The sequence below is a fragment of the Pleurodeles waltl genome, chromosome 12, assembly GCF_031143425.1.
Source record: "Pleurodeles waltl isolate 20211129_DDA chromosome 12, aPleWal1.hap1.20221129, whole genome shotgun sequence".
Lineage (NCBI taxonomy): Eukaryota > Metazoa > Chordata > Amphibia > Caudata > Salamandridae > Pleurodeles > Pleurodeles waltl.
In genome coordinates, this window is record NC_090451.1 from 518,967,278 (window position 1) to 519,039,366 (window position 72,089).

A 72,089-nucleotide genomic window follows, 5' to 3' on the forward strand; every position below is an offset into this window, starting at 1 on the left:
ACCCCCTGACCCCCCATATCGTGCACCCGCACCATCCACGTAAGCAATGTTTCCCCAGACCTCTGTCGAAATCTGTCTATCACATCACTTAGTTCTTGTTGTGTATAATCCTCCAGGGCATCCAACATCACCCCTCCAGGGTTAGCTGGGCTATGCTGTAACTTTCGCCGATATATGGGCTGCGCACGGACAACATTCCTGCGCTCTGTCTTTCCCTGACTAACATCTTGACAGTTATTACCCCCGGACTCATCTGAAAAATCAGATGTATCCCAGATGTTTCCATCCCAAAATTCAGGGTCAAAGGCTAATCCTGCCTGAGAGATAGCTAAATGCACCTTCTTTTTATTAACTTTCCCTCTTCGTTTCTTGTGTTTATATTGAGCGACGCTAACGGCCGTTCTCTCTGCAACCAGTTGGTACATTTCAAGCTTATCACTTAATAATTTATTTTGACAAGCTAGCATGGTAGAGGAATTTCGGGCTCCTACTAACTCCTTCTCCAGCTGCTCGTGGTCTTTTTGTAACTGTAAACATTTTTCATACAACTTTCAGTACGCAGAAAGCAAGATCCAGCCTCGCCTCCCCAACGCACAAATCTCCCTTCCCTTATCAATTGATACCTTTTGTAAACATGTAAGAACATCTTCAGGTTCTGCATTTGACATACAAACATTCCAATTTTCACACAAACCAGCACAACGTGACCATTCCTGAGCTAAAAGTTTATACGGGGCAGTTTCCCACCCCGGTATTTCTATGTCCGGATTTGCTACATGAGAACTTGCTTTTGAGTTCGCTTTAATCTTATTAAGCATTTTCCCTTTTTTTTTTTTTGAATCCTGCAAACGACTACACCAATTTGTGTTGCTTTACTCTTCAGAATATCAAAACTATGCACTTCAGGATATTTTAAGGCACAATGGAAAGCAATCACTCTCAGACACTTTAGTGAGTAAAATAATCAAGTTTATTTAAGGGGCAAGTTCTCATATGGCAAAACTAACCACACTAATATATATATACATATATATATCAAGAGAATAACATGAGAATAATGGTGAGAATATAAGCACTCTGTGAATAACTGCAAGAGTAAGTGCATATAATACACGCACACACAATATACTTCAATGCTCAATAGCATGAAAATGACTGCAAGAATAAGTGCATATTACGCACACACACACAATATACTTAATAAATTGAAAAGCTTCACCGTAAAGAGCGTCTGCATCCCTCCACCGTACACAAAGCCGGGGAACCCAATTCGGCTGGCACAGGGAGCCTCTTTCGGGACAATCAGTCCTCCTGGCGTTGCGTCCAACCCAGAAGAGAGTTCCTAAACCAGTCCATCCAGGCCCTCAACCTTTATAGTATTTACTAACGCCCAGGAGTCTTTTCTAGAAAAAGACCCCCTCCTTTACAAATTGTGCAATCGGCGGTACCTTGTTCACCCTTCGAGATGTCTCCTCAGAACGGGCCAAGTTCCCAGGAGAGGGCTCCAAGGTGAAGTTTGCATTCCTCCTTGAGTACAGGCGCATCCCCCTGTTGTTCTAACTGATAGCTCGTGGAATGTAAATAGCTCCCTTCGTATCAGGCAGATGGAGCAAAGTTGAGCAGAAAAACACCCCACCCTGTAGCTTGCCGAAGCTTGTGGAAAAACACAGAACAGTGCCTTACGCACAGAACCAGACTCGACAAAATGGAGTCGTGAACCAAAATGGAAGCGAAGGCCAATGGAAGCAGAGGCCAATGGTCCACACCCTGCACCACTGTTTACCTTGCACGTAGTGCTGCTACATGCACGTAGTGCATGTAGCAATACAGTAGTCAACTAAAATGACATATTCTACCTTATCAGTCCTACTAGTAGTACCTTTATTACCATATTTGACATTCCGCACACTTAGCCTAGACTGCCGCAATTAGGGCAGACGCCTCCAGGTAATATAAGTAAGTTTATTAAAGTTTGAAAAAGTAGTTTAAATATTTTGTTGAATGATTGTATAAGTAAATTTAAAAGTAGTACACATTTTAAAAATTGTGGCAGTACTATTAGCTTACTTCTGAATTAATTATTAAATGAACATACATATATAAATGAAAATAAAATTATTGCTTTAGAATGTATTTTAAAAAATGTATTGAATGTAACATGTTCATATTTATTAACAAGTTACTAAAAGTTTTGTAGAGAATTTTCATTAATATAATTATGTATTGTAAAAATAACTTTAAAATAATTTAATTAAAAAGTAATTGCAATGTTTTAAATATAAAATAATATCTATTTATAATTGATATTTATTTTTAACAGTAAAATGAATGTATATATATTTTTAAAAAGTTTAAATAAATCAGTCTCTTTTAACATCATTTACCGTTAGGGTTTATTTCAGGCCCTTACCTTCATTAATTCTATGGGGGTGTTGCAGTACCAGTGGTTGGCCATGTGTGCTGATGGATTTACTCCAGCTCTGAGCTGGAGTACATTTACTACTGTTTTGGGGCCTTTTTAGGTTGAGCCTGAAGGACATATTCTGGGTTTATCAAGAACCTGCAGTATCTTGGAGCCCACCTATTGCTTACCATTAGTTGGCTTTCCTGTAACTCTGAATTGGCTGCTTTTTATTTTATGGCTTTTTTGGTCAGACTTGGGTTTGTCCCTGCCATGGAGTATAGTCCATTTACCCATCTTTTTTATTGGCTGGCTGTAGTGTCGCTCCAGTGGCGTAACTGGAGCGCAGAGAGTTCTATGCCGGAAAACAGTGTGAAGGGGATCCTGATCTCTCCCGCACTGTTTGTTATTCATTAGGATGATCTCATGACCACGTGAGTCACCAGTAATAAATACCGGGGGCTGCCATACATGGTCGCGGGAGATACGTGACACAATCCCCCTCCACAATCTCCCAATCAAAGTTCCATGTGGTTTCTCCGTGTGAATCATTTATAAGTTGTGCTGCCGCCGAGTGTTATTGCTTATGAGCCATGCGCCTCCTTTCATGCTTATAACCACAGAAGAACATAACACTGGCAACAAGGGTGTTTGTCACCGTGCCTGGTGCCCTGTGGCGGTGGCATTCCTGTGTGCGTCAGCACCAGACCCGCGCGGTGTGCTCTGGCTGTGATCTGAGCCCACCCGATTTGTGCAGGTGACCTCCAGATTGTAGGAGAGGATGAGGAGTAGGGTGAGTCACCCTGGCAACTGAGGCAGAGAATAAGGGCTGTCATTGGCGCTCTGCATTTGCATGCCATCAATGGAGGAGGGCGCTCCAGGCTATTAGGCCCATCCTTAAACCACGCATGTGAGCCAAGGTGGAGGGAATAAAGGCAACAGTGCCTATTTGCTGCCAGTGGCCCCATCTCCTCGACAAAGGTAAGCTGTAAGTACACACAGAAAGTAGGGTAGGGGTCATTGACTGAAAAAGGGCCTCCTCTCAATTAAGTGAAAATCACAGTGAGTAAATACAGTTATGCCCAATAATTAGGGTGAGGAGGATATATAGGCAGGCAAAGGCTTACCACATTTGAATACTGCTCAGACTTGCTTGCTACAACAATTAACCCACAATATATGCTGCACAACAAAAGGCTTGCCACATTTGAATATTGATCAGACTTGTTTGTCACAACATTTGACCCACAATATATGCTGTACAACGAAAATCAGCCAAACCACTGCACTCATACAAACGAGTCAGACCTGAGGTGACTAACCCAAACAGAAAATGGCCACCATACCGTCCATAGATCCTTTTGTCATTAAAGATGCCCCATCAGCTCAAGCTTCCACGTAGAAGGACTGGTCGGAAGAGTGTTGCTGTTCTTTGATGCCACAAGAGTGGACAATGCCCAGAAAAGAGCCATGAGCCTGCATTTACAGGGCAAAGACAAACACAGGATCTCAAAAACTGTTGTGGAGGCCACCCCAAAAACGCACCTCACCCTCATTGCAGCTCTCAGTGCCCACTTTGAGCTGATGATGAATAAAAACTATGAGAGGTTTGTGTTTCGACAAGTGAGGCAACAGGCGGAGGAATCCATTGACACTTTCTATATGAGGATGAAAGAGTTGGCCAGCACATGTTTTTTGCTGTTGAGAATGAGGAGATAAGAGGACAAATCATTCAAGGTTGTACCTCAGTGAAACTGGGGGAATGCATTCTAGAAGAGTCAGGGTGGTCTTTGGCTGACATCCTAATGATGGGGTGAACTAAAGAACTGTAAAAACCTTGGGAGTCCTACATGGAGGCCGCCCTACATAAACTGATTAAGGTTGAACTGGTCAATGTGGTAAAACTCTGACTCTCAGCAGACCCAAGTCCAAGGAGAGAAGCTGGGCACCCAGAACATGTTGTCACGACTCACGTGCTGCTTACGCCTGGAATCCGCAGATCGAGTGGCGTGGGTCTTGAGTGTTCGGCTTTGGCCCAGAAAGGGGCAACTCTTTCTGGTAGCCACGGTGCTGTAGGCAATGGAAACGCCAAGAACAGACTGTACCCTTCAGAAATAGCGCCAGAGGGAAAAGAAAACTAAAAAGGGGAAAAAACCTCCAAACAGAAAGATTCCAGAAACAAGAACAAAAGAACAGGAATCAACAGAAACAAAATGCAGGTAACACAGAATTGACGAGATCCAGAACCAAAAGGCAAAGAATCAGGAGCGAACGAGAGTAAGGGTCAGGTATATAAGGTTTGAGCTGGGAAACATGAAAGACTGGATGAATCTTCCATGTATGAGGCAAGTGAAGATGGACAGTGACAGGATTAATCAACTGAAGAATACGTAAAGGCCCGTAGTAGAGAGGTGTGAACTTATTCTGAGAAAGGCGTGAGGGCAAGAATTTGGATGAAAGCCAGACTTTATCTTGAAGGCGATAGTCTGGAGTGGTCCTACGTTTCTTGTCTGCTATTTTCTTCATATATCTTTTGGTGTTTAACAAATTGGATCGAATTAGTCTATGGATTTGTAGAAGTCGTTTTGAAAGGGAAGTAATCGCGGGCAGAGGAGAGATAGACTGAGGAGAAGTAGGAAAAGAGGTAGGATGATAGCCATAAGAACAGAAAAAAGGAGTGACCTTGGAGGCACTATGGACAGTATTATTGTAGGAAAATTCAGCAATAGGGAGATAAGTGTTCCAGTTGCTTTGGGTAGAATTACAAAAACAGCGAAGGTATTGCTCTAATCCTTGGTTCAGACGCTCGGTCTGTCCATTGGTCTGAGGATGGAAACCCGATGACAGTGCTATATTGATATTTAGTGTCCTACAAAAATATTTCCAAAACCGGGAAATGTACTGAGGTCCTCTGTCAGATACAATGGTATGTGGAAGTCCATGGAGACGGAAAATATGGTCGATAAATATCTGGCTTAGTTCTTGGGATGTAGGTAGCCTTTTCGGGGCAGTGAAGTGAGCCATCTTAGTAAAGGAATCAACAGTGACCATGATAACCCGGTTTCCTGCTGATGGTGGGAGCGAACACATGAAATCAGTAGAAATAGTGTGCCATGGAGCTGGTGGAACAGGTAAAGGCTGTAGTAATCCTGCAGGTCTGGTACGGGGAATCTTGACTTGAGCACATATGGGACAAGCCTGAACGTATCTTTCAACATCCGGCTTCCAGGTAGACCACCAGAAAAATCGCGAAAGAAGTTCTTGTGTGGCCTTGATGCCTCTATGACCAGCAACCGGCGAATCATGGCACATTTGTAATGCCTTTTCTCTAATTCTGTTAGTATGGAGGAATAACAGATTCTGATAATAATAATATCCTTGTTTTTTACATAAAAATGGTCTTAGTTTCTCTACTTCGCGGTCAGATAGGTTGGAGTATTCCAGTTGTACCTCCTCCAAGAAAGACTGAGCTACTCCAATGATTTTACTAGGTTCAAGTAGATACTGAGATGGGGAAGGAGTACAATCTGGATAACGGCGAGACAGAGCATCAGCCAGAATGTTTTGTGATCCAGGAATATAGGTGATGTAAAAATCATACTGACTGAAGAAAAAGGCCCAACGAGCCTGCCGACTATTCTGGCATACAAAAGTACGTAAACATTGTAGATTACGGTGGTCTGTTCTCACCTCAAAAGGCTCCTTGGAACCCATCAAGAACTGTCTCCATTCTAGGCAGGCTGTTTTCAGAGCTAATAATTCCCTTTCAAGTACTGAGTAATGTTGTTCTGATGTAGAGAGTATATGGGACAAATAGAAAACAGGATGTTCAAGACCATCATCTTCTTGTTGTTGGAGTAAGACAGCTCTGATGGCTCTTTCGGAAGCATCGATAACTACAATAAATTGTTTGTTGGTATCTGGGTGTCTTAAGATGGGGGCTTGAGTGAAAGCCTTCTTTAAATCTTGAAAAGCTGTTTCAGCCGCCTTAGTCCAGACAAACCCTTTCATTAAATTTTCCTTCTTTAAAGTGTGAGTTATGTGGCTGGTCTGTTTCGCAAAGTCTAAGATGAACTGCCGATAAAAGTTTGCTAGTCCTAGAAAACATTGTGTTTCTTTAATAGAAGAAGGAGAAGGCCAATCTAGAATGGCTTGTACTTTTTCTTGGTCCATAGCTATGCCGGTGGGACTTAAATGATAACCCAGATATTTGACTTCCGTCTTGTCAAACTCACACTTTTCTGGTTTACAAGATAGTTGATGTGCCCGGAGTCTTTGAAGGACTTGTTTCACATGGGAAGAATGGAGTTCGGGACGTCTAGAATAAATAAGAATATCGTCTAAGTAGATTACAACTGTCTGGTTCAAAAGGTCAGAAAACACTGAGTCCATAAATCTTTGGAAGATTGCGGGGGCATTCGTGAGACCAAAAGGCATAACTTTGTACTCAAAGTGACCAAATGGGGTCCTAAAAGCTGTTTTCCACTCGTCTCCTTCTTTAATACGTAAAAGGTGGTAGGCTCCCGTAGATCCAGTTTGGTAAAACGTTGAGCCCCTCTGACTGCTTCTAGAATATCCTTGATGAGAGGCAAAGGATAACGATCCTTTACAGTTATCTTATTCAGGCCTCGAAAATCCAGGCAAGGACGAAGATCCTTTGTCTTCTTGGGTACAAAAAAGAGAGGAGCCCCTGCCGGAGAAGACGATGGAACAATAAGACCACTCTGTAAATTTTCTTCCAGATACTCTTTTAGAACTTCCTTTTCGGGTTCCGTGAGGGAATATATCCTCCCAAAGGGAACAACGGTTCCAGGTTCCAAGGGAATAGCACAATCGTAGTCTTGATGTGGAGGTAACACAGGTCTGGATGGTTTTTGGAACACATCTTGAAACTCTAAATAGTGTTCAGGGACTCCTTGGACAGTATTAATGGAATATCCGGTAGTACCTTCAGTAGGTGTTAATCTTTGTCGGAAGCAAAACAGTTCTCATGACAAAACCGTGAAGACAAGGAAATAGTCTGGGTTACCCAATTCACATACGGATTATGTCTTATAAACCACGGAATTCCGAGAATGATGGTATGGTTGGGGGATGATATGAGATCAAAGGAGATGTGTTCTTGATGGTTACCAAACTGTAAACTTAACATCAGGGTGGTAGTATCGACTGGACCAGAGGATATCAAGGATCCATCCACTGTGTGTACTTGTTCGGGAATTTCTTTGGGTTGTGTTGGAATTTGTTGAGTAGTGGCCCAAGTCTTATCCATGTAAATACCACTAGCACCACAATCTAGTAATGCCATAGTCTTTTCTTGACGGCCGTCAGGTAGTTGTAACATGACAGGTAACATGAACAAGGATGTCGTATTGTCATTAAATGAACTGATGGAAGGTATAGCCGATGATCCCGTCCCCTCCCTTCTTACAGAGGACGGGAAGTGGCGTTTCCCGATGGCCTAGGTGGACGTACAGGGCAGGTACGAAGCATGTGACCAGCAGAACCACAGTACAGGCACAATCCTTTCTTACGTCTGTCTTCCCGCTCGCTAGCGGAGAGTGGGCCTCGAGTAGTATCCACTTGCATGGGTTCCCCCTCTATGTCTCTAGCAAGAGGGCGAGGTTCCTCAGAACGATGCAGATAAACCCGTGAAGTGCTTGGCTGGGAAGACCCTCTACTCCTTCTCTTCTCCAATCGTCGTTCTTGAAGACGGTACTCAATGGAAAGTGCTTGATCCATCAGGCCACGAAGATCTTCAACTCTGGTGGAATGTACTAATTCATCTTTAATTTCTTCTTTAAGGGCCAGATGTAGCAAAGGTTTTTACCCATTCTGTGTCTATGGGAAAAAGTTTTTGTACATATGGCCCTAAGTCCTCTACGAAACAAAGTCACCAGAGTACGTTCCACCCAGATGGTCTCTGCCGCTAGCTGACAAAAACGTGTAATATACTGAAGGACATCTTGTGAGCCTTGTTGGATGTCACATAAGGCTTCTTCTGCAGAGGCCTCCAACCCTGGACGACTAAACATTTGTTTGAAGCGTTTCACGAAAGCGGAATAGTCGGACAATACCGGATCGTTGGATGATACCATCGGGGTTGCCCAGGCCAAGGCAGGACCGGATAACGCACTGATAAGATATCCCACCTTTGTCCTGTCGTGGGAGAATTGGGTAGGTCGGAAGGCGAAATACACCGTTAGTGCATCAAGGAACTCACGTAGTTTAGTTGGTTCACCAGAGAAACGAGGAGTAGAAGCGGAGATAGTCGGAACATCGCCACTGCGGAAAGCCAAAGCCTGTCGTAACGCAGCATTCTCGTTGCGTAGTTGTTGCAATTCTGGAGCTTGTTGCTGAATTGTTGTCAGAAGAGATTGATCAGGATCTGCAGCAGCCGCCACTGTATCATCCATGGTGTTAGAGGACGTCGGGATGGTTAGGCGCTCCAATCTGTCACGACTCACGTGCTGCTTACGCCTGGAATCCGCAGATCGAGTGGCGTGGGTCTTGAGTGTTCGGCTTTGGCTCCGAAAGGGGCGACTCTTTCTGGTAGCCACGGTGCTGTAGGCAATGGAAACGCCAAGAACAGACCGTGCCCTTCAGAAATAGCGACAGAGGGAAAAAAACCCTAAAAAGGGGAAAAAACCTCCAAACAGAAAGATTCCTGAAACAAGAACAAAAGAACAGGAATCAACAGAAACAAAATGCAGGTAACACAGAATTGACGAGATCCAGAACCAAAAGGCAAAGAATCAGGAGCTAAGACACTATCAGAACAGAAAGTGTTGCAGCGCAAGGAAATGAAGAAAACACATCCCTTAAATACCAAGAAACAGGAAATGACCAACAGGAAGTAAAAGGACACCATCTTAGATAGGGAAAAGTACATAGAACAGAATAGAGTAGGAACCATAGAGAATAGGGAACAAGGAATGCTGGGAAGAAAAAGGTAACATGGGAAGGGGGAAAAAACATAAAGGAAGGTACAACCAATGGCCCAAGAAAAGAAGAAAAGAAAAAGAAAAAGAAGGAAAGAGAACAGGTAAGAGGAGTCAGGGGGCACGAGAAATGCAGAGCACAAAAGCAGAGCGAGGCCCCATGCCAAATCTGGGGCCTCGTAAGATACATAATAGGCTAGGGGGGCGCCGCGTCTTGTAGACGCGCTGTGCGGCCCGAGCCGAATGTTCGGCTCGCGCCGCAACACATGTGGCTATTGTGGCAGGCTGACTCACTGCCCCGCAGAATGCCCAGCGAGAGGGAAGAAGTGTGCCGGGTGCAGAAAACTCAACAAATTTCTGAAGGTGTGTATATCAAACAAAGGGTGTGTCCCAAACAATACCGTGAACACCACTCTGGAAGCACCGGAAAATAATAATGACATGGATGATGACTAAGTCCACACCATTCACTCCAGCTTCACAGTTGGCTCGGCAGCCCAGACTGACCGTCAACTACCCCGGTGCCAGATAGGCCTGGGGGAACATCCAACGCTTGCAGTAGTGGATACAGGAGCATCAATTAACATAATGTCCTACGCCACATACCAGACCCTGAAGTCACTTACCTGTCTAAGCCCAGCTAAGGTCAAAGTATTGGTCTGCGGACAGGACCAACCATTAGCCATGAGAGGAAATTTCAAAATAACCATCACAAATGGGTCCAGGGAAATCGAATCCCAGGTTTATGTTGCAGAAGATGTCCATGGTATGCTGTTGGGGTGGAGAGCTGGTGACGCTCTCTGCATAGTGACTCTTGCTTTTGGAATATACCGGGAATCCATAACCAACATCCTTGAAGAATTCCAGAAAGTCTTTGAAGGCATTGGCTGTCTGAAAGACAAAGAGGTAACACTGAACATTGCTAAGTCAATACAGCCTGTTACTCTCTGGCATTAACGCATATCTTTTCACTTGAGGCCCCAGGTAGTGAAGGAGCTTGACAAACACGAAGCTGCAGTAATTATTGAAAAGGTGACGGGGTCCACACCCTTGGTGTCTCTGATCGTGGTGGCCTTTAAGCCTAAGCACTCCGGTGAGAATCTGTGTCTACATGCGGCTGCTGAACGCCACATTCAAGTGGGAGCGACAACCACCTCCCACGATAGATTACTTGATCAGTGAGCTGAGCGGGCCAGTTGATTCTCTAAGTTGGATTTGAGATCAGGCTATCACCAGCTTGCCCTAGCCAAAGATTCCCGCTACATCATGACTTTTTCAACCCATGTGGCCTTCTGGCGCTACATGAACATGAGTGTTGGCATTTCGAGCGCCGCAGAGATGTTCCAAAATGTGTTCCATGAGCTACTTGCTGACCTCCCAGGCGTAGTCAGTGTCAGGACTGACATTTTAATTCATTCCAAAACAATACCTGAATACAGTCATAGACTGTGTAGAGTCCTTCAAAGGATTCAAGACTCATGCCTCACTCTCCATCGCAGCAATTGTGAGTTTCTCAAACAAAAACGCAATTTTTTCGGTTACGTGTTCTCAGCAGGAGTGGCCCTCGACCCCATCAAGGTTTGAAGTATCAAGGAAGCAGCCTCCCCAACAACTGTGACAGAGGTCTGCAGTTTTTTTGGGAATGGCCCACTACTGCGTACATTTTATCAAAGATCTCACGAGTTTGACTCAGCCCATTAGAGACCTCACCAAGTTTGCAGTGCCATGGTCCTGGGGCCCAGAGCAAGATGCAGCATTCCAAGCCACCAAGAATGCCCTACCCACAGACACAACTCTCATGTACTTCGATCCATGCCGGAGACCACTATAGTGGTAGATGCAGGCACCAGGGCTGGAGCCATGCTGATGCAACGAAAGGATGTGGATGGCTGGAGCCCCATTGTGTATACCAGCAGATCTCTTACCATGACAGAACAGAGATACTCACGAATAGAGAAAGGCGCAATTATGAATCACCGGGGGTGTAGACTCTTCCATCTCTATGTCTATGGCAATTTGTTTACTGTCACCACTGACCACAAGCTCCTGATACTCCTCTTCAAAGGAACTTCCTCAAAACCATGGTCACGGATCGAAAAATTGATGCTCCAAATTCAGGAGTACAATTGTCAGGTGGAATATCACCCCAGATACAACAACCCTACAGACTACCTATCTCGACACCTAGGGAGGCCATGATGGAAGAGAAAGAAGAGGCAAATGAAACAGAAGAGTACGTCAGGTACATGGCGGATCAGTTGAGACCCCTTCCACTCTCCATGGACACTATTCGCCAGGCCACCGACCAGGATGAATGCTTTCAAAAGGCGCTAGAAGTTGTACAAATCATTCAGTGGCATGCAGCCAAGCAGCAATGGACCCAGCTCATTCCTAAAGCCAGGTGCATCGTGGATAGCCTGTAGCATGTATGTTAGGAACTGACTGCTGACCCTGATGGATGCCTCTTGAGGGGACACCATTTAGTTAAAGTTTGCTCCTCAGCTCGTCTTTGGTCTACTTGCAATAAAACTGACCGAGTGCATAGATTTATCTACCCCACACATGTGTAGGGGACCCCTTCTGGATATGATGAACCCCACCCCCCTCACCACACTCATCATCACGCCCCTCCCTACAGTGTTAACTTTTGCTCTGGCACAGGCAGCTGCCCCTTCCTTTCTTCCTCTTTCTCTTATTCCCTCTCTTTCTGTCTCACTCCTCCTCTGCTAAAAACCATGACTTCAACAAAGGTTTCTTACCCTCTCTTTCCTCTCCGTTCCTTTATTTGTTCTTCTGTGAAATGGATCCAAAAAAGAAAGAAACATTTTGGCTGCAAATGTCATCTTTTTCTGACATTTTTCTATTCTAAAGTACAGCATCAGGAGGGAAAGAAAAAAAAATGTTCAAAATATGGGGAAAAAAATAAAGCAAGACAGAGTGGTTGCAAAGTGGGCAGTTTGGTTTTATTCACAACCACACACATTAGTGCCACTTTACAGAGTTTGCCAGTGAAGCACTACTTTTGTTTCCTCCTCTTTCTTTGAACAACATTTGGACCTATTTACAAGCCCCTTGCGCCGCCACTACATCACTTTTCCCCATATTAAAAGTGATGCACCGGTGGCTGAAGGGGCTTGTAAATAACACCCATTGTCCCCCCCCCCTCCTCCCCCCCCCCCTGCTGTGGAAGTGCACCATTCCTGGAGCTACTGCAATACCCAGTTGATGAGTAGAGTGGAAAATGATTAACATGATCCTTATCAGCTGTTTTCCTCATTTTAGTTTATAAAATGTGTGCCATGGCTCTGTGTTCAGGAATGTGGTCTTTTTAGCCATACTGCTTATGTTTTGTAAGGATATAAGCAATGGATATTGAAACAGGTCCGTTCTGGGCCTTATAGACATGTCCTTAACTTTCCAGGCAAAACACTCATTGCATTCTGAATAATAAGTGTAAAAGCGTTATGGTAACCATGTTATTCCTGCTTACATTTCACATGCTTTACTTAATCTTACATTCCCTATGAGTGTTTGCATTTTCCAGGATGTTGTTACTTTTTTCCAGTCATCATATTACTTGTCTCCCCTCCCTCATAACCTATTTCCAATTTTCTTGTTCTCCAGCGCAGCGTTGCGAGGTCATGCGAATGGTAATAGCGCTATGAAAATAGAATCAGTCCACTACATGCAAAAAAAAAGTACAAAAACGTTGTCGTTTTCAACGCCAAGAGCTTGAACTTTTTATAAATGTGAGACCGATTGTATTGCAAATGCCTGTTTTTTAAACCAGCATGCCCCACAGCAGATCCGATTCTTTCCACCGTGGTTAAAGAACATTATCAAAGCCAGTAGGTCTTATAGGCGAGATCTATAAGCTTTGCCAATGTTTGTGTATACAGTACAGTACAGTACAAACTGAAAATGCAAGTTACGTAAACTTTACATGCCCTGCATTTGTGCAAGCGCCGCGTACTCATAGCTTAACAACACTGCCCTCTAGGGACGGAAACTCATCACTGCGGTGATATAGACAAAATGGGTCACTCCTCTTGGCTTCCTTACCTGAACGTCACGTTCCGTCTATTCAAATACCGGATTCGACAGGCGAGGCGAACGATCATTACACGATAGTTCTTTGCTCCTATATCTGTTCCACGTACAGAACCGCATAGAAAAGTTAGAATTGTACATTCTACTGTAAACTGAAGCACATCGATGAACATAATTCAAGGTCTTGGGTGGGCTGTGCGAGACATTCGGTTTGTCCCAACAATAGACTTCAAAAGGCAAGATTGTAAACAAAATATAGTAAAATAGTGCGTTGAATAATGGCGTACGCTCACAAAGACGTGTTATAGCACTACTTTCGTGCCCCACACACGAGTGGTGGGGTCAATGTGTATACAAAATAGCTTTTCGAAATCGTGCATGGAGGATATGCAACTTCCTCCAAGTGGGACTGCGCTCGCGATTTCTCAGTAAGATATTCTGATTTTGCAAAAACGGTTGTGAGGACCGGCTTTAGCACCGGTGGCACCCGATACGACAGTCTTTTTTTGGAGCCCCCATGACCTCCTTCTCCACGAATTCCCTCACTACCTTTCTCCAACAATGCCCAGCGCCCATCATCTCTCCATAGGCCCTTTCTGATATGCGTTTTATTTCTTTTTACGCGCTACTCGTAGTTCACTCACACTCAGTTTTGTAATCTGCATGGTACACGCTGTTTACAGTATGCACATTATCTCCCTGCGCCACTTTATGACGAGTCAAAAATGCCGTTACACACTTCTGCTTTCTCACCAACAGTCACATTAATCACCAGTTATTTTGACATTTTTATTGTTGCATGGAACTTCTGGACGCACAAGGAAGTTCACATGCTATCAAACCCATAAATTATTTTTAAATACAGCGCCCTTCTCCAAAGTCAGCGCCAGGTGCAGCTGCACCGGCCGCACTGCCCTAAACCCGCCCTGGCTGTTGTTACTCAAAGCCCAGATGTCAGGAGGGACCCCTCCTCTGCAGAGAGAGGTGTGTGCGCTTTGGATATAATATTTCAAAAGGGCTCACGAGCCGCCTCAGGCAAGTACGGTACCCGCCGTGCATGCACAATTTCCAAACGTAAACTCTGAGAATGTAAAACACATTTAGAAAACTCCCGGAATGAAAAAATCGTGAATCGCTCTCGTTTATGAAGTGTCCCAACACGCTGCTTATAAACATTTCTTTTTCGGTGTAAGCATTGATTAGTAATAATAATAACGACATTTATAAGGATAATATTATTGTTATCAGTAGTGCGAGTGTGGTAGTATCAGGATGCGCGTACATGTAATACTCGCAAGTTTTCTTCGTCTTTGGCAAGTTAATAGGCATAAAATCCAGATATTTACTGTTCACGCATATTTTCGCCCATGTTATCTCAGGTGAGGCCTCCCTGCTGACTGTGTAGAGTGAAGGGGCGATGAGACAGCACACTGACTGTTTTCAAATGAACTCCACGCTCTTTGTTTAAACGCGCAGATACCGTTTCTAGTTTATGAAAATGAATAAAAAAAATTCTAGCTATCGCGTCAAGAATTTTCAATTCTATTAAGGACACGGAGGCGAGGATTATGCTTTCTCTTTCTTTAATGACTTAAACAGCAGCCAATCAAATACAAGTAACAGAAAAAACTACACATCCCAAGATGCCTAACATCCTATCACATGGTCCAATCACTAGCCATGTCCTCTGCCATAAGTCCTTTCACCTTTGATGTCACTTCTTCTTTCTTTGGTCAGAACAGATAAGATCAACTTGAAAACAAAACTTCTTACGCCATCTCGAAATCCGGAGTCATGAAAATCTTCTCCCAATGGATAACCGTCTCCTGGAGAGCTCAACACCGGAGAATCAACCGAGGCAAAACGTTACAACCAAACTTTTCCATGAAGATAAGAATTTCAGGAATTCTTCTGATCAGAACCTGTAACAATAAACAGGCAGGCAATATCCCAACGAAATTGAAAATGTCTCAATAAACTGATGTTTCTATAACTGACAATAAAAATAGGAAGGTGAAATAACAATAAATCATAAATATCCACAATAAATGATATTCAATAAGTCATTGTGCTTAAGGAAGGGATAATCCTCGCCTCCGTGTCCTTAATAGAATTGAAAATTCTTGACGCAATAGCTAGAATTTTTTTTATTCTATGTCAGGACCGGAGGCTCCAATTATGCTAGTTTAAAGCTGTTCCATTACTACAGTAGCTACGTCCAATACTGGTTTGTGATAAAACTTACGAAAAGTATTTTCTGAAGACCAATCTGCTGCCTTCATAATGTCTTCTAACCGGGAACCCAAGGCAAAAGATTTAGAAGCCATAGCCCCTCTAGCAGAATGAGCCCCAAATATAGAGGTATCAATACCTGCTTCCTTCATCAACCATCTCATCCATCTGGCCAAAGTGGCTGAGGTAACTGGTTTAAAAGGTTTTTGCAAAGAAATTAATAATTGACCTTTAACATCCTGTCGAAATTCTTTTGTGACAACTTCATAATCCTTTAAACATTGGACTACACATAATTTCGAATTTTCAGTATAAACTGGATAGGACACTGACCTGTAATTTGTTTTAGTCCTTCTTGTCACAGAAAAAGTGACTCCATCTGGAGAAAAGGTTCTACCAGCTAAATCCAAAGTTCTGACGTCTGAAACCCTTTTACAAGAGATAAGACATAAAAGCATGGTCAGCTTAGCTGAAAGCTGCTTGCGAGATAAATACCTGTTGGTAGGCCAAGAATCCAAATTTTTTAAAATAATGCTAACATCCCATAATACAGAATATTTAGCTTGAGGAGGTTTAGAAAGACGTATACCTCTCAAAAGTTTGCAAATTAACGGATGTTCTCCAATGGGTTTACCTTCTAGATAAGAGTGTCCTGCTGAAATAGATGATCTAAAGTTATTGATCGTCCGATAAGCCAAACCAGAACTAGCTAGCTCTGCTAAAAAGTTAACAGTCGTACCAATATGTGCCTCCACTGGATTGGCACCCCTTCCATCACACCAACTAGACCATCTGTGCCAGGCTGAGTCATATCTTTTATGGGTACTACCGGCCCAGGCCTGCTTAATGTATTCGCAGCTTGCTTCGAAACGTCTGGGGTACTCCATCTAGACCTGAAATTAACCAGGCTAGCAGAGTCAACTTCCCTGACAAGACCAGTGGATGTTGAAGGCCCTCCGGACTCAATAGAAGATTCGGACGAGGCGGAATTAGAAGAGGAGAGGCACAAGCTAAATGAAGAGCTATGGGGAACCAAGGCTGTGCTCTCCAAAAGGGCGTCACCAGAACAATCTCTGTCTTCTGTCTCCGCACCTGAGACAAAACCCTGGCAATCATCAGGAATGGAGGAAAGGCATAACCTCGAAATTGGGACCAATCCTGAAGAAAGGCATCTGTCTTTAACGCACAAGGGTCTGGACGCCAACTGTAAAATTTTGGAATTTGGCAATTGAGTCGTGAGGCAAACAGATCCACTTCACAATTGCCCCATTCCCTGACTATCTGAGAAAAAATCAGAGGGTCCAATTTCCAGTCGCTGGAATCCGACAGGTATCTGGAGTTCCAGTCTGCTATGATGTTCTGGTCCCCAGGAAGGTATTCCGCTATGACCACTAGACGTTGAGTTAGGCAATAGTGCCAGAAATCCTTGGCAATCTCTGCCAGAATTCGGGACTTTGTGCCTCCTAATTTGTTGACATACCTCACTGCTGAGATATTGTCCATCCGTAAGAGTATGCAACAATCTGTTTTCTGCGGGGAGAGGCTCTTTATGGCAAAAGATCCCACCAGAAGTCCCAGGCAATTGATATGAAGGGATTGCTCCCATTCCGACCATCTGCCCCCGTCACTAGGGGTGCTCCCCAATCCCATCTGCTGGCATCGGATTCTATCACCACTTCTGGGTGAGACCCGAAAATCGCCCTGCCATTCCAAGCTTCCATATGATGGAGCCACCACTGAATCTCTGATCTTATTCGGCAGTCAATGGGATTTGTTCCGAATAACTCAGACCCTGTTGTAGATGTCCGATCTTGAGTATCTGTAGTGCCCGATAATGTAGGGGTGCAGGGAAGATCGCCTGAATAGACGAAGCTAGTAAGCCCACTACTCTGGCTATATTCCTCAATGAGACGGTCTGACTGGATAGAACCAATCTCAATTCCCTCTTGATGTTGCAGATCTTCTGAGAGGGAAGGAGGAGTTGACATAAAATGGAATTTATCTGGAACCCAAGGAACTCTATCACCTGAGAGGGTTTCAACAATGACTTCTGCACATTGATCAGGAAACCTAAGTCTTGCAGAAGGCTGATGGTCCAATCCAAATGAGATAGTAGGACTTGAGGGGATTGGGCCATCAGCAGAATGTCGTCCAGATATATAATCAATCTGACTCCCTTGGCTCTGAGCCATTCCATCACAGGTCTCAGAAGCTTCGTGAAGCACCAAGGGGCTGACGACAGACCGAATGGAAGGGCAAGAAACTCCAAACACTGCCCTTCCACTGGAATTGCAGAAATCTCCTGTGAGGAGGAAAAATTGGAATCGACAGGTAGGCATCTTTTAGATCCAGTCGAACCATCCAATCCCCTTCCAAGAGGATATCCCTTAACATGTGGATGCCCTCCATCTTGAAGTGTTTGTATAGGATCCAATGATTGAAATCCTTTAGGTTCAAGACTAAACGGTGACCTCCTCCTTTCTTGGCTACTACGAAAATAGGACTGAGGAAACCGTAAGGATGAGGAGAGGTAAACTGGACGGCTCCTTTGTCTAATAGAGCTTGCACTTCTTTGTCTATAAAGTTTTGATTTGCTAGGGAAAAACACATTTGTAACGGAAGGGAGAGTTGTTTGGGAGTACTGATAAACTCCAGTCGAAATCCCTCGACCGTTTGGAGAATCCATGGATCTCCGGAGATCTGTTTCCAATTTGCCAAGCATGATGCTACTCTGCCCCCCAAGTTTGACCTGAGAGAAATGAATAATGCTCACCTGTGAAACTTGAGTCCTGTATGGCTCCTTGCTGCCCTCTGCGATGGCCCTTGCGGAAACGGGAAAGTCCTCCCCTGGGGTGTGTGGGGTAGAAGGTGGTGTCTTGTTCCCCGTACCAACCACCTCTGCCTCTCGGGTAGTAGTTTTGGGGACTGTTGTATGTTCCTCGGCCGGGCCTACGTCCCCCGTAACGACCGGCCCTGACAAAAAGGCCTCGTTTAAAAACCTTCTTGAGAGACATTTGGGCCTTGTCAAGCGAAGAAAAGGTGGAGCAGAACTTAGCCAAGTCTTTGATAAAAGAAGATCCAAAAAGAAGTCCTTCTGCCGAAGGGCCCGCTTCCGAGGTCGCAAGATCTGACAACTTAGGATCAATGCGCATTAGAACAGATTTTCTGCGTTCTGCAGAAATAGCACAATTAGAGTTTCCTAGCAGGCAAATGGATCTTTGTGCCCAACCGATAAGGACATCTGTGTCCACAGGGGATCCTGATTCCTTAGCTACATACGCCATCTCAAGGATCTTGGTCAAAGGTCCTGAAAGATCCAACAGTTTGTCTTGGCAATTACGCCAGGATCGATCCAAACCTTTTTTGGGGTCCTTCACAAATTTCCTCATAAAGGTGACCATGGTGGGGTCTATTTCTGGGGTATCAGAAACCTTGCCTTCTAGGTCAGGTCTGGGGCACTCTGCTTTTAAGCGTGACCTGACTTCCTTATCAAAGCTTTTCCGTAAATTAGATTGGACATATTGAGCCACTTCGGGTGGAGGAACCCAATTGGAAGCTCTGGGGTGTATGATTTCTGTGGGATCGAAGTCCAGAACCTGGCAGGGAGGGGGTGCTTTTTTAGCTTTTTTACTAGGCATAGGAGCGTCCGAATCATCCGAATCATCAGAGGAGGAATTTTTTATCAGAGGAAGAGGTAGAAAGGGAGGCTTCCTTTTTAGAGCTGTAATTATGTTCACCACTACGTTTCTTACGCAGTTTTTCGAATGCGTCGGCATGAATATCACTAACCTCGGCTTTAGATTCCACATTTTTTGTCTTGTCCTTTACTTTTTTAGACTCGGGTTGAGGTTGTTGCCCTTGCATCCAACCCTGTGATCGAATGTAGTCAAATAGCTGCCCTGAAAAGGGACCCAGAGCTCTCACCAGGGCATCATTTACAGATTGCTGAACCCTGGTATCAAGGGCTTCCACTAGATCTACTTCCAGTTGATTGCCCAACTCCTCTGTATAATATTCTGTTTCTTGGTCATCCCACTGAGCCATGACCAGTGTATTAAGGTACAAAAACCTTTAAAGATTAATGTAAAACGAGTAGGTAATGTTGGAATCAAAGGGGAGTGCAAAACAAAAAAACCAATTCAGGCAAGTGATAAAGAGCCCTTTATTAAAGTGTGGAGGGAGCTGCCTGAAAGGCACTCTCGGCAAAAGCCTATTTTAATTTTACAACCCAGTCAGTTTTATGATCTGCTGGGCGTCAGGGAGCAATTGGTATAACTGTGGGGGCACTCGGACGCACTCGCTGCACCCTCACGAGCCGATCGATTCCAAAATTGGAAAGGAATTGGCTTGTTAAGGCGTGCGCGCGCGTGCGAGTTAAAAATAGAAAGGAGACTGCAGGAAAGAGCAGTTCCGCTCCCGCTCCACATAAAAACGGGCCTCAAACCTTGGCGGAAAGCCAAGAAACAAAGCGCACGGGCGCTTAAATACATGTAATAAAAGCGCGCTGAATCGCGACGCTTATATAAACAACATTTACAGTTATTAGAACTAAGTAAACATACAAAGTATTAGAGAGAATCAAAACGTGTACTTATCTGCTGCGAAACAGCAAAGAAAGAGGAAGTGACATCAAAGGTCAAAGTACTTATGGCAGAGGACATGGCTAGTGATTGGACCATGTGATAGGATGTTAGTCATCTTGGGATGTGTAGTTTTTTCTGTTACTTGTATTTGATTGGCTGCTGTTTAAGTCAGTAAAGAAACAGAAAGCATAATCCGAGCCTCCGGTCCTGACATAGAATTTATATCACGGGAGAGAAGATGTGGCGTAACGTCAAGAGACCTCTCTTTGGCGAGGAATGCTTTGTTTTGTGCAGTAACGCCAATATCAGCCTACTTTAGAATTGGGAAATAGGGTTTTAGTCTCGGCGACAGATCAACATCTAGTGATTCTGGGCAACTCACTTGATCACCCCCCAATGCCTGAAAGCAACAACAAAAAATGAAATGTGTTCTTGTGTAATGTAACCGGCGCTCACGTACAGCGCTCCAGTGCCTTCGCGTCCAGTTCGAACTATATAAAACTGCAAAACAGTATTATTGCTGCTAATATCAATAAGACACTATTATTAATAACAATACAAACAATATATCTGTATGTGGGACGCTGTAAAAGCTGAACTATGACTACGTGTCTTGATAACACATACCGTTACCAACACAAAGGGGCTCCTTTCCTCAAGCTGGATGGAATGCTGAATCCGCCCTGCCGAGGCTGTGACCGGCTGGTACTCTAATCAGCAGCTCAGCAGCGAGGCCCTTGTGTTGTCTCCGAGGCCTGGGACTTTTGGGAACCTTGTCCAGATATGATATTCCTGCCTCAGATGATGCGCAGTGCTTGGAACAGAGACAAGGCGAGAACCTTAAATGTTGGTTCCACATTGCAAAGAAGAAAAGTCCCCGGAACTGCTCTGGGGCACGAGTGGTATAACAAAGCCACCCGCAGCCCCTCCGGTGGGGGGCCCCGAGATCCAGGGGGCCCCCTCAGCAGAGTACCCGGGCCTGACAGCTTCTGAGTAACTCCGACTAGAGGCCCCTCTATGTACTTTGCTGGGGGGCTCCTTAAGTTTCGTTACAACATTGATCTACACGGAGGTGTAAAATGTCCCAGGGGCACATATTAGGTACCCCCACCCCCAACAATCTTGTACCCTGACATGAAAGGTCTGTGTCTACTTTAGGAGGAGCTTCAGTGTTAGAGAACATTCGTTTCTCCAAATCCTGGTATACCCACGCTGTCCTTCAAGCAGTGTTACAGAAATATTCTGAAACACTGTCCTGGGCCCAGTTACCAGGACCTGTGGAACGCCGTCATGGTTCCTGATCACCCAGGGAGAGTGGTTTATAGACAGAAGAGTGAACTAATTAAAATGGCCTCCGTGCCATTCCTCTCATTAGTGCAGCAGGTGTAGTGGGTCTGCACCCAGTGCAGTGCTTAATTTGTAAAGAGTAAAATAATATTAATAATACGAGCCAGGGCTCAAGACTTTTCCTCGGGGCTCACGCTTGTGGCGCTGAACACTGCGGTTGCTGAATGTCAAGGCTGCTGATTCTTCGTTGCTTCTTTGTTTCAGCGCCTACACTTCCTGTCTCTTTATCTCACAACTGCAGGGTTTTTTCCCAACTTACTTTCTACATTTGCCGCTGTTTCCTATCCCTTTCTCTTTCTTTCCATCTGTTTCACCTTTCAGCCTCTTGCTCTGGGTCAAAGTCTGATGTTGAACAAAAAGTACTGGTGCCCAAACTTTATTCGTTTCAGAAGTTTTTTTTTTTCAGCGCTGTGGCTTCTTCCAGGACTGAACGCAGTGCAGAAACCGGCGCCCACACTGCCGAGCCTTGAAGCGCCTTACAGAAAGTACCACAGCAACTGCCATGCCGACCTCACGGCACAACAACTGTTCAACTCGGGGGACTTTCCTGCGGTTCCTGAGACATTTTAGGCAGCAGTGTGGAGACTGAGAAGGTCACACAGCACAGACGAACTGAGCCTTAGTATACCGGAGAAAGGAGACCATATTTTGAGAAAACTGTATCATGAAGTATGGCTTGTTTGCTAATGGAGTGGAAACAAACGTTTACAGACATCGACAAAGTAGAGAATTTGCAGCGCCCTCACCTTCCAAGGGCTCTCCTGGGAGATAAACTTTCTCTTTATCTAGCTCATTGCTGTCTATTTCCAAATTCTAGCCCCTCTCTTCTCTGCCTATCTCTTCCTCTGAGTCTCTCCCACTTTGCCCAGTTGCACCTTAAGCATTTTTGAAAGCCATGAAAATACATATTTTAATTTTTTATGTGTGAACCCCATTTCTGAATGTTTGTTTTGATATCATGTGGGCTTCAATTTGCAGAAAATGGGCAGTAAAATTACAAACATGGGGCCCCAGAGTATATCTTGCCTAAAGCCCCAAAATTCCTTAAACCTACACTGAGTTGAAACCATTTGGAATGTCTCATAGGGGGCGAGCCAGAGAGAGGGACATGTATATCACGTTATCTGTTCTCACAGTTAGTGAACTGTGAGTTCTCATTGTGTAAGGCAATGCTCACCCCAGGATGTTGCAATAGAACTGTAATTGTTCACATTAAAGTGGATGTTCCGAATTTCTAAAATGTATGCTGCTATCTTTCCATATGAAAATAAATACATTGATTAACCTTTTTTTAAAAGGTTACACAGCACAGGCCACTACCACTGTTCCTGCTTCTTTCATGGTGTAACACTCTGCTAAAGCTTTATGGGGATATTTGCCTCAAGTGTCCAAGCCTTGGGACTTTTCTATGCACTGTGGGGCAGATTCACAAAAAATTGACATTTTACTTCTGTCGATTTCCTCTTTCCTTCGGAGTGAATTTCGTTTTTTTAAAGGTCACATAGCTTTCCAAAAGCTCGACTAGGAAGCTGTAAACTGTCAGGATTCAGTAGCTACTCCAAGAAAACCTTTAGAATTCCTACTTATGATATTGCAGCAGCATTTCTGAATGCATAACTGCACAAAGCTCACAACTTTGTATGGCTAAATGTCTCACGAGTGCAGTGGTACCTAGAAAAGCTTTGGAAAAAAAAAGTTATCAATTTGGAAAATATTTTTCCTTCTGGAAAAAAACACTTCCACTACATTCCCATAATATTTAGCTGTGTTCTCTTCCCATTCCGACTCTGGAAGACATTTACCCCTGCTACTGGCAGGAGTGAACTTCCAACAGTTTTTTGAGTCGAAATGCATGATACTGAAGGTCGTGAATACCTAGAAGCAGAGTCTTAAGGCACGGGTAATGTGGGTTCTGGCCCAGAGCCTCATCCTTCCAAGGGCCCCCTGTTACAGCCATCTTTGTTCTGCAGAGGCTTACCCTTGTGACCTTGAATAATTCCTAAACAGATTGTTTTAAATACTGTTTCCCTCCAATTTACTCTTAATGTGGGGAATGTGTGAAAGTCTATTACAGACATTTTGCAGATAAATGTTGCCTTTATGTTTCATGCAACATCCATAAAAAAGTTTCTTTTAGATCGAAAACGGAACCTCAGCAGCGGGTGCTCCTATGTTCAGGCGGAGGAGTGTCACCCTGCCTGCTGCACAACATGTAAACACAGAATAATAAAACTGTCATTACCATTTTATTATTCTGTGTGCCGCTGGCTGCGCTAGCACGAGTGTGATGGTGGGGGCGGGCAGATTGCAGATTGCAGTATGACATCTGCAGGTGCGCATGTGAGATCGGCCGGCTGTCTACAGCATGAGAGCAGCTCCAGGACTGGTTGGCATTTCAGTAAATGTTTTGGCGCTGTGCCACACCCCACCGATCTTTAAACTTACTAACTACTCCTGGACCTCACATATGAGAAATGTGAGGATGTCACAGAGATTATTTGCAGTAATAGTAGTGAACTACTGCTGCGTTACAATATTAAAACAAGCATTTGCAATACAATAGATCTTGCATTTCCTTGAGTTAGAGCTATTGGCATTGTAAATGCATAACTGGACTTCATTTGCCACATAAATTGGTCAACCCTGCAGCATAATTTGGTCCTCTCTGCCACATAATTCCAATGGTCCGGCTTATAACTAAAGGGCTATCAGACCTACTGGCATATTATTTCAAACAAGACCCTTAAAACACAAAGAATCACAGCTGTAAAACAAAAGTTTCAGCCATAGGAGAGCATAAAACGACACAGAAGGGTGGGAGGGGTTATTATTTTTGGGTCTCCACTAACCTAGTTTGAGGACCCAGAGATGGTCCAGACAGAAAGAGCACATTGTGGTGGACTTTTTGAAGGTGGTTGCATTATCCTATGACCACCATAGGCTGAGTTATGAGGAAAAAATATTGTAAAAAGGAATGCCCTAAAAAGCATTATGGGGTGAGTTCCCGGGTGCTGCAAATATTGTAGTATGTTGACTGTAATGCTCAGAACAGCCACCAGAGAGGGGCCAGATGTAGCAAGCAGTTTTGCCCATTCTGTGTCTATATGAAAATGTGTTCGTACATATGGCCCTAGGTCATGTAACCATATAGTTAGCCCCTAGAATGCAGAACCACATGAAAAGAGAATGGCAGAAAGTAATGCAGTGTAACCATATATTTAGCCCCTAGAGGGCATAGAGCGTTACACATTTTCAGTGCTGGCAGGCCTACTGCAATGACATTACAAACAAGGACCTTAAAACACAAACTGCTCCCAGCTGTAAAACAAAAGTTCCAGTCGTTAGAGAGCTTAAAAAGACACTGAATGATGGGAGGGGTTATAATTTTGGGTTCCACACTAACCTAGTGTGGGGACCCAGAGACGAGTAGTTAGAAAGAGCATCTCATGTTGTACGTTTTGTAAGTGGTCCCATTGTCCTAGAACCAACACAGGCTGAGTTATGAGCAAAAATATTTTGTAAAAGGAGTGCCCCGCAAAGTATTATGGGGTGAGATTTGCTGAGTGCAGTAAATATTGTAGTATCGGCTCTCCTGCTGTGCAGGAGAGATGCTTTGATGATTTCTGTATTTTTCTGTAAAGGAATTACCACTTATAAGGGTCTTCTGAAAACCACGGAGCACGAAAGGGAAAGGCAAAAGCAAAATTTAAATAACTTTGATTAGGTAACAGTGTAAACAATGTGAGAAATGCTCCAATACCACTAATTGATTTGCTCTGTTCGCACTGTATGAAATGTCAAAGCGCCATGGCTGCCACTGAGCATGAAGGGGAGAGACAAAAGAAAAAAGTAGTCTGCCCATTCTAACGTATATCAGCAATCGTGCACTAATGTATGTAACAGGGTGGGTCTGCAAGGCGTAACTAAAGAGCCTCAAGGCGGGACAAATGTAACGACATCAAGGGATTTTAAAGGCAAGCTCAGGAACGGATTAAAGTGATCGGCGTTGTTAAAACAAACAGAATAAATTACAACATGTCAAAAAGCAGCGCTTGTGCGCTGCTATCCGCAACCTAAACACATCTATCTATCCCTGAATATTAGATGTAAATACATTTAGAATTTGGACAAATAATGTTCAGAGTCTCAGCAGTGTGGACACATCATTGCTGAGGGTACAAAAGTGCGTTCAACGACTGCAGCTCCTACTAGTAAAACGTATGTTGTTGGCTGGTAACATCACTTGTGAAGCAACATAGCCCTCTGTGTACAACATTATTGTTAAGATGATGTGAAGAAATGTCTATTACAATAAAGTAAAAAAATTAGTAGTAACAGACCAACAACCCTTCCAGGTGGCAGCTCCCTCAGAGCATAACTATCAATACAAATTTTCGAAACCAAACAGTATAGAATTCTATTAGCTCATCTATGACTTAGATAACATTTTATTTGTTCGCTGGTAACATCACTTGTAAAGCAACCTAGCCCTCTGTTTACAACATTATTCAAATCATTTTCTTGAAACCCTTGAAGGTAAAATGTGTACACACACCCCCAGCTTCATATGGGGCTACGGTTCTGGGAATACATTTATCAATGTAGGCTGTGGGAAACTCTGCGGTGTGCAGCCTGCCATTACGTTAGACCCACTATTAAGTCAGGATTCAGTGTGTCTGCATATGTAATTCCAGGTGCATATTCAAAACTAGCTGATAGTCTAGAATCATTATGGCTCACGTTTTATGGTATTTATTTTTTGACATTTTCATCTGTATTCACCCATATTTGTTTTTTGCCTTTTTATCTATATTTATCTATATTTATTTTGGATTTTATGAAGAAATGAAGCTGCACACAGTATACTTTTGCATATATATTTAACTGATAAATGTACAGTCAAATGTTTGTGCCACACCAGCCCACTTACAAAACGTCAACATGCTTGTATGTAAACATGAACATTGCAGCTCACACACACATTTGTATTTGTAGCTTTTTAAGTTTAATTAGAAAATATTCTCCATTTTAGGTCTCACCTTCTAGATAGTTCAAGATATCTGTTTGTGAACAGAACTACTGTACGCTTACAGTGGGCTTATAGTCCACCAATTGCTTACCATTGGTTGGGTTTATTGTAACTTTCAAAAGCTTGCTGCCTATTCATTGGCTTGTGTGGACTTTCCTTCCTCTTCTGGTATTTATTCCTCCCTTAGATCATGGCCTCTTTACTGGTGTCCTTCCACTGCTTACTTTTTAGGCTGTTGCGTTGTGCAGGATTTATGACACTAGCTTCGAGGATTGGGTTATAAAGTTCTGTATTAGAAGATTGTCTGTTGCTTGATAAACTTCTCAAGTCTTTTTTCGTCTTTTTCCCTCTAGGTGCCTGGAGATCTGGTCTGCCGGTAGTACAGTACACGCCCCTCAGAGCAAGGAGAGATGCCACAGATAAGTTATAATGCACTTCCGCACTTATTTATCTTTTTATCTTTCAGGCTAGTGCTAGTTCAGGCTGGTGCTTGTAAGTTATTGGTAGTGAGGGACTTCCAATTTCCAAATCCAGGTGGCAATCGCCACCACAATAAGGTGCTACAGAACAAAAAGTTATGTAAAGCTGGAGAGAGACTTAAACAATGGCTTCCATGAGGTTTCTCTGAGATTTAGTGGACTACAAGTTGTTCTCTACTAGTCAGCCTTCGTCTCTGGTTTGTACCATCCCTTGGTGAGAGTGGTCAAGGTTTGGTTTGGGAATACCATTCCCTGTACTCCTTTTAAAATATAAGGCCCTCATTACAACCCTGACGGTAAATCCCGCTTTCCGCCGTGCACAAGACCACCAACATACCGTTGCGGCAGCGGAATTCCGCTACAGGTATTACGACACACAGCTCGGAATCCGCCACAATACAAACACCCACACAAGTCCACCACACCAAATGTCAGTGATAAACTGGCGATACCAAAACCTACACCGTCAATCCAACAGGAATACGCCCACAGTATCACGACCCACGAATCAACGTGGCGGTCTTTCAACCGCGGTAAACCATTGGCGGTACACACTGCAGCGCTCAAAATACACACACACTAACAAAACACAACCACATTGGACAATTCAAAATACACACACCTGATACACATAGACACACCACACCCACACACTCAATCCAATATAAAGCACACATCCACATCACCCACAACCCCTTACAACCAGAAATTTGAAAGAAGGCCAGGGAGAGAGACTACCTAACACAGCACCAGCATCCACAGACACACAACACCATCACTCATACAACATCCACGCACCTCAAACAACACACACCAACACATCCCCTAACACATCACAACTGACACCACCTCACACATCACCCACACCACATCATGGCACCCCAAAGACACCCCAGGTTTTCAGAGGAGGAGCTCAGGGTCATGGTGGAGGAAATCGTCCGGGTAAAGCCACAGCTATTCGGATCACAGGTGCAGCAGACATCCATTGCAAGGAAGATGGAGCTATGGCGCCAAATTGTCGACAGGGTTAACGCAGTGGGACAGCATCCAAGAACACGGAATGACATCAGGAAGAGGTGGATCGACCTACGGGGGAAGTTACGTTCCGTGGTATCCATACACCAGATTGCTGTACAGAGGACTGGCGGTGGACCACCACCTCCTCCCCCACAACTAACCACATGGGAGGAGCAAGTCTTGGCAATTATGCATCCTAAGGGCCTGGCAGGAGTAGCAGGAGGACTGGACTCTGGTAAGGCAAATCTTTAATACTTTATCCCCCCCACCCCACCTGCATGCCATCACATACTCCCACCCTCACCCTCACACCCATCACCCCAACAACCCACAGATACCCCACTAACATAACCCACACATCTCAAAACCAAGCCCTGCATGTAACACCAATGCATGGACACCCATCACCAAAGCATGTCCAGTAGAGAGACTCACTTATGCCCCAAAATCACCAATCACACAAGGGCCAAGCCAATAATGCAAACACAGGAGTAGTGGGTAACTCACCCATTGCACAAGATGGCACACACACATACAATAACTATGCATTTACACCCCAACAGGACCCCTACCCAACGTCACCAGACAGGAGTTGCCAGACATATCGAGTCCCCCCACAGAAGAGGCTCACAGTGACAACAGCAGCTCTGCACGCCTGGATCAAGATGACCAGCCCGGCCTAGGGCAGTCGGTTCCCCTGACACAGTCCCAAACCACCAATGAAACTCCCCCCTCAGGAAATACCACCACAGCACCCACCCAGCGGGCCCATCCCTCTGTCCCCAGGACACGTCAATCAGCTGTGTGTCCACCACTACAGGGAACCCAGGCAACCCCACTAACACAGGACGATCAGGGACCTGGGGGCAGTGGCATTAGGCACATGGTTCAGGGGACAGAGGCACAGGATAACAGGGAAGCTGGGAGGACTGCTGTGCAACAGGGGGAGGACAGGCCCAGGGAACCGACACTCCATGAGGCACATCATGGGCAGTGGCGGCCCGTCCTTTAGCCCCTCATGAAGAGTGTCTGTCAGGCTGAACAAAGGTCAGCCTGACAGACACTCTCCATGTTCAGGTCAGGCACCCAGGAGCAGACATGCGCGATTTGCTCACACTCCTGGCTGCCTGAGCTGAACTTTGCTGGGCTGAGGAGGTCACAGCTCCTATGGGCGTGATCTCCTTGGCTCAGCAAAGGTGCCTAGAGGCCCTCCCCTGGGTGACGAGGAAAGCGTCACCAATTGACACTCTCCCTGGGCGCTTCAGGTTTAAGCCCTGAAGTGCCCAGAGCGAGTGTCAATCAATGACACTTCGTCACAGAGTGGGGTTGGGTCAGCAGTGTCACTGACACCATCCCACTCTGTGACGAGGCTGGGACTGCTGCCTTCCCTCATTGGCTGACCTAAGGTCAGCCAATGAGAGAAGGCAGCAGTCCCAACCCTCCTGGGACATGGAGGCTGAAGGTAAGTGTGTGTGTGTGTGTGTGTGATGTTTTAAATTGAACGTTTGGTGCGCGCGTGCATGTTTGAGTGTTATGAGTGTTGTTAATGGATGTACGTGCGTGCGTGTGTGAAAGAATGAGTGTGTGCGATCTTTTAAAATTAATGTTTGGTGCATGCGTGAATGGTATGATTGTTGTTAATGGATGTGCGTGTGAATGAGTGTGTGTGTGTCCTGCCCGCCCCCCTCCATCCTAAAGCTGCTGGCCGCCACTGATCATGGGAGCTTACCACCATTTCCAGGAGACCATGGGCACGGTACTGGCCAAGTTTCAGGAGACCCAGCGGCTGCAGGAGGAACACTACCTGGGGATCAGGGAGGACTTGAAGTCCATCAACAACACCTTGGTCACCATTGCGGGGGTGCTGGCAGATCTTCTCAACACCAGGAGGGACACAGTGGCACACCAATGGGCCCCTGACACTAGCCTGGAAGATGAACAGCCCTCCACCTCCACCGGTGCTAGTGGACAGGAAGCACAGCCACAGGAACAACAGGACACCAGCACCTCACCCCCTGCAGATGGAGAACTACCCCGCAAACGGTCCCAGAGATCCAGGAACAAGACAGAGAACATTGCCAAAACCCCCGCCAGGAAATAAGACCCCCTTGAATGTCACCCTTCTGTCACACTTTGACACCCTGTCCACCTGAAACTGCCATTGCTCCACTTCCCATGCCACATTGGACAATGCACCCGTGAAACACATAGACTAGACTCTGCCATGGACATTCCTCCACCATAACCCCAGCCCATCTTACAACCCCCTCCACTTATTTGCACATAAATAAACACACTTGAATCACAAAACAAGCTGGAGTCAGTCTGTTCTTTCACAAATGTGTAATTGCAAAATCTCTGTATTATAGCAATGTCAATGTACTTGTTCACATACCAATGTAACACAGCTGTAGGCCAGCAGTAAACATAGCAGAGGTCACAAAGTGGGACCAAGATCTGTGAAATGGAAAGCCAAAGTAACAAGTCAGGGTCCATACACTGAGTGAAAATGACAGACTTATGCTAGCTCCAACAATAGTATGAGATGTGGGAAGCAGTTACATCTTCTTACCTGTGTCTCACTGGACATATTGCATGATGATGTTGTTTCGGCTGTCGACATCTTCTTCTTCTTCCTCCTCTTCTTCACTGTCCACAGGCTCCACAGCTGCCACAATAACACCATCTTGCCCATCCTCCTACAGAAAAGGCACCTGGTGTCGCAAAGCCAGGTTGTGCAGCATACAGCAGGCCACTATTATCTGGCACACCTTCATCGGTGAGTAGTATAGGGAGCCACCTGTCAGATGGAGGCACCGGAATGTGGCCTTCAGGAGGCCGAAGGTGCGTTCTATAATCCTCCTAGTTCGCCCATGTGCCTCATTGTAGCATTCCTCTGCCCTTGTCCTGGGATTCCTCACTGGGGTCAGTAGACATGACAGGTTGGGGTAATCAGAGTCACCTGCAAATGTCGAGGGACAACTGTTAGACACACACTAACCCTTAGGGACAACCCCATACCCAGACACCTATGTCAACTGTGTTGGGACCTTGGCATCACCTGTTAGCCACACACGGTGCCTCTGGAGTTGCCCCATCACATAAGGGATGCTGCTATTCCTCAAAATGTAAGTGTCATGCACTGAGCCAGGATACTTGCCATTCACATGGGAGATGTACTGCTCTGCCAAACACACCATCTGCATACTCATCGAATGGTAGCTTTTCCGGTTTCTGTACACCTCTTCACTCCTGCGGGGGGGACAAATGCCAAATGTGTACCATCAATGGCACCAATGATGTTGGGTATATGTCCCAGGGCACAGAAGTCACCTTTTACTGTGGGCAAATCCTCCACCTGAGGGAAAACGATGTAGCTGCGCAAGTGTTTCAGCAGGGCAGATAACACTCTGGACAACACGTTAGAGAACATTGGCTGGGACATCCCTGATGCCATGGTCACTGTTGTTTGAAAAGACCCACTGGCCAGGAAATGGAGTACAGACAGAACCTGCACTAGAGGAGGGATTCCTGTGCGATGGCGGATAGCTGAAATCAGGTCTGGCTCCAACTGGGCACACAGTTCCAGGATTGCTGCACGATCAAGTCTGTATGTGATAATGATGTGTCTCTCTTCCATTGTCGACAGGTCCACCAGGGGTCTGTACACCGGAGGATGCCGCCATCTCATCACCTGCCCCAGCAGACGTTCCCTATGGAGGAGAACAGCGAGCTGAGGGTCATCCAACACTGAGGTATCCCAATGTATTATTTGCTGAAACGTTGATAATTCACAATGTGCAGGTATCTGTCTGTATTTCCGGCCTCAATAGGTATGACGCAGTTTTTATCCATCCCATTTGGCCCCCAGAAATGGCGGCTGTCTGACCTGTAAGGTGGGACAAGGGGAAATGAGGTAACTGCGCTGGCGTTGTACACCGTCGCTCTGGGTGGTCGAAGACCGCAGCGCCGTTCAGCATAGGTTAACATTGGGCCCTATGGGTCCCAGGAGCCAATTACGATGTATGCCAGCAGTGACTGTACGCACCGCCGCGGACGTGACCGCCATTTTCTATCTGTTCACTCACTTGATACCTGACCTTCAACAGGAGAGGACCTACACTGCAAGTGCTGCTGTGACCTGAGTCTGGAAGCAACAATGGCTACAGTGTCTGGGGAAAGGGCCCCTGCCTTCACTGCAGAGGAGTTGGAGAAACTAGTGGATGGGGTCCTCCCACAGTACACGCAACTGTACAGTCCTCCAGACAAACAGGTGAGTGCACTGTGAGCATGCTGCGTGGGCAATACATGTTTTTGAGTGGTGTGGATTGAAGATACATGGGGGGGGCTGAGGCCTGCATGTGCGGATGGTGAGTGTATGTGCGTGAGGGCATGGCTGGGAACTGGTGGGCAATGAGTATGACGGTCCGGACGGGTGAGTAATTTCCTTTCCACCTGTACCTTTCCTCTAGGTCAGCACCCACCAGAAGAAGGGTATTTGGCGTGCCATTGCCAAGGATGTCCGGACCCTTGGGGTCTACCACAGACGGAGCACCCACTGCCGTAAAAGATGGGAGGACCTGCGCTGCTGGAGCAAGAAGACGGCGGAGGCCCAGCTGGGGATGGCCTCCTAACTTGGAAGGGGTGCCCGTCGCACCATGACCCCCCTGATGTACCGGATCCTGTCACTGGCCCATCCGGGGTTGGCAGTTCAGGCTGGACTGTTCCCATGAGGAACAGGGTCAAGACTGATTTGCATATGGTTGGGTCCAAACTGGAATGGCATGGCAAGCAAAAAAACTGATGGATTAAACCCAGATCTGTGACTTGGGGTGAATGTTTGATTTGTTCTGCATTCCGTCCAGCATCTGTTGTTTTTGCATTTGTTGAGACAATATGATAGGCAATTATGGGCTGACCTCGCACCATATATCGACCAACTCCCGGAAGAAGCAAAGAAAGAGGTGAGGAAGGTCTTAGAAAAAGGAGAACGAGCCTCGGCAGAAATCATAGATTGTGGGATGGATATCACCACCACTGCATTTAGACAGCTTGTGGTTCGGCAGTACTTACAAGACAAGGATGGCTTAAGGCTACCACCTTCAGACCTGAAGTGCAAAACAAGATCTTAGACCTTCTGTTTGATAGAGAAGCTCTTTTTGAAAAAACATGTAGATGAAGCCCTACAAACAATAAAAACAGACATAGCCAGATTACTGGGGACTCTCCAGTTCAAAAAGTCTCCTTTTCGTGGAGCCAGCGGACAAGGGATACCATCTTATAGAGGAGGTTTTTAGCAATATTGCTATCTCTCCTACCCATCTTCCACTCAGTAATTTCGTCCACATTAGGCACAAAGACAACTGCCACAAGTGGCCTATAACTGACCACTATCTAGAGGGAGAGCAACACGCTAGGGAAAAGAAACAGATTGTTGCCACTGACTGGTTACAGGCTTTGGCTACTTATGTGGCTCCAACACTCAAATTAGGAGGAAAGATATCTCAGGTCACACAACGGTGGCAGGAGATAACATCGGACGAGTGGGTACTAAAGCTTATTCAATTCGGCCACACCTTAGAATTTACCCAGATCCCACCTTCAAACCCACCACTCTCATCCATTCCAAAACATCTGAAACTTCTGTAATAAACCTCAAGAAAATGAAAGAAGGCCTACTCTGGTCAACTCATGACTTAGAAGGGAACTTGAAGACGTGTATATTGTAGAGGAAAAATACAGGCCTCAATCTGGGTACAATGTTAGACTGCAGTGCAAGGACAAGAGGGAGAATGAAGGAAGAGACCAGGTGCATGGCAAAACAGTTAAAGTCGAACTTCACATACCACAGATAATTTAGAAGAACACACACATATGTGAGAGACTGAGTCACTTTCTGATACCGAGGTTAGGAGAAGGGGTAAATCATGACAGGCCTGAAAGGGAGACACAAGATGTTTGTGTTTCAAGGCTGGCAGGGAGTGGGAGGCAGACCGTAAAACTTCAAAGCCTGGTAGACGTGTAGGGAGGACATATTGATAGAGTTCAGAGGGTAAAGACCAAAGGACACTGTGCACGTTAGAAGATGTATAGGTATATATGTTACAGCTGCATTTCTGTGACAAGCAGTCAGATGTTTATTAAAGAATGATTGCCTCTGTTAATTGTAAGTACTACGAAGGAGGTGGAACTTCAATAGCTGACTAAGACTATAAAAGATGCTGTTTGTAAGAGCTGAGTTGAGTGTGGTTTCAGTTACAGAACTGGACTGTACTCCAGGCTGTATTGCTTATAAATATACTCAGTTGTTATCAGATTCGTGTCACTTCTTTATTTTTGAGAATTCAATTACATTTGGCAAGCTGGAGCCAGGATTCCTCCATCTTCTCAGTTCCCCGGACCACGGCCGAAGGAAACACCGCCTGCGACGCTTGAATAGAACACTGCGTGCAAACCAGGTGAGCATTACACCTGCCTATTCGAGGGGACAGTCGGGGTTCCAGAGGCTGCTGTCCTAAAGGGTGAGGAGGGATTGGGCTTCGAACAATATTATTTAAAGTGCATGATTGTGTGGCAATTGTAGTATAGGGGAATTAAGTGCATGCAGGATTTGTGTGTTTTTTTAAATATAATATTGATTTAGAAATGAAATGTGATTTCCCGGCCAGACTGGAAGACTAGCTAGTGGGGATTCCCTTTTGTGATAGAAAAGAGGTAACGAGTATTAAATGGATTACCCAGGACGCAGCGCCTAAAAGACATAGTATGTACTAGAGGATTACCCAGTAGCCAGCTCCTGGAAGACATAGGTTTATATTAGTGGATTACTCAGGAGGCAGCTCCTGGAAGACATACTTTGTGTTAGTGGATGACCCAGGAGATAGCTCCCGGAAGACATACTTTGTGTTAGTGGATTATCTAGGAGATAGCTCCTGGAGGACATAGGTTTATGTTACAGCATTACCTGGGAGGCAACTACTGGAAGAAAGAGATAAATACTAGTGCATTACCCAGGAGACAGCTCTTGGAAGATATATTGTGTGTTAAAGTATTACCTAGGAGGCAGCTCCTGGAAGAAATAGATAGGTACTAGTGGATTACCCAGGAAACAGTTCCTGGAAGGGGCAGTTCGTGTCCATCAGATATACCAGTTAGATCTGGAGGGTTAGAATAGAGAATGTGAGGTGAATCAGGTAACGTATAAAGTCTGATGGGCCAAGCGACTGTTACCGGCGCAGGCAGGCCTCACTCTGAAAAAGTCAGATACCTGGTTCACTAATTCCTAGATTTAAAATATTGGGAAGATGTCTTTAAGGGAGAGCAATTGAGGCTGAGGCATCAGTGAGGTAAGGGGACAACCGAATGGTCGGTGTCAATTGACTTTACCCTGAGCACGGTCAGACCCTTGGTTGCAAACCTGAAAAAGGTCAAATAGAAATGAATAAGTATTTGGTGTAAATAATGAGCAGTAAGAATGATAAAAAAGAGTGTGATTTTTCATTACCATAGTGGGCAAATTATAGAAAAAAGGCAAAAACTCTTGCCAACAGTTATAAAATCTGAAATAAGCGAGGAAGAGAGAGTGCGAGATCTCCGCCATATTTTTGATATCCCGATAGAAAAACTTGAAGCGTCCTGAAAGTGGGGAAACACTAGTGAAAATAAAACCCAAGAATTAAAAATAGGTAATATCAACATTAGTGGAAATAAATAAAATATTTTATGAGTGAGAGTGATGATTCCCTATGGCAGTAAACAGGCAGCCTTGACCTAGTTCTAAAATTTAAATTGGTTCATGACCAACCCCCATGTCTGTGTGACACTCCTCGGTTACACATAATAACGCAGGAATCCATTGTATTAGAAGCCCTTCTTGATGCATTTTTCACAGATTTGTATAATTCTGGGGTTTTAAATGATGGAAGGGACGCCGCATCCCCAGACACCACTACTAATAATTTTCATTCATGACAATGTTATAACCCATATTGCGTCAGGTAACAATCCACTTCACCCCTTATAAATGCCCCCGCACCCAATATTAACATAGAAGAAGTGCTACACAGGTTAGCGATTAGTATCGCTGATGTTCACCAGTACGGCCTTACGATGATGTATGTCAAGTCAGGTAACACTCCATGAGAATACCTCTTCACCAAGCACGCTGCTATAGGTTAGCGACATTGATAATGATATATATATATATATATATATATATATATATATATATATATATATATATATATATGTGAGGGAAACGAAGAGTAGAGAGGGGACATAAAGAGTGGACAATAATAAATATATAGAGATATTTAGGAATCGTTTGTCCTGGGGAAAAATGTATGCTCCCCTGGAACATATGATAAAAACTTTCCTGTCAGACAAAAAGAAGATACTTAAATACTGTAAGCAATGGTGTAGAGATACTAAAGATACTCAGTCATGGCGAAAGGAAAGGACATTTGATGAAGACATAGTTGAACATACACTGACTTACATTAAATCTAAATATCAGTAGAAAAAGAGAAAGAAAAGGGAAGCTATTCTGTCATTATGGTGGGTTTTCTGTGACACAAAGACAAATGTAAACTCGACAATGCCAGAAAAGACAGTGACACAGGTACAAGAAACACCCCCAGAAAAGGCTCCAGAGGAGTCCCCACTGTATGGTCTCTACCCTATTCTGCCAGCTTCAGGATATCAGGATCCTGTACGGGTTGAACCTGAGGAGGGTGGGATAGATATGAAGGAGGCGGGGGGAACGCCTGGTCTTGTCCCGACAGCTCCTCGGGCAGGGAATGAACAGAGAAGAAAAGAAGGGGCAATACCTAAGTTGTAGTACACCAGAGAATGGGCAGAAAGATTTGAGAACCCTGGCCCTCTTTGAGGGCAATGAGCTACTGGGAAGGTTGTTCTCAAGTTGGGAGACACATCTGCAAAAACACTGAGAGAGGCAGCAGGGGAGTGGATGCTGGAAGAAAGGGATTAGGAAGAACAAGTAAAAAGATCACAATATGATAAATACCTAGAAAAGACAGGAAGGGGAGCAGGGGCCAAGCAGCAGATGAGGATTGGGCCGAAGGGTCTGATACGAATGAGGGTGCAGCAGGAAATGATAGAAGCCTGTATATCTTTCGACCGTGCCCTATACCAAGGCTACAATTGATAGCACGGGACCCAGGAGAGACAAAGAGAAAGTAAATTCTAAAAACAACCAAGTTGAGTCTGACACCCATGGAGACGATAGAACTGGGAGAGGGTAGGTACTATTGTCAACCCTTATCAGATGAATTGGCTGCATGGACTGAAAAAATTGAAGAAAACCATGGCCCGACAAGGGTCTTTCCAACCCTATGATCTAGCTACGACAGAAGAATGTATACAGCAGGGAAAGGGTGCCCCGGGTTGGGATTATCCATATATGCAGGAGTGCCTTGCAGTGTGGGAGATGTATGCCAAAGATCAACCGACTGAAGTGATATGTAGTAACAGACCAGACCTGAGGTTACGTCGCAGGTCAACAGGTCCACTGACCATCACTCAACTGCCCCTTCTTTTTAAGGGAGGGCAAGCACCAACATATGTGCCCTGGCCACAGATGGACAAAAATAACTTAAAGAGAGCACTGCCCCCACTGTCTGAAGGTGCAGGAAAATGGATAGGGTTTTTTGAAAAACACACTGCTGGAGTTAACTTTGCTCTGGGTAACATTAAGAGTTTTCTGAGTTCTGTAGTGGGAGATGAGGTAACCTCAATATTTGTGAGAGCAGGACTTCCTCAAGTCACATTGACAAATATACAGTTTGACGGGTCTTCCTTTAATAATGTCCGCCAACATGTTTGGGATGCGCTTTGGTGGACATACTCAGACAGACCATATATTGGAGCTCCTATGGCAGAGAGCATTAAGCTGACTGAGGATATTGCACAGTTTATTATGAGAAGGATAGAACGATGGATACAGGAGGTAGGATGTAATTGGGAAAATATGGGAGGAAATGCACTTTTATTTTACAATGTGTTAAAGAGAGGTCTTCCCACCAAAATACAGTCAAATTTAAAAGGGGTAGTGGGAATTGAGGCCAAACCATGGCCAGAAATACAGGCTCACATAATACATTATTTTAAACAAAAACAAGAAAAGGATAAAGAGAGATCAGAGCAGGTAGAGAGAGCTACAGCTAAGGTGGTGCAACAGAAGCTTAAGAAACCAAGCACAAAAGGAGCACTTGTGACAGCACCACCAGCAACTGTCGCAATGCCAGTGCAGGGACAGGTGTTGGGAGAGCAGATAGCAAGTGATATGGGGAGGAGACAAGGAAGTCCATCAAGAGAACAAGAAGCAATGCAGTGGAGAACACAACGAGGAAATCGAGGGGGTCAGCAATGTTATTATTGCGGCAGGATGGGACATTTTGTAAGGGAATGCAGAACTAAGAGAAACGACGTACGCATGCAGGGGTGGCCCACCTCGCAAAGACAGGCAGCGAGGCCACCGCAAATGCAATGGGGACCACAACAATATGCAAGACAAGAGTACCCCCAAATTCCTCAAGCTCAGTGGGTGGCACCACAGGTGCCACCACTGCAAAATGGGCCCCAAGGTGGTAGCAAAACCATGGGAGGACAAGCGCAGGTTCAAGTAGGAAGCGTATTGGGCAAGGAGGCAACCCTTTTTACGCACCGCCCCAAGTATCCAGTGGGGCACCTAACCATGCCCAGTGATAAAGCCGACAGGTAGCAACTATGGGGGTCATTACGACCCTGGCGGAAGGCGGAGAACTGGCGGTAAGACCGCCAACAGGCTGGCGGTCTTACTGCATGGAATTATGACCATGACGGTTACCACCATGGTCATCCGCCGGTTCTCCGTTTCGCCCTCCAGGGCGGAGACGACCGCCGGGTTGGAGACCTGGGTCTCCAGCCCGGCGGCCGTCACTATACCGCCGGCGGTATTTTGACCCGGCTTACCGCCGTGGATTTCCAGCGGTTTGAACCGCCATGAAATGCATGGCGGTAAGCACTATCAGTGCCAGGAAATTCCTTCCCTGGCACTGATAGGTGTCTCCCCCACCCCTCCCCCCCACCCTGACTCCCTCCCCTACCCCCACCACCCCTGCCACCCCCCAAAGGTGGCAGGGCCCCCCTCCCCACCACGACCCCCAACATCACATTACCCATACCCACACGACACGCACGCAGGCACCACCTACACACTCACACGCACACACGCCAACATACATGCCTACATACACACACACAGGCAGACACGCACACCCACATTCAAACATACACGCACACATCCATACAGACATACCCACAGACATAAACGCACTCATTCCCATACACACAACACCCCCGCAAGCATACACGTGCTCACACACCCCCTCTACATACACAGACACACACCCCCATGCACCCACACAACACACAACACCCCCCCACCCCGCTCCCCTCACGGACGATCGACTTACCTGGTCTGACGATCGTCTGGGAGGGGACGGGAGCCATGGGGGCAGCTCCGCCGACACCACACCGCCAACAGAACACCGCCACGGCGAATCACAGGACGTGATTCGCTGGGCGGTGTTCTGTTGGCGTGGCGGTGGAGGTGGAGCAACCTCCACTTCCCCGCCACCCGCCAGTATGGCTGTTGGCGGCTCTCCATCCGAAAAAGGGACAGAGAGCTGCCACCAGTCATAATACGCCGAGCGGCAAACCGCCACTACTGGCGGTCTTCCGCACAGCGGTCCCTCAGCGGTCTTTAAAAAAGACCGCCGAGGTTATAATGACCCCCTATGTGTCCAATACTATCTGTAACCCACAGATCAGAAGAGGAACCCACTATGACGGTAGCCATAGAAGGCTACCCCTATCAGTTTTTAATTGACACTGGGGCCACCAAATCTTGCATAAATGAAGGAACACTACCACTTTTGTGCAACTCAATGGACAAACAAGGGTGTCCTGGGGCTGTCAGATGGGTTCCTTCCACTAATTCAGTAAACATGACTGTGGGTGACACACGAATTGACAGGCCATTGTTATATTCCCCAGAGTCCCCAGGCAGCCTTCTTGGGAGAGACCTTATGAGTAAATTGAATACGACTATCTCGTTCCTGGAGGATGGATTGATGGTGTGTTACACACCCGGTGTCACGCCAGGCAGGATATTGTCCCTCACAGCTCATGAAGAATCAAGGCGACAGGTCAGAGCAGCACCAGTGGACCCAGAGGCTTTTTTGCAGGGCATATACAGTCTGATAGCGCACACACCAGTGCTGAAGGGGAAAACAGTGCAGTTACCAAGAGAATTCATTGCAATGGAATGACGATGATGGCAGTACTGCCTTTAAAAGACATCTATGGGACATAAGCCAATTGCCTACTGCAGTGGGCTGCTAGATCCTGTCATGAAAGGTCATTATCCATGTGAGCAAGCCCTGGCTACAGCAGCATTTGCAGTTCAGAAAAGCACCACTTTAGTGATGGGATCACCTTTAACATTGTATGTACAGCATGACGTATTTGTTATCTTGCAAAGAAGTAAGAGCCGAACTACAGGGATCGTCTGATACCTTGCAGATAGTGAGTAATATACCATTACCTTCTCATTTTTCAGACCCAAGCTGCAGAATTAGTGGCCATTATTGAAGCGTTGCAATATGCTGAGGAGCTAGAAGTTACTATTTATTCAGATTCAGCATATGTCACAACCACTGTACATTCAAGCATACACAAATGGGAAAGGAGAGGATTTCTTGAACCTGACGGGTCCCCTGTGATGCATAGAGATTTACTGGAAAAGCTGATACATGCTTTAACTCTACCATTCAAGGTAGCAGTAATAAAATGTGCGGCACATACAAACAAGCAAGACCTTGTCTCTAGAGGTAATGTTCTGGCAGACTGGGCAGCTAAAGAGGCAGCTAAAACATCTCCAGGATATATAGAAGTAGAAGAAACACATTAGAAATGATGGTGAACAGGCAACAGAATGATACTGAATTACCACCCGTGTACACTGAGACAGCACAGTTACATCTACGTGAGTTGCAAGAACAGGCACAACCACATGAGAGAGAGCAGTGGGAACAGCAAGGTTGTATACAATCACCAACAGATTTCATTTATAGGAAGGAAAGTACTGGGAAATCTGTAATGCCACATGCCCTGTTATATACAGCGCTAGAGCAATTGCATCTCCCCGCACACACAGCCAAAGAATATCTTCTTGCTACATTAAAGACAGATTGGTTTATCCCACAACTATCTGAAATGATTACTATGTATATTGCTGAATGTGCAGTATGCCAACAATATAGCCATGTTAAAAGTTATAACATCAACAATTCACCGCCCAACAGGTCCATTTAAAAAACTACATTTAGATTTTGTTAAGATAATTTTTCAACACATCTGCACCTCTCTAGGGATAAAATATAAATTGTCATCTGTATATCACCCCCAAAGTAATGGTATAGTGGAGCGCCTCAACGGCCTGTTGAAAAACAAAATAAGCAAATTGTGTGCTACATTGCATAAGAATTGGCTCCACTGCCTTCCATTAGCCTTGTATGCCCTCAGAAATCAGCCAGGAAGTGATTATCATCTTACCCCGCATCAAATAGTGACAGGGCGCCCAATGCCGACTCCCTTAACAATAGCAAGACAGAAGACAGATGCTCATAAGACAGCTGTGGTTTTGGGGAATGAGATGGGTTGCTATTTGTCTCAGATGCTGAAGTCTGCTAAGTTCTTCTCTAAACAGGTGACGCGACAGCAGAAGTGCACTACCGCAGCCCAGAAGATAAGTCCAATTCCTGTGAGTCAATAAGTATACATGCACAATTTTGTGAGGCGATGGAAAGACAGCAAGTTCGAAGGGTCTTATCTGATCATTCAGAGCACCCCCACTGCAGTGAAAGTGGGGGGCAGGAAACCGTGGATACATTTATCGGACATTCGACTGACCCCTGCTCTGTGTCAAACATCACTATCGGTACAGGAACATTTAGAGAAGGGCGAACAGAAGAAGAAATAACACTGCTTTTTTTTAAAGAGCGAGCGGAGTAACTTATGGGCTCCACCAACAGACATTTATGGATTATTGTTTTGTTTTCTAGTTTATGTTTTATCATATTTACATTGGTATTACAATGGTATTTTTATTTATGAAAAGTATCATGCTCAAATATTGTGTGCTTGCAAAGAGAAGCATATGAGTATCAGAATGTATCTCATAATATTCATGCTACCTTATTAGATATTATGTGGTACCAGCATACGAAAGAAGTAGGTATACAAAGCAATAACGAATCTTGCCTCGTATGCTCTTTAATTCCACATGCCAGTGATTCAGATAGATTATATAATCTAAAGAAGTATCTCCTAATGTCACACAGTATCTTTTACATCTTTTCCTGTGTAGAATGAGGGCACGGATGCAACCTTCACAGATACAACAGGGAACATTTTTAGCGAACATCACACAGTATGAGGAATAGACAGCTCACATAATGAATGTTTTGACCGACCGTAAAGAAACAGATGTGAAGATAGAGGCAATTGCTGGGACAGGGGTTTTAAGGTCCAAGGGGGATAGGTGGAAGGCTAGAATTTTAGAGCAGGGATTCTTAGGGGTATCACAACCTATTCTTTTTTGCAAGGACTATGCAGCAATACCTAGGCCCAATGATTGTCAGGAGAGGCCATATCTCAAGGTAAATGGCTCAGGATATGCCCATGGTCAATGGCACCATGGTACAACGTTTGTATGCAGAGCTTTCTCCTTATGGAGAGAGAATAAAAACAACACTAACACACAACAGAACTGTCAGGCTGTATGGGATGAGAACATTCAAAGCTTAACGTGGATAGAAACACCTTCAACTCTTTGAGTGGGCCGAACACCCATTATCTTTTCTTTATGTTTTAGGGGAAACAGAACAGTCTTGGTAGGGAAGAATGTAAATTACATCACCACAAGGTATAATGCTGATATGCAATGTGGCACCTCCAGTCTGATGGACTAATATTGCCAGTATGAAGAGTGGCTGTATACGCAACTTCTCGCAGGATGGGGTCGTTTCTGTTCCTTAGTTACTCTGCACACCCCCTCCTTGGTGATTCCAGGAGTGGACGTTTCGAAGTCACATGACCATCCCATGAGCTGTCCAATGACCTTGTTACATCATCATTGGAAGAGAAGAGCCGCTGAGTATTTTGACACTGCAACTTTGGCAGAAATTCCACAGGAGTTTCGGTTGTTCAATGATGCTCAGTTGTTTTTCGGTAGCATTCTCCCACTCATCCAAGCGAAAGCCACTGCTCATTGGCTGCAAATAACATGATGGGAACTGATGAAAGCCACCAATGCCACGGAAGATGGTTTCAATGCAATCAAAGAAGAGGTGCGGGCAGTGCGAGTAATGCCCATGCAACATAGGTATGTGTTAGACTTGATGACGGTCATGGAGGGATGGGTTTGTGCCAAGATCGGTATGGCTAGCTGTACATACATGCCGGCAAAAGACCAGAATTTGGAGTGGGAAGGGTCCAGGATATGGGTCGCGCTTAGGTCAGTCGGGTGTTGATCAGCACTTCGCTGAGTACAGGAAGGGGAAATGAGCAAATAGTTGGAAAAGGTCAAGGAGTCCACTGATGTTTTTTTGAAGGATGGTAGGATGGTGGCATGTATTCAAGAGTCCTGGAAAGTAGCGGTGGAGAGGGTTGAATTTAGAATGGGTGTAATGGCTGTGCAGATTGGGTTGAGCCCTTTGGTGCAGATGTATTGTGGACACAGATCCAATGGGGCTCCTGAGTGGATGGTACACATGGTGTTGAGGGTTTCCATGTGGTGATGACTGGCCAGTAGGTCAATGTGGTTTCCAGGGAGTTTCTGTCATCAGAGTGGAGGATTTAGAAGAAGGAGAGGTCTGGTTGGGTGGCAAAGTGTTTGTAGATGGTGTTGATTTTAAGTGTGAAGTACTGAAAGAGTTTTGTGCAGCTTTCTTATGATGGGGTCAGGGTTGTGAATCTGGCAGCTCGGGACGTGCACTGCTTCACAATCATGAACATTTCTCTGGAGGTGATGAAGATTTCTTGGATCCTTTTGGTGAAGACAAGGCACTTGGTGCTTTGAGATGCATGTAATAGATCCTGAAGACAGATTTATGGTTTCCCTGTCAGTGTTGTTGTGGTACTGGTGCCACCATTGTTCTAGCTCCTTGGAGTGATGCTTCAATGACCAATAGGTCCTCAGGATATTAGGTTGATTGTGGCTTGGATTGGAGGTGTGGGGTTCTTCTCAGAGCAGTAAGGGAATCCACGCTGAAGGTGATCCATGTTTTGAAGTCTATGATAGAGCACGCTATGCTGTGTGGTGTGGGGAGCCTTGGGACCAGAGCTCGCAGATCTAGATGTCCGTGAGGAATTTTGTTCCATTGTCATCGGGTAGTCTGGGTTTAGGTAGTTGTGGGCTGGTTGGGCAGGCCGAAACGAACAAGGAAATGGTTTATCCAGATGAGTGGAGTGGTCTTGTCTACCATGATGTTGGACAAATTGACAAAGATGGGGTCGGGAAGATGTCCAGCCACATTGAGTTGACTGCTGCTGCTGCAACCTCTGTGGTCTTTACCACTGCTGCCATCAGTGGCGATTTCACCGCAACTGTTGCTCCATCCATCACCACTGTACATACTCCCACCGCTGACATCGCTTTATCTGCCATGGAGATCACCCCTGGTGAATGGTAAAGGGGTCATCACATGGGATGAAGGGGACGAATAGCAGCATTTCTCTAGAATGGTGAGGCTTACATAGAGGTTTGGAGCCCTGCCTCATTTTATGAAGAAAAGTTAACTGCAATGCCTGCTCCCTCAGCTGAGAAGTCTGTGGCAAACATAAAAACATCTATGCAGCAGATGGGGGTGAGATTAACTGCCAGGGAGGCATGACATGCCACGCCCTTGTGAAGTCCTGCAAGTCTACCACAACCATTGTCAGGGATCATGTGAGTGAGCTAGCTGTAATCCGACAACATAGATGCTATCCCCACCACATACCATAGCAGCAGGATAACAGGGCTGCCCACCATCTTCAAATGTTGCATTTGACTAGGGTGACCAGACGTCCTGGATTTCCCCAGACAGTCCCGGTGTTCAGAGGACTGTCCTGGTGTCCCGACCCTTTTGTTCATTTTAAATAAATGTCCCGGTTTCTGGGGCAAAGATCGGGTCAACTTGTGCACGCTTTTATTTTAAATAAATATCCTGTTTTTTGGGACAAATGTCAGGTCAACCTGAGAGTCAGAAGTGAAAGGCATGCTCTCCTTTCACATGCAGCTCTACAGTCTTAAATAACTGAAGAAGTAATTTGTTGCTTTCTGCCCATCTGCTGCTGCCTGCTCCCTTATGTGTGTGTGTGTGTGTGTGTATACACACACACACACATTTACAGGACAGGACAGATATTAAAAGTGAGACTAAAGTCTTTAGTCCTACTTTTATGTCTGACCTGTCCTGGTCTTTTTCTTTTTAAGCTCTGGTCACCCTAAATTAGACAGAAGAGAGGGGTACATAGAGGATGACATCCACCATTCATGATATAGCAAGACTCATGACAAAGTAACATCTGGCCATCCTGTCTCCCATCTAGACAGAGTTACAGCACATGGTGCACATCATCATAGCAAGTTTCTTATCACCACTTGCCAGTCTAGAACAGCAGCAGCACCACTCTCTCTTCCCGCCCATTCGCTTCCTCTCCCTTCACTCCTCCAAGTAGGTCTCCCCATTGCAGGAGGTCTGACCCTGCTGCACAGTTGTTAAAGGCATTCCTTCCCCCTTCAAAGAAAAAGCAAGACTACATGGTACAAAATGTGGGTATGTTTGGGATTCTTGGTCATTCGCGTAGGTAAGGGACTTTTTGGAGGGTTGTGGGGTTAGTGAAGAGGTATTAGGGCACAGTCATTCTTCAGTTTAATCTAGTTAAGTGATGGGTGTACTTAAGGCTGGGTACATAAAATGTTGGGACTATTGCAGGGTGAGATGGTACTGTGAGGACACTTTAGTCAATAATGCTCTCAATACAAGTTGGCTGGATCAGCAGCCAGTAAGCCCATTGGGGCTCCTGGGTTGCAGCAGGAAGTCGATCCTCAACTTGGCACCCTCGGGCCACCTCCCACAGCTTGGAAGAATGTACAATGGTCTCCCAACAGCACTAGTGCCTGTCCTCCGCCTCCTCACCCTTCCGATACCCTGCACAGTGATGCTCTGTGTTCCCCACTCACATTTACCACCTGCCTAGAGCATGTGGTAAATGTAAATAGATAATTCCATGGAAATGGGAAACCCATTCAGGTTTTGACGTGGTAATTCCAGGTCAAGCAGGTCGTTCCCCATTCAAGAGACTTCAACTCAGAATGAGAAGAATTAGGGGAGGTGACAAAATCTGAAGGCCTTCACCACGCTGACAAAACCAACCTGCCGAAAGCCATTCTTGAAGAATCTTTCATTCCCCTTCATGTTTTATCCCTTTTTTACAATCCCTTTATTTCCACTTCGGCTATACTTCTTATTTAAATCTCCTTTCTCCCCTTTTGTTTAACTCCCATTTTTTACAAACTCTTTACTTCCTTTTGTCCATCCCCTTTGTCACCCCGGATTTACCTCCTGTTTTTTGCACAAACTACTTATTACCACTTCCAATTTACCAGGAGCGGCTTACGGGGCTTTGTTGGGGTGGAACGGCGTGTTGGAGGGGGGGGGGGGGAAAGGCATGGGGGGGTGAATTCATTTTAAAAAATGTAAAACAAACCACTTACCTGCTTCGCCTCTGTCGCCTCACCGCTCCTCTCCTGCCCTGCAGCCAATCCTGACACTGCTTAAAGCAACGTTTGGCTTGGCTGGGAGCACCCAACTGTGTTGCTGGGCTGACAAGAGCCTACTGCACATGTATGTTTGGCCGGCCAAACATACATGCGCACTGAGGTAGAGTGCTGTGCTCGTCATCCCTAATGCCCTACCCCTTTTATTACAAAAAGATAATAAACCTAGTTTATGTTCATTTTCTAGTAAAAGTTTTGTGGCTGCTGCTGCTTGTGGGGGGTGACGCTCCTCTGCCATAGCGGAGGAGCCGAGCCTGCAACTTACTCCTTCTTATCAAACCAATTACCCCTCATGCTTCCATTTTTTTTGCAATAACCGGGCTCCCACACTTTCTTTACTCCACCTTTTTCGAATCCCTGATTCCCCCTGCAAACTTACCCCCTTTTTTACAGTCCCTTACTCCCAGTCCCATTTTACTCCATTTAATTTTAAAATCCTTTACTCTTATTCCCGTTTACTCCCATTCCCACTTTACTCCTAGTGGTTTTTCAAACCTTTTATTTCCACTTTCTTTAAATCCGTTACCCTTCTCCATTTTACTTTTTTTAACAAGCCCTTTAATCTCCTTCTTGCTGTAATGCTTTGTTTAAAAACCGTTTGCTTACCTTTCCCTTTACTGCCTTTTTTTATATGACTACTTACTTTCCCATCCCCTTTACTCCCATTTTTACAGTACTCTTATACCACGCCTGAGTTACTCTGATTTTTTCACAAACCCCTTTCTCACACTCCCATTATACTTCTGTAACAAATAACATTTACTCCCCTTCCCACTTTACTCTCATTTATTTTTACAATCCCTTTACATCCATTTACACTTTAATATCTTTTTCTTTTTTTTTTGCAAACCCCTTATTCCTCTTCAACACCACCACTGTCTGTATACCCCATCCCTTTTCCGTTTTTACCTCTATGGCATGCGGTCCTCTTCTTTCTCTACATTTACCTTTTCCACAGAAAGATTATGGCCCTCATTATGACATTGGTGGTAAATCCCACTTACCACCATACTAATTGCCACCAACATACCGCTGCCATAGCAGATATCCGTTCACCATATTATGACTCACACACACCAATCCGTCACTATTCAGCCACACACACAAGCCCGCCACACCAAAGGTCAGTGATAAACTGGTGGTATCAAAACCCACACCGTTACTCCAACAGAACTACGCCCACCACATTATGACCCACAAATCACAATGGCAGTAAACCACTGGTGGTACATACCTCTGCGCTCAAAATACACACACACATACAAAACACCACCACATTTGACAATTCAAACAACACACACTTGACACCCATACACACCACAGCCACACACCCCACCACGATAAAACACCCACCCACATTACGCACACTCCCTTACGAATACAAACTATTGTCATGAGACAGACACAACGACTACAGACAAAACCAGAGCCACACACCACCTACACCTATACACCACTTGTGCACCCCACATCACACACCCCAACACATCACCCGACACACCCTCACCAACTCAGGGGACAGAGGCACAGGACAACAGGGAAACTGGGAGGAGTGCTGTGTGCCAGGGGGAGGACAGGCCCAGGGAACCGACTCTCTAGGAGGCACCTGCAGAGATCCTGGGAGCCTATCAACATTCCCAGGATACGCTGGACCAGATCCTGGACAACATGCAGGAGAACAGGTGGCTGCAGGAGGGACAGTACCAGGGGATCAGGGAGGACTTGCAGGCCATCAACACCACCCTGGTCTCCATAGCAGGGGTGCTGGCAGATATGGCCAACATTATGAGTGAGGCAGTCTCTTAGCAGCGGGCCCCTGCCACTAGCCAGACATCTGAACTGCCTTTCACCTCCGCTGCCGCTACTGGACAGGAGGCCCCACCACAGGACCAACAGGCCACCAGTACCCCTCCCCATGCAGAAGGTGAACCACTCCGCAAACATTCTCTGCGATCCAGGCAGAAGCCAGAGACTATTGCCAAGACTCCCACCAGGAAATGGGACTCTCCTGATTGTCACCCTTGTGTCCCACTCTGTCACCCTGTCCACTTTGAATTGCCATTGATCCCCTTCCTGTGTCCCCTTGGACAATGCACATGTGCACCAAATAGACTGGAACAATACCCTGGTCTTTCCTCCATCATCAACCCATCCCAATGCAGTTGACCCTCTTCTTCTTAGCACTTCAATAAACACCCTTTGAAAAAATACAAGTATGGAGTATGTCAAACTTATTTAAGTATGTATCCGTTTAACCAGGTTCAAACATTGCAATTCAACTGTACAGTAATGTTCACATAGGAAAGACCTGTAAGTGGCTGCAGTGATCACACCAGGAGCGATAGTGGGGCACCAACATCTGCAAAATGAGTTGCCAGAGGGTAGAGTGAGTGGGCATAGAAGTGGGAAATAACAGCCTGTCAGTGCCAAAGATAGTCTAAATAATGACAATGAAATGTGAAGTAACACTGTCTTACCTGTCTGTCATTTGAAGTATTGTCAAATCACTGCTGTTCTGTTGTTCTCATCCTCATCCTCTGCCTCTTCATCCTCACTGTCCACAGGGTCCACTGCTGCCACACGGTCATCTCCAGCCTCCTCCTCCTGCCGAAAAGGCACATGGCGTCTCAAGGCAAGGCTGTGCAATATGCAGCATGCCACGATTACCTGGCAGACCTTCTTGGGTGAGTAGCACAGGGATCCCCCAGTTAGTTGGAGGCACCTGAACCTGGCCTTCAGGAGGCCAAAGGTCCTTTCTATTATCCTTCTTGTTCGCCCATGTGCCTCATTGTAACGCTCTTCTACCCTTGTCCTGGCATTCCTCAAAGGGGTCAGTAGCCATGATAGGTTGGGGTAAACTGAGTCACCTGCAAATATCGAGGGACAACATTTAGGCACATTCTATCCTATATGGCCCACACCATACCCATACTCCAACATCTACTGGGTGGGAACCAGGGCTCACCTATTAGCCACACCCAGTGCCTCTGTAGTTGGGCCATCACATTAGGGATGCTGCTATTTCTCAGGATAAAGGCATCATGCACCGACCCAAGATATTTAGCATTGACATGGGAGATGTACTGGTCCGCCAAGCACACCATCTGTACATTCATGGAGTGGAAACTCTTTCAATTTCTGTGTACCTGTTCATTTTACCGGGGGGGGGGGACAAATGCAATATGAGTTCTATCAATCTCCCCAGTTATGTTGGGGATATGTCCCATTGCATAGAAGTCAGCCTTCACTGTGGCTAAATCCTCCACCTGGGGGAAAACAATGTTGCTGCATATGTGCTTAGTCAGGGCAGACTACACTCTTCTCAGCACTATTGAGAACATTGGCTGTGACATTCCTACTGCTAAGCCCACTGCCACTTGGAAAGAACCAGTTGCCAAGAAATAGAGCACAGATTGGACTTGCACAAGAGATGGGATCCCAGTGGGGTGACAGATAGGAGATATCAGGTCAGGCTCCAGTTGGGCACACAGCTCTGTGATTGCGGCCCTGTCAAGTCTATAGGTGAGGATAATGTGCCTGTCCTCCATTGTTGCCAAGTCTACCAGGGGTCTGTACACGGGGGTATGTCTCCATCTCCTATTCATCCGCAGGGCTGGTGTTGGGGCAGCCGTTTACCCACTGTATACTTTATCTCTCCCCCCCTTTTGTTTTGTCACCCTGTCCTTATGTGCATTAGCATCATCTGGCGGAGGAGCAGAGGCACCGGCGATGAAGGGAGCTGCATCCCACAGGACCCAGGAGACAGAGTCCACTGACGCTGAGGGCACCAGTGGGATGGAGGGCGAGGGGAGCACCACAGCAGAGACAGGAAGGGACAGTTCAGACACAGATACCTCCTCCGATGGAAGCTCCCTGGTGGTGGTGGACACCTCTGTACCCACCCCAGCTAGAGGTACAGCTGCCGCCCCCGTACCAGCACCTCCCTCCCAGCAGCCCCTCAGCGAGTTGCCCATGACCGCTCACCCAGGAGGGTGGGCATCTCCTTTGCCACAGGCACCTCAGGCCCTGCCCCATTGAGCCCTGCTGCCCTGACTGACGAGGCTATTGACCTATTGAGAACCATCTCTGTAGGGCAGTCAACCATTGTGAATGCCATCCAGGGGCTGGCAGTTCAGATGCAACAGATTAATGCACTACTGCAGGGCATTCACACTGGCTTGGCGGCCAAACAGAGATCAATCCAGGCTGTGGCCTCCTCTCTGATGGCAGCCATTGTCCCTGTTTCCACCCTCCCCCCTCCAACTTCCTCTTCCCAATCCCATTCCCCTCACGCCCCAGCCTATCCCAAGCACACAGGCAGATGAGCATGCACTCAAGACAACACACAAGAGTGGAACAAGCACCACACATCATCCCACAGGCACTCACACAAACACCATCCAGATGCAGACATACCTACATCCACAATTTCCACTGTTTCCCCCTCCTCCTTCTCCTCCACCTCCCTCCCAGGTGCGTCTACACTCACACCTGCATGCACTACATCCTCATCCACTACCAGCATCACCACCACACGTAGCAGAACACACAACTCACTGGCAGACACCTCCAAAACAGCCATGCACATGTCCCCTATGTCCTCTCCCACTGTGTCTGTCACCCCCCCTCCCAAGGTACACAAACGCAAGCACTCAGACACCCAACAGCCATCCACCTCACAACAGCATCCAGCCTATGCACCTGCACCCAAACACAGCTGACAGACACCTCCTACAACCACTCCCTCTTCTTCCACTCCCAAACCTTCTCCCTCTTCCTGCATCAATGTCCCTAAGAAGTTATTCCTCTCCACCATTGACCGCTTCCCTACCCCACGTCCTTCACGTCTGGCCAGAGTGGCAAAAACCCAGGCAAGCACCTCACCCACCCAGTTCACTGGCCCACTAGTGTCTACACCCACTCGTGGGGGGAAAGGATCCAGGCCAACAGGCAGCCTCACGGAAAGGGTGCCTGCCCCAGCTGAGGTCCAGAAGACCAAGGAGCCTGCCCAAGCTGCTGCCCAGAAGGGGAAGGCCCAGCCCCAGCTGCTGCCAGGAAGGGCAAGGAGCCTGCTCCAGCTGCTTCCAGGAAGGACAAGGAGCCTGCCCCAGCTGCTGCCAGGAAGGGCAAAAAGCCATCCACAGCTGTTGCCAGGAAGGGCAAAGAGCCTGCCCCAGCTGCTGCCAGGAAGGGCAAGGAGCCAGCAGGCAGGAAGGGTAAGGGGCCTGGTGCAGGGACTCAGGTAGAGCCCCCACCACCAACCATGGTTGGGCAGCTGTCCGAGGCTGCAGGGGATGGGCAGGAGCTTCCCCCACCAGCACCAGCGGCAGCAGCACCACCAGCACCAGTGGGCAGCCATCTGAGGCTGCAGGGGATAGGCTGGAGCCTCCCCCCACCACCAGCAGCAGCACCGCCACCACCAGTTGGCAGCCATCCGAGGCTGCAGGGGATGGGCTGGAGCCTCCCCTCACCAACAGCTGCAGCAGCACCACCACCACCACCACTGAGCAGCCGTCACTGCCGGTGGAGGGTAGGTAGTCCTGCCTCAATGGGCTGCAGTGCTGCCTGCCCCCTGCAAATCCTGTAGGTATGACACCCAGCTGAGAGACTGTAACCTGGCACTCCCCAGGATCAAGAGCACAGGGCACGATGCCCCCTCCAGAACCAGTGGATAAGACACCCACCTACCCCAGCCTCCCCAGGATCAAGAGCACAGGGCACGATGCCCCTCCAGAACCAGTGGATAAGACACCCACCTACCCCAGCCTCCAGAGGATCAAGAGCACAAGGCACGATGCCTACTCCAGAACCAGTGGGTAAGTCACCCACCTATCCCAGCCTTTCCATGATCAAGAGCACAGGGCACAATGCCCCCTCCAGAGCATGTGGGCAAGTCATCCACTTGAGAGACTGTGGCCTTGCACTCCCCAGGACTGAGCACAGGGCATGTTTCCCCCTCCAGAGCATATGGGCAAGTCACCCACTTGAGAGACTGTGGCCTCGCGCTCCCGAGGACCGAGCACAGGGCATGTTGCCCCCTCCAGAGCCAGTGGTCTTGTTCCATCTGAGGTGCCTGCCTATTTTCCAACTAATGCCCCTGCAGTTTTCTCTCCGGGTTGGTGCAGGCGACAAGTGGGGCCTTGGACCTTGGCCTGTGGCCCACGCACAATGAGGACTGGGCAGTGTCTCTTGACCTGTACATATGTATATACCATTGCATTGCATTTTCGTATTTCTACTGTGTTGTTATTATTACACTCACTTTTGCACATTTGTGATGACCTTGCATTTTTTCTCAAGGGTACGGGGTAAATATGTTTTATTACTGCAGCTGATTGTGTGTATGGTGTTGGGGGTGGGGGAGTGTCACTCTCTTTTTCCTCCGCCCCTCCCCTGTGTGCTAGGTGGCTGTACTCACCGTGGTTGTCTTGACCGTCATTGGGGTTCAAGGTGGAGCAGGACGTAGAAAATGATTGGGAATATTTGCAGTTTGGGCTCCATGGCGGCGTGGTTCTTCCCTGTGTCTCCAAAGGTGATTCCTTTCCCTTCTGTGCAGTGTTTCTGCCAGGCTTTTGATGTCGTTAGTACCACCGCGGAAAAGGTGGCGGTTTCCAGGTTCTTAATATGGTGGGCGGAACATTGACTTCCGCCTGGCTGTAGGCGGCTACCGCTGTGGTGGCTGTTGTTTCCGCCCTGGCATTCGGTGTGGTAAAGTGGCTGTCTATCTGAGTTCTCACCGTGATGGTCATAATTTGGCAGTACTTATTGCGAACCTGCTGGCGGTATTACCGCCACTTTATCACCGACTGCCAGGGTTGTAATGAGTTCCTGTATTTTAATGGAAACTGTATTTTGTCATTTTAACTTTTTCCTAAAATAACGTCTTCTCATCCTGTTTTCGTCAGGTTTCTTCATTTTAGGAATTCATCAAAATTACAGACTGCCCATGTTCCAATATATCAAAAGAAACTGCAAGCTCCATCATAAAGTACTTAAGACACGTAAACAGACATACATAGAAACAATCTGATAGGATTTTGTCATCCCGACAAAAGTAATTGCAATATGCATACTCTCAGGATATATATCTTAGTCCTGGTTTGTTTTATTTTCTTCCATTTGTGAAGCTATTCCTAATTTGGGGTGCTATATGGAAAAAAACACATTGCCAAAGACAGCCTTTACTTTTCTGAAGTGAAAAGACTTTTGGCAAATTTCACTAACACAACACAGATACAGCATGAGCAGAAGCAGCGCAAGTTCCCATTATGCACAGAACAGCACTGGCGCCCTTTCTCTTGGCAGCTTTGACATCAACTGATGCCAATGCCCTCCTACTCCCTATTTCCTGCAGAGCTCGCAGAAGGAAAGGCTGAGCCTGCTGATATATTTAAGAGGAACTTAAGGCACATTCAATGCTCTTTGGGGTGCTGGTGACTGCCCAGTTGTTCTCGCCCAACAACGTCCCTCTTTATGAGTAGATGCAAATGGATTATAGCGCTGCTGTGACTTTCCGAGCATAAAATGATAAAATACAATAGTGGGCTAATGCACATGTTGCTGAGAAGTTCATACAATGTGTGACTTCCCAAGCCAAATGTTTCTAATGAGCCTTTCAATTCTGATAGAAGAGTGGGACTACAGGAGTTTAAAAAAAACACTTTTATGTCTTGCCCTCTATATAAAAATTCTGGTATACTAGGTGTGTCTGATCTTGTTAAACAACACACTTATTTGAGCTTCAAAAACATGTATTGTGGCATTTCGAAAGGTAGAGTGCATAACTTACTCACACCACTAATGACATCAGCTGTTGATTAACTTGTGGTGTCCTTTCGTCAGAAATCCTGAAAAACCCAGGCCACAGTCTTCACAATGATGGCTCCAAAGGGTAGCAGACACAATCAAGCATTCTAGAATATTGACTAGGGGAAAGGGTGATGTGGTAAAGAGGTGAGAAATGGAGGGTGATTAGAGGAGTGCATGAAGGTAGAAAAGGCAAGGGTAAGGAAAATGATAAGGAAGGATAGCATAAAAGAATATTAAGGAAACGGGTGAATGAAAGAAGATTAAAGGAGTGAGTAGCAGGGCAGAGAAAATGATCATGGCTGAAAGGATGGATTAGAGAGAAGTAGGACGGGATGGGTGTTGTAAAGTACAGAAGGTGATGAAGAGGGTGTGAGAGGTGGATGAAAGAGGAGTGTGAGGAAGTATGCCGATGGAGCAGGGTGGACCACGAGGATGGTGGTTAGCAGTGTGTGATGAGAGTAGGGTGATGGGTAGGTCTGTACCGAGAAAGGCGCAAAAATAGGTGAGTAGAGGAAGAGAAGTAGGGAAGGGTGAAGGCAGAGGATGAGGCTAGTGAAGGAAGGTGGTGATGAAAAGGAAGGTGGTCAGAGAGAACGCGATGGCTAAACAATACGTTTTGAGTGTCAAAAGGCTAGAGGGTGGTAGTAAAACCAGGAGAGTAGCTAGAAAAACAACAACTCACTTGAACTACATATGGAATGGCTTTTAGAAAGAGAGTGAGTGGGCAAGCCTATGTTAGCTAGGAGGATTTACCCGATTCTCTATCCAAGTATTTTGTTTAAAAGTTGGACCAAAGACTGCATAAAACACCATTTTCAAAGAATTGGGCCAGCAGCCTATGTGTTTTCAAGGCAGTTCTATGATGTTTTTTGATACAATTAAGTACTAGTTTGCAAATAGATGCTACAATTACTACCCAAATCAATGCAACGTCCAAGGAAGAGTTCCCTTGTGTAAATCACATAATCTGCTTGCAATGACAGGATGTGATCTTTACACAGGGTTCCAGATCAGAGGGGGAGTGTGCTCACTGGAAATGATTTAGCTTTGTAACAGCTGCCAGCACATTAGCACATTGGTGTAGATCTGTATTGAAGCATCTTATGCTATCTAAAAGCCTGAGCAAGGTGCATTGTTGGAATGTGGGGGTCCAGGATTGTAAGAAACAAAGGGTCTGATTTAGAGTTTGGCGAACGGGTTACACCCTCACAAACATGCCGGATATCCCATCCGCCGTATTACGATTCCCATAGGATATAATGGTATCGTAATACAGTGGACGGATAGCCATCACATTTGCGATGGAGTAAGCCTATCCATCAAACTCTAAATCAGGCCCAAAGTCATATAAGGTCACGATTGAGGTGCACTACAATAGTTGGGATGCTAAAGTTCGGTACTGAGGTTCATTTATAGAGATATTTGTGGTTTTCTGGTGTAATAATAACAGTTCTGCAGTTTAGGGTTGAGGTTTGTTATTAGGCTCATGCATGGTTAAGTGCTAAAATAGAAGGTACTCCAATAATAGAGATTGGCAGAGCTGTCCTTTTACCAACCACGTAACAGTCGGGAGTGCTCATGTGAGGATGCTTTGAACTGTAACATAGGAAGCGCTTATGTGAGCATTTCTCAGCAGTACTTTAAAGAGTTCAATCTATGATGTCGGTTGCTTGTGAAGCAGTGCTGCGTCATGATGCCGAGTAAAAGTGTTGCTGTCCTCGTTATCTTAAGCGATTTGAATTCATGTGTGCCATTTACAGCCAGGTATGGCTTTTCAAACAATAGTACTTTGCTCTCTGGTGTTTACATTTCCTCTTTAAAGAATGAACAAGAGCTCATAAATTACAGAATAAAAGGACTATTGGCTGAAAATAAACATTGATAAACATGTCACACATGACAGGCACTGCTAAGTGTGCTAAATAAAAGTCAAGTTGAAGTTAGGAAGGATTTGTTGTAGGCAGCTGTATTTACTTTCTGCAGGTCAGTGCCTTCTTTCAGGAGCAGAATGCATCACTATGTGTTTGACACAATTTGACCGAACGGGGACAAAGAAGCTGTACGAGAACAACAGACATGCAGTCATTTGTGCTGTCTTTAGTTAGCCAGCAGGGAAGGCGCGTGATCTGCAAAGCCCAGAAAAGCCCTCTCCAATACACCCCCATCAGCTGTCCAGACTCGTAAGTGATATTTGATTAGCTGATATGTAATGGGCGAGTCACAAAACTTCAGGTGCCGCGCTCTGATTACAGTTAGCCACAGTTGCTGCGCAGGAATCTGGGGGAGGCCAACCACAGGTGCACCTGCATAAGCAATTCTTCACAAGGAGCTGTCCAGAGCCCGGGGACTAATGCCAGCCTTCTGCAGGGCTCCCGCATCGAAAGTGTACGACCAGCCACGTCTGCAGCGAAACACTCAATCCCAGGCCACCTCGGGCCATTGACCGACAGGCTTATAGGACGGATTTAGGGAAGAATTATTGAAATAAAGCGATACGGTATTATTCAGCAGCTGGCTCGGCAAATGATGTGACCGGGAGCATTAGAGGGGTAAATAACTTTAGCAAACTTAAGGGTCTCTTTCTCTCGCTTGTCAGGTGGGAGGAGACGCTTAAACCTGGGAAAACAGGAACAAAGGTGTGTCCAAAATAGTATCTTGGAACGCTGTGGCATCCATTCAAAACAAGGGCAGTGCTGACACTCGTGGAATTCTGGTCACCCCAAGTGTGACCTGCGTGTAAAACCAGTAGAGGACTCGATATCGACCCCACTCCCCACATCAACTGAAGAGGCGGGGGGCTCGATATGCCACTGAGTAGAACATAAGGAGAGAAGGGTGTTGGGCAAAGCGGGGGTGATGGAAATGGGAGAAACTAGTGGGAGAGCGAAAGAGACCAAGAAAGAGCAGTGAATGTGCCCAGCAGTTCAGTTTGTAGTATGCAGTTGAGTTCACCCCCTTACAAGGCCATCCAACAGGCACAGAGCCGGCCCCTCGGACACCAGGGCAATCCCATTCATCTTCATGGCGCACACATGCTTCATCATGGTCCGCCCAGATCCTGGATCCGTGAGCAGGGCCTGTGGGTCATACATCCTGGGCTCCACCTGTAGACAAACGTAACAGGGCCACAGCTGATGTGACGTACACTCCACGGGGAAGAGTGAGGCAACAGTGCTGTCCCTAATTCATGCAGTAGCAGTTGTTAGGCCTTTTGTGTGGGGGCAAACCTGGCGTGCGTGATACTTATACCTTAGCTATCTATACGTCTACTGAAATTAAATCCCCTGTGATAAACTCGGGGCCGGACTGGCCGTTCTGCCACTCTTGCATTTGCGCGGCGGGCTGCAGGATAGGAGGCTCGGTGCAAAGCAGATGGTCTGCCGTGACCCCACCATGAAGCCCCAGTGTCGCCTCCAACAGTGTGGCACTGCTTGGAAGATTTTTTGCCAGGGCTGATCATGGTTTTCATTCCAGCCCTGGATACATTTAAGTAGTATAAGGTAATTCACAAAGCGGATATCTATCAACGCTGCCGTACGTTTCAAAGCTGCAAATAGGAGGTGTTAACATTACTCAGGTGTTAACATTACTCAGCTAACGCACTCATGGTTGTGGCTGAGGATGCTTTCCACAAAATAAACAAAAAGGCACAAAGTACTGTGTGCTGTTGCATCTAACACCCGGTACAAAATGCTTCATGATTAGACATCCAAAGATAACCCCCGCTCCACCTCCCCCCTCCCGAACCCCCTTTCCCGGAGGCCGCAGCTGACTACAAGTGCGCCATTAACACTGCAAGCACATCTAGATAACACCAGAAAAATCAATGTCTCTGTGTTATGAATAAAGGAGTGAAATACTTTGCACCCTTCTACCATTAATTAGACGAAAGTGCCCCCTCACAGCACGATTAAATAAAGCAGTGATTCATCACATGTGACGAATGCGAGTGACCCACTTCTGCTCTCTTTCATTTCTATGGCGCGCGCCTGTCACGCGGGTTTACCGATCTTCATGCTTCACAAGACTAGAGAAATGGAAGAAACAGAGAGTATTGGAAAAGAGAAGGTTAGTATGGTCAATCCGGGCACACATAAACACACACGTTATCCCAGCCACTGTTAAAAATACACACATACTATTTCAGTTCGTTGCGTACCGTTATCTGTGTGTAATTTGGAGAAATACAGCAAGACAAAGCTAAGCCTTATGCCCACAGAGAAGAGCCTGGGATCAGTTACTGATGACACATAGGCGATTTTGTGACCCCTGTACTGCGTGACGACACCTGCGATAGGTATGTTACCTGTTTTCACAATATTCGTGTTAGAAGCCACATACATGTCTCGCAACACACCATATTGAGCCAGACCCCACATTAAATAGGATATGCCAGTGCTTCCCAAACTTTTTAGAACTACAACCTAACTTTTAGAATAAAAAACTTTAGCCACCCGCTGGCTTTAATGGATATGAGGCAGGTGATTTTAAAAAATATAATAGAAGAAATTGTAAGTCACAAACTTGACCGTGCCCTTCGATATCGGACTGTGGCCAAGATATTAATTTGCCCATAAAAGTGGCAGACAGTGAACTGCAAGGGAGTCTGGAGCTGGAACACTTTTCAGAGTGGTGTGCAAGCCTGTTGGATCTGTTCACTAAAATCACAAGGCTCCTGAAAAATCTTGGCTTGGATAGGAGTGATTTTAGCATAGTTGATAAACCCCTTCTGAAGCAGAGCATGGGGTAATGCTTCATATCTATTTCTGTGTTAAAACAATATATATATATATATATATATACACAGAAATAGATATGAGGCCTTACCCCATGCTCTGCTGCAGAAGGGGTTTGTCAACTTTTTTCGTTTTCCCTTCCTCTTTCTTTCCCATGTGTCTTTTGCACACAGCAAATGCTTGAGGCAGAAGAGCAAGCCCCGGCCCTCAAAAATAAGAGCTGGTGCTCAGCACCAGAAACAACAAGCACAAATTAAGCACTGCTTTTCACACGGGAGACTCCCCATTTGTGAAGCCAAAAACTGCTTTATTTGGTGTGGGAAAGGGCAATGAGAACGATCAGATGGGCCCTCAAAATCAGAAGGGCAATACCACTTTGGAAGGGAACACGGCTAAGTGAGATTGGCAAATTACAGGGTTTTGGGGTGTTGGATTTAATTGGAATCTCCACTTTTGGGGACATCCTGGAAAATGGAAAGTTTAAATCCCTGACAACATTTTGTTCCAAGTATACCTTGCATAAATCTCAGTTTTTAAATGTGCGCAACTGCATCATGCTTGGATTGCAGAGGGCCTAACCGGTACTGAGAACCAGAAATACCCCCATTAGAGGTGAGACTACTGCAAGAAGAACTCACTAAGGGGGCCATCTCTCTCATGTATCGAACATTGAATAACAACATGCCAACAATCTATAGAACCTTAGGGACTGCTCCGTGTGGGCGAAGTGGAAGACATTGACTGGGAGGCAGCACTTATGCATCCTAGGGAAGTCGCTATCAAATCCTGGTTGCGCCTAATCCAATACAAAATCATACACAGCGTGTACTATGATAGGGTTAAAATGTACACAATGGGTACGGAAACATCGCCAGCATGCCTGTGATGTAATGAAGCAAGAAGGGATTTCATGCACACAGTCTGGACGGCAGTCAAGGGGCACTGGAATGTGATCCTTGTGGAACTAGGTAATGTCCTGGAGGTTGTGCTTCTGGTTGAACCCGGATATGTCATTTTGGGTATCCTAAATTGTATAGATATTCCAAGACCCCACCTTATCCTTCTATTCAGCGCTCTGGGTCTAGTAGTTGCAAAACAAGATGTGGAGCGGAGGTGGGATTGTGGTGGAAGTTCCGATCATCCTGGAATGGAGGAGAGTATGGACCTTTACATGCCGGTGGAGAAGGTAACATGTGCCTGTAGGGACTACCCCTGAAAGTTCTGTAAAATATGGCACCAGTGGATCAGCTCCTGTGGGTTTGATCTTGTAGATGACGGTCAGAAAAGCACACCAAGCCCATGGGCAAAAGAGAAGTATGAGGGCCCCCCAGGACTGAACGGCCAGTAGATAAGACTGTGGCACTGGAGGCACGGGTAGGAGACTATGCCTGTGTGCACTGTACTGCTATGATTCCTGTGCACCAACTATTTCATGTGAACCTACTGTACCATGACTTATTGCAATCTATGTACATGTCCTCCACACCACTGTTATTAATGTTTGTTTTTCAAAGTGGTTATACTGAAAATTGCAAAATAAAAAAGATATTTAATTTAAAAAATTGCATTATTTTGGCTGTATGCAAGTGCCTCTGCTTCAATAACATTCATTGGGGAAAATACTGTCTACCGGTTTTAAAACCTCCCCTTTGCTGTTCTTAAATGATGGCATGTATGGTAATAGATCAGAAACATATCTACAAGAAGGGTCCTGTTTTTAATTTACCGAATGAGGGCAGTGATAAAGTTGAGATTAGCCTTTCTCAAAGAATTTTTAATCATTACAAGGTCCTTTGTGTGAAACCATGATTGAGCCTTTAAACCAATGTTTCCCAAACTGTTGGTCGCGACACACTGGTAGGTCCCAAGCCAAATTTGGAGGGTCGTGAAAGTTCGAGCAATAAATAAAGATACCTTTAAATTCTGTATTTATCTTGTCACATTTCCTGCACTTCAAAGACAGAAGTCAAATATCAGGTTTGTCTTCTGCTAAATTACTGCTTATTTCTTTAACATGGGGATCGATGATTACACACTTCTCTGACTTTGCAGTCAAAGAAAGAAAAGTAAAGTGAATTGTGTGAGAATCTTGCTGGGTTTAAAGAGAGTGTGAAAGGAAAGGCTGTAGGGTGTCATTCTTCGTAACAAACAACAAAATGTAAATACCTGTAAATGAACTGTATGCATTCAAATGTTAAGGTTAGGAAAGCAAAAATGAAGCACATTTTTTTGCATTTCTGAATTGTGATGAAAACGCAGATTTTAATAGGATCAAATCAAATCAAGACAATTTACTTGGTGATGCACAAATAATAAACAGTCACTGAATCCCGATTTTCACACATGATTTGTGTACAATATTTTTTTTTTTAGTAAAACAGTACAACTGTGTAAATTTAGTGGCCCTTTCAGTGGAAAGTGTACTGCATGTAAATGACAGTCTGCTACCACAGTATGCTTTAGTTCCATTAGAAAATCACCTGTCTCATGTCCATTAAAGCTAGGTGGGTCAGGACATTTGTTGTTCTAAATTGTGGGTCGTGGTTCTAAAAAGCTTGAAAAGCACTGCTTTAGATAGTTTTGCAAGCATGCAGAAAAACATTACAAACTGTTTGAACTCCATATTAACAGGACATTCACAATAAGAACTTCATAGGGGGAGCCCACCAGGTAACAATAGCTTCTTTTCTAAGTGAGGAGCTATCCCCATGTTCAGGGGTGTGGCTTCGGGGTAGTGTGTTTGAGTGTGCCAATGCCGAAATAAGCACATTCTTTGGTTAGTAGTTGAATCTGGGGCCCTGAGTGGGGTCTGCTATCTCAATGTCAGTTTTTCTCATCCTAAACATAGAATGGAAGATGAAACAGTGACCTTTAATGTAAACGAGAGAGAGGAAGAGAGAGATAGCATCTGGTGGCTGAATTTCAAAAGGTGAAACTAGATAATTTGGAATCAGTACTGGCTTCCCTGCTTGTCGAAACTGTGTGATCCTAGGTAAATATTTTATTTCACTGAGACTCTGATTTCTTTATTATCACATATGAGCGCAAACTTAAATTGTGTTCAGGATGAGCACTGTACAATTACCAATTATGTTTGATCAGACTATAAAGCTGCTCCATTTGAAAAAAGAATCTATGCCATGGTTAGGGTTTATGTGACTACTGAATTGCCTCTTAGTTCACTAATGGTAATATAATTGGGGGGGCGAGCCATGAATGTTTTTAAAATCTATCACTTTTAATACATATCTGTTTATGCAGTGATATACTCTGATGTACTAAGGTGAAACACTTCCACATGTTAAACAAGTACACTTTTTTGATTTCTTGAAGAGATTTTATTAATTTTTTACACTGTTTGTTGCACTATATACATACCAAATGTTTTCAAGGCTTGGCTCAGCTCGTCCATGGGCTCTAACAGCAAAGCCATGCCCATGGCTCAGCTCTAGTTTGGCTTGACCTATTCATTTGTCTGCACTCCCTACTCTATTTGTGACCAGGACTTAGTGTATGGGACCGTTAGTCTCTTGTTAAAGTGATTTATAAAAGGGGAGGACTACAAATAAAGACTTGCCCACCTGCATTGATTTGACATATCTACCACCAAGACTTTTAGGAGCAGAAATGAATATGAGTGTTTGCAGTGAAAATACGTTTAAAATAAATGATCCCTGGGAAGGCATGGACTCCGGACCATTGTGTTGTATGTGACTGTAGTCATGAGTTCCCAGGGAGAATTACCATACCAATCTAGGTAGGCGAGGGGCATAGCTTCAGTTTGTCTGTGTCAGTTCTTATTTCACTAAAAGTTTTTAACTTGTTCCTTTTTTGGATCAGTGTCTTAAATATATATATTTCGGTTTACCAAAAAAGTAGTACATTTGCACCCCTAGAATTACTTCTTCAATCAGTGAAAATTTACTCCTTTTGGAATTCACAAACATTGACAGTAGCTGGCTTGGAAACCTGTACCAGTCTCATGTTTCCACGCATACCACTGGCAATCAAACCTCCAAAAGTTGATGGGATGAATGCTTGCAATTCGTGTAACAATTGGCAATCACTCATGGTAGCATTCCAACCCATCTTTTTCACCCACTGTGCCCCTCCAGATAGGCCCACCAAATGCAAACCAGTCATGGCCTTGTTCGTCATGCAAACAGTTCTTCCCAAATCTTGGTCATCTCACTTCTCCTCTCTGCAACCGTCTGATTTTTAGTTGGGCCATTTAAGATTCACAACTCCCAAATCTCACTGACTAAGCTATGCCCCTACTCATGCTGAATCATGAGTGTGAGCGACTCAGTGTCCTCATCACTCAGACTCTTCAAGTAATCACACACCACCTGCTGGGACAGAAAAGTGTTCTGCATGTAATGGACATCCACCCGTACCCTGAGTGACTAACTGTACTGATGTCTGGATCCCATACCATACCATGTACGGTTCAGTAGTAGCAAACGGGTCCTTTTTAACCTGTGTCACTGGAATGGTTCAACAGGGAGAAGAGATAGAGAGACCCCCCCCAACAGATTTGTGTGTAGACAGATTTGTGTGTTACTGCATTTCAGTAAGCTGTGTGGGGCACACACTGCAGAGGGGAGAGCCAGGCTTCCCATGTATACTTCAAAGGTTGCTTTTTCATTCAGTGAGAGGTCACAGGGGAGGGACCTGGACACTTCTAAAAGGAGATGGGGCTGATAAGAGAATCATAAAGAGTAGTGTTGGAGCCCATGGCTAACCTTTTGATGCACAAATAACTGTGGCTGACATCAATGTATGAACTCTAGTTACCCCCCTTGCCTGTGTTGTGAGACTATCAGCTTTCGAGTCAATCTGCTGTGACAGAATGCTTTTCTGCTCTTCAAGAGGAAGAGAGAGCAGAGGAGTGAACGCTTCAAAAGAAACAGACCCCCAACTTAAAACTTCAAAGATTCACATGCTAAATTACATGTGGTGTCTGATAGTGGACAATAAGAATGCAGATATGATCCTCCCAAAATTGTCACCTGCCAAGAAGTCAGATGAGCTGTGTGAGGAGGGAAAGCTCTGTAAAGTTTCTGCCTGTGACCAGAACTGGGAGCCATTGGCCTCCCGGTCTCTCTGCTGGATGAGGGGACATCACCCAGGGAATCCAAGACTGCTTGCCCTGGAGCCTGGCACACCAGCACCTGCCTGCTTGGCAAGCCCAGTGCACCCTTTGAGGAAGAAGAGGGCACTGGAGGGAGCTTAGTCCAGTGGAGAGCCCTAACAAGTGGACTTCCTCTGCAAGGCCTGAGGAAAAGGCTGCTGCACCAATCAAGTAAATCCCCATGTGCAGGACAGAGTTAGGGACCACTGTGTTACAATGGAAGGCCACTGGGAAGTGACCGATGTGCCAATCTGCTTCCATCAGGTCAGAGGCCGTGCATAGTGCTGAGTCTTCAACTCCGTATACCAGGAAAGGCTGTTGTGAAAAAGACTGCTGTATGGTAAGAGCCATTGTCTTATGCAATAGCGGGCTGCAACCACATACATCAGGAGGGCCCGCTGCTGAAGACTTCACTGTGCCAATTGTGCAGCAGCTCTTGTACTGTGAGAAAGGGCGACCCTGTACGCCAGAGAGAATCATCGGGACCATCAAGAACCACATCCTGATCCATAGATCTCCCCCGAGAAAGTGAGGATGCTGTGGGAGAACCAGAGCACTATCACCAGACAAGCCAGACACTTACCCCGCAGGAGGAGCTGTATAAACCTCTGGTCACTTCAGGAGCATGACTGCGAGTGAAGGACTGGTCACCTGCTGAGTGCAGCCACCTGGGCCGCAGGCGACAGAGACACCTGAACTCAGCTGCTTCAAGTGCCCGTGGAGAGGTTGCGCTCAGGAATTGGTGGTGTGGGCCCTGGGGGAACTTGCTTCTAGCTAGCATGGAAACGCTGGAACACTATTGACTTTAAATTAGAGTCGAAGTGGATGCTTGAGTCTCAGACTACTAGTAGATCAAAGCTTGGATATTACGAATGGTGAATAAGGAATAACCACTATCACTAATGTGAGGAGGTAGAAGGACAGGGCATTGTTAAAGCAACACTAGAGTTCTGCCCTCAAGGGTGTGATTATTTGTGACTTGTATTTTTCCTTTGTGCTGGTAGCTGCTGAAAATAAAAGACTTCTCTTTTTTCATAAAAGTGAGTATTTGACTGGACAATGATTTATTGCTGCTCCTGTATGCATTTTGAGTTATGGGCCTGAATTTACTATCCTGTATCCACACCTCTTCCCCAAAAGGAGCCTTGGACTGCACAGACGACGCCTATCCTGACAATCAAATGCAGAAGGGTACTTGGCCTAATTACTTAGAATCCATGGTAGGTTGGGTTCTGAAACATCAGAACTAAAAGGCCTCAACCCCCACAGTTGGGCCTAGTAATCCCTGCTTACCCCATGGCCCTCTGAACGGGGCTCTGACTCCAGAATCTGTTAATGAATGGTGTTATCTTTGAAAAGTCCCCAGCAGATCTTGGAAATTTCTAATGTTCCCAACACAGTGCCTTCAATTGGTTGGATTTACCATAGCGAGGATGTACCTATGTAGCTAAAATTAGGTCATCTTGCTCTTCTGTTCTACAGTTTTTTCTTGGAAGCTTGGAAGTCAGTCTTGGTTGTCATGTCTGTCCACTTCCTACCTGCTTACTGGCCAAAGCATGTAAATTAGCATTGTAAATCAAGCCTCTAGCTATCCTACACAATAGCTGTTGGACCACTAATGTTTTGTGGTGATTCGTAGCATTTCTTATTTCCACCCTTGGAATTTCCCTGGCATCTTTTGGGAGTGCTTTCTAATTTCAATATTAATTTCTCCATCTCGCTTAATCCACTTAATTTGTTACTTATGGTGCACAGCTTCAGCTGTTCACCTGTACTGTGATACTGTTAACCATGCTGGATATTTTACTTTCCACACACCAGTATTACTTTATTGCATTCACACGTTTGAATAGACAAGCTTTTTTTAACTTGCACTCATTTCTGATGCAACACTAACTTTATCATGGAAAGTCTGTAGCACGTGTATAATCCGAAGAACAATTATTTTAAATTTAGGCTTTCTGTGAGAAGTTATATGTATTTTATCGGAATTTGATTTAGTTTTTTTACCTTGCTATTTTTCGTTAGTGGTCCACCTCTTTCTTAATGGAAGAGTAGTGGAGTTAACTGTTTTGCACACACTATTTTGGCATGTTAGTAAGGAAGGATTGCATTGCCATTGTTATCAGTTTGATCCCTCTCATCTTGCTTTGGGCTGAGTACATGCCAGCACAATAACACCTTTTCTCTTCTGGGAGGTAGTTAGCAGCCATCTTGGTTGGTGTTCTACGTGTTGGGACATGTGAATGAGCAGACTCATGGGTGTGCCTATAAACCATGTCTGCACAGTGGGCGCGTCAAAGGCAAGCGCGTCTGCGCCCGTGTATTCTACCACTGATTAAAGCAGCTAAATTGTCAATTTTTCCAGTTATACTTACTTATCTTTGAGGATCCATCAATCAAAAAAATGTATAGAGCGCGCTACTCACCCATGAGGGTCTCAAGGCTCTGGGGGGGGAGATAGGGTGAAGGGGGGCGGGTGAAAGAGGATCACTGTTTGAACAGCCATGTCTTGAGGTTTTTTCTGAAAAGCAGGAGGTCTTGGGTCTTGCGGAGGTTGGTGGGGAGGGAGTTCCAGGCCTTGAGGGCGAGGTAGGAGAAGGACCTGCCTCCTGTGGTGGTGCGTTGGATGCGGGGGACTGTGGCAAGTGCGAGGTCTGCAGATCGGAGATGGCGGGTGGGAGTGTAGAAGTTCACTCTTTTGTTGAGGTACGTTGGGCCGGTGTTGTGGAGGGATTTTTGTGCGGGGTTTAGGATTTTGAAGGTGATCCTCTTGTCTATGGGGAGCCAGTGAAGGGATTTGAGGTGTGGTGAGATGCAACCGTGGCAAGGGAGGTCCAGGATGAGGCGTGCGGCTGTGTTCTGGATTCTCTGGAGTTTGCTTTGAGTTTGAGTGTGATGTCGGTGTAGAGGGTGTTACCGTGGTCTAGCCAGTTGCTGATGAGTGCGTGGGTCACGGTCTTTCTGGTCTCTGTGGGAATCCATTTAAAGGTTTTTTTCAGCATGCGGAGTGTGTTGAAACAGGAGGAGGTGACGGCGTTGATTTGCTGGTTCATGGAGAGAGAGGGGTCCAGGATGATGCTGAGGTTGCGTGCGTGGTTTGGGGGGGTAGGTGCGGGCCTAGGGTGGTGGGCCACCAGGAGTCGTCCCATATGGTTTTGTTGGGGCCAAAGATGATTATTTCGGTTTTGTTGGAGTTGAGCTTGAGGTGATTTCTTGTCATCCAGGTGGCGGTGTCAAGGAGTGCAGCATGGAGGTTGGTTATGGCGGTAGTGCGGTTGCGGGTGAGGGAGATGATGAGTTGGGTGTCGTCTGCATAGGAGAGGATGGTGATTCCGTGTGGTCGGAGGATGTTGGCGAGTGGGGTCATGTAAATGTTGAAGAGTGTGGGGCTGAGGGAGGACCCTTGGGGGACTCCGCAGATGATTTTGGTGGCAGTGGAGTGGAAGGGCGGGAGGTGGACTTTTTGGGTTCTATCGGTGAGGAAGGAGGTGAGCCAGTTTAGGGCTTTGTGTCAAATCCCTGTGTTATAGAGGTGTGTACAGAGTGTGTGGTGGTAGATAGTGTCAAAGGCCGCGGAGAGGTCCAAGAGGATGAGTGCGACGGTCTCGCCCTTGTCGACTCTGGTTCTGATGTCATCAGTACATGCGAAGAGGGCGGTTTCCGTGCTGTGGTTCTTGCGGAACCCAGATTGGGAGGGGTTGAGTGTGTTGCTTTCCTCAAGGAAGTGGGATAGGTGGGCGTTAACTAGTTTCTCAGCAGCCTTGGCAGGGAAAGGGAGGAGAGAAATGGGGCGGTAGTTGGAGAGGTCGTCCGGGTCGGCTTTGGTCTTTTTTAGGAGTGCGGTGATTTCTGCGTGCTTCCAGAGGTCTGGGAAGGTGGCGTGGCGAATGAGGTGTTGATTATGTCACGAAGCTTGGGGGCGATGGTAGGGCTGGCTTTGTTGTAAATGTGATGGGGACAGGGGTCGGAGGGGGATCCAGAGTGGATGGAATTCATTGTTTTTTCAGTTTCTTCATCGGTGGTTGGGGCCCAGGTGATAAGTAGGCTAGGGGGGTGTGAGGGGGGTCTGTGTTGGACGGGTGGCGGGTGTGTGTGGTATGAAACTGTTGTGTATGTCCAGGATTTTGCGGTGGAAGTGGTTTGAGAGGGAGTCGCAGAGGGGTTGTGTGTGTGTGGGGTCTATGTTGCTGGCTTTGGGTTTGGAGAGCTCTTTGATGATGGTAAAGAGTTCTTTGCTGTTTTGGGATTTGCTGTCAATGCGTTCCTTGTAGTGTGCTCTTTTGGTGGTGCGTATGAGTTGGTGGTGATTGCGAATAGAGGTTTTGAGGGTGGAGAAGTTGGTGGTTCTTGTCGCCAGGCTTTCTCTGCTTTGTGGCATTTGCGCTTGGAGTCTTGGAGTTCAGTGGTGAACCATGGGGCGTTCTTGATGTTGAGGGTGGTGATGTTTTTACTGAGGGGGCGAGTGCGTCTGCGCAGGTAGTGATCCATTTTGTGAGGTTGTGGGCCGCAGTGTTGGGGTCGTTGGTGTGGGGGGGGGGTTCTGTGCCAGTTGGGAGTTCAGGCGTTCTGTTGGGATCGTGTCGCACATGCGGTAGGGCGTGGTGTTGGTGGTGGTGTGAGGGGGGTTTGGCGAAGGAGAAGTGGACGCAGTGGTGGTTGGTCCAGTGGAGTTCAGTGGTGTGGGTGTAGGTTATGTGTTGGCTCGAAGTGAAGATTGCGTCAAGTGTGTGTCCTGCTGAGTGGGTGGGTGCTGTGACCAGTTGTTTGAGTCCGAGGTTGGTGAGGTTGTCTAGGAGGGAAGAGGAGTTGTGGTCTTGAAGGTTCTCCAAGTGAAAGTTGAAATCACCGAGGAGGATGTAGTCTGTGGAGGTGAGGTCATGCGTGCCGATGGTGTCAGCGATGGTGTCACAGAAGGGGGTGGGCGTGGCCCTGGGGGTCTGTAAATGAGTGTATCTCTGAGGGTGGTGGTGTTGTTTATGTGGATTAGGAAGTGCATGGTATTCTGCGCTGTCGAGGGTGTCGTGCGTTTTGGTGGTGACCTTAAAGGTGTCTTTGTGCAGGATGGCGATGCCACCTCCTGGCTTGTTTAGGCGGTCTTTGCGTTGGAGTTTGTATCCCATAGGGGTGGCTGTGGCTATTGCGGGCTCAGAAGAGTGGTTCGTCCAGGTTTCTGTGAGGAAGACGATGTCAGGTGAGTGTGATGTGATGAGATCCCAGAGTTCTATGGCGTGTTTGTGTAGGCAGAGGGAGTTTAGGAGCAAGCATTTGAGATGGTTGTGTGATGGTGTTGTTGTGGGTTGTGGTGGTGTTGTCGTGGGGTGTGTTCAGGTTATGGGGTGTTTTGTGGTGGGGCCGGTTGGTGGGTGTGGGAGCTGTGTGGGAGTTTAGTGCATTGAGGTTTTTGTGTTTGGTGTGGGGGGCGCTGGGGTTGGTGTGGGGGTGTTTGAGGTGTGGGAGGTGGAGCAGGAGAATTGGCCGGTGTAGCAGGTGAAGGGACCCTGTGTGTGTGTGTGGGGCTGGATTGGGTGCAGGCAGGGTGTGGTCCTGGGTTGAGGGAGTGGAGTGTGAATGGGGTGTAGTGTTGTCTGAGGGGGTCTTGGCTGGGGGGACAAGGGGGACTGGCACGGGGTGCGGTCCAGGCATGGACTGGCACAGACAGGCTTGCCTCTGGCGTGCCAAGGCAGAAGAGAAAGGCATAAACAGAATACAACCGTACATAAAGCGGCATATACGGAATACAAAAATACCAAAAACACACAAGAGCGAAGCGAGAGCTCAAAACGGGGGCGGGGGGTCAGGGGGGCAGAAAAGCGCAGTGAGAGGATCGCAGAAGGATTAGAAGAAGGCAGAAGAGAAAGGCATAGACAGAATACAAGAGTACATAAAACGGCATATACGGAATAAAAAAATACCAAAAACACACAAGGATCACTTACACGGAAATCAGAGAAGCCTACCACAGGGATGAGGCGGGTGCCTGTGGGTGGAGGAGGGCATCGAACTGCTGTCCAGGCGGCAGTTGGAAGGATCAGGGGCACGGGGGCAGGCTGGTGAAGCCAAATGGACTCCTGGCCAGAACCAGGTCAGGGAGTCACAGGATGAGTACTGACTCAAAAAGGGTTTATTCTTATGAAATTTGAGACCAAAGAAATGTGGAATATGGCTAACAGTATCCGGAAATCAATGCTGGGGTTAGATCTAGACTGGCTGGAGCAAAGTATCAATCCATTTGGAAGTCTGATTCTTGACTCCACGACTACTATCTTAAGGAACTTAAGTGCTGGAAAAGCTCCAGCTTGTGTGCTTATTAATATGTGCAGAGACTTAGCTTCAATGGTTTTTTTTGGGGTGCTATACCCCCTTAATAAATGTATTTTCTGATAAATAGTCAGGGTCATGTGATTTCAGTGGGAAGGGTCAGGTGTTAGTCAGCTTTTTACAGACACACAGACAAAAAAGCGCACACACTGTCTCCCGCTCTGTTTTGAGTGCAGGGCCGGCTTTAGGGCGACTGCAACTGGTGCGGCCGACACTTGGCGCTGACCTGGAAGGGGGGGTCACTGACTCCAGGGGAGGAGGTACCATGTTTAGCTATAACTTAGAATTTAAAAGCACCTGAAGCAAAGCTCCATGTGCGTCCAGCTGTCAGGCAACATTAAAAATGTCAAGATAACTTTTGTGATTAATGTTCCTGACAGAGAGAGATCAGAGTTTTGTTTAGTGGCAGTTTTGACTTGCCATAAAGGAGCTTAGAGGGTTAATATGCCTGCTGTAAAGAACAGATCTGTATTTTATGTGGATAGCTGAGTGGTTTAGTAAAACCAGATCTTACCAGCGCTTTAAAATAAATGAAATGTATGCGAGACAGGGTCTATGGAGAGATGTGGGATACTTTTGTTGGGTGGTAATGTGGGAATCCGAGGAGAAGGTGATGGGGGACGCCAAAAAGGATTGTCCCACAGCATGCCACCAGTGCTAAAGCCGGCCCTGTTTGAAAGTCTTTAAAAATGTTTGTCATTTTACAAAATATTGTGTTTTCTCCTACTTAGTACCCCTACCAAACCGCATTTATCTCCCTTTCTGCCGCCCCTTAAGCCCCTCACATGCGCCCTGTTTGTCCTTTAATGTATTTTAACACTATGTGCAGTGTGACTGTTAGAAAATGGGAACATCAGACCCCTAATGTTACTGACCAAGCTACGCCCCTGAATATGTGTTCTGTGGTGAAATATTAGTTGGAATTTTTCGAATTGGTAATCCAGTAAGAATTGGATTTTTTTATCATTTCAGACGCCTGCAGCATGGGTGCCTCGGCACCCGACCTAACTGTTGGTTGCCCTCAGGCGCAATTATTCATTTGTAAAGCCCAAATAAGATGGGAGAGTTCTCGTTGTTTTATTCAAAGAATCCTTTGAATTAAACACCTTTCCGTTAAGTCA